We start from the raw sequence: 68,937 nt of genomic DNA, 5'->3' as shown, positions 1-68,937 counted from the left end.
TTGTGCTTTCTATGGAGTTCTTAATTTGGTTTATTATTTCCTTCATTTCAAGGATTTCTGTTTGGTTTTTTTTCAATATCTCTAACTCTTTATTGAAATGTTCTTTTGCTTCTTGTATTTGCTCTTTTAACTGTCGATTGGTGCCATCATTCAATGCCTGCATTTGCTCTTTCATCTCATCATTTGCTTCCCTTATCATGTTAATTATGTACATTCTGAACTCCCTTTCTGTCATTTCTTCTGCCATGCTGTCGTTGGATTTTATTGATATAACATCCAGATTTGTTTGAGGCATTTTCTTCCCTTGTTTTCTCATATTGTTCAGGTATCAGTGGACTGCTTGATGTTGCAGATTTCCTCTATTGACTTATAATGTCCCTGAAGATTGCTAGTGTATCCCCTCTTATCCTTCAGTAGCCTGAAGTCTTGGAGGAAGTTGATACTGCGGTGCTCCACAAGGAAGCTGCCTCTCTAGGGGTGGTGGCCTTCGGTGGAGTATATTCCCTGCTAGTGGGCAGAGGTGCCTCCACTTGTTGACCAATGGTCAACCAAAGGGGAACTAGGCTGCGGGCTGAGGCAAGGCCTGTTTGTGCCTGTGTCTCTGGTTTTACCGTCCTTGTGGGAAAACCTCACCAGGCTGGGAAGATTCACCCGGTGGGGAGGTCTCGCTGGTCAGTAGAAGAAAGCTTTCTAAGCGTGGATAGCAGCAAGGGTTTGGTGTGCTGCTTCTCTTTCATTCCCTGGAGGGTCCCATGTCTTCCTCAGGGTGACCAGCCAACAAGCCAAGCCTCCAACCTCTTTTCTTAGTCAGCGTAATAAGATGTGTTTCCCCGTACTGTGGCCACCATGTTCACTCCGTACGCTTAACCAGCAGTTGGAAATGATTCTCCTGGCTGCAGTTCCTACCCTCATGCCCACACTGACCAACAGCTTTCTCTGGATGCCTGGTAATTCACTTTTTATAGGTGAAGGGAGGTCTAAATCCATCACTTCCCACAGACTTGCCCACTCTCGGGCCTTACCCTGCGGCCAGCCCACTCTAGGAACCCCTTTCTCCAACAAAAGGTCTGGTCTGGTCATCGTCTGTCCCTGAACCTCAGCCTGGAGGATCAGCGTGACAGTGAGCCACAGAACACTAGGGACTTGTGAGCGTGGGGTGTGCTCCTTGGACACAGGTGTGGGGAGGACAGAGCAAGGCTGGTCCTGCTCACTCCAACTCCATGCCGAGGTGCACATGGCAGCCCAGAACGGCAGGCTTCAGGTTGCCTTCCTGTGATCGTGAATCTCGACTCATACTGTTGAACATGCCCCACCTGCGAACTGTGCAGTGACTGCACCCCTCCCCTCCCGTCCTGCCCACTCTCCTCCCTCCCCTGTCCCCTCCTCCTCCCCAACAGACCCTCTTCAACTTTCAGGTCATTTTTTTGGATTCTACACATGACAGCAGACATGCGATACCTGTCTTTCTGGCTTACTTTGCTCAGCAGGATGACCCCCAACTCAATGCATTTTCCTAAATGCAGATTTTAAACTGATGCTAGGAACCAAGTCTGTGAGCTGTGGGCCTCCACCCAGCTCAGGGCTGGCCAAGGTCAACAGCAAGCCTTGAGAGAGGGGTTCGGCCACCTGCTCGCGCTCAAGCCATGAGTGGCTTGGGTGGGAGCCCTGGAGGGGGCCATGGAGGGCCTGTGCTGCCCTGAGAGTCCCTAGGCAGCCTTGGGTGGAGTTCCCAGTGAAGCAAACCGACTGCCCTGAGTGACTCCGTTAGGAATTCTGGCTCCATCCTGTGCTTCTGGATGCTTTTCTAAAGATAGACCTGTGAGGAAGTAGGATGAAGGGACGTTCAAGCAACAAGTGCTGCACAGAGCTAAGTACAGCAGATTATCTATTCTCTCAGTTCTGCAGACAGAACCTTCCAAGGAAACTATGACATCATCAGGAAAGTGGAGTTCGACATTAACAGGAGAAAAATATCTCACGTTTGTATAAAGTTCCTGCTCACTGACATGTAAAGCTGATAACTATCATAACCAAAGGATGAGGAGCAGAACTCAGAGCAGCACAGCTCACTCATGGTTCAAACTACTCAGGGGTTAGTTTTCCTTGATTGCATTGCCCTGAATCCTCAGGGTGGGGGCAGGAGAGTGGTTCTACCAGCCCTGCGGCCCGAGCTCACCAGGACAGGGAGGCAGCAGATCCTCTGAGCCACTGCCGCCCACAGCCAGGCCCCTGCAGACAGCTGCTGTGAGAGGGGCACCCACAGCACAGAGGGCTGCACAGGGAGCCTGCAAAGACCAGCAAAGGGCCAGGGCTCTGCCCAGGCCCAGGGCAGGCAGCTGGTTCCAGGGCCCAGTTGTGCTGACACCCTCTGGCTGCTGAAGCAGAGGCCCACAGCCAGCAGCAGGGTAGTCCCGGGTCTGCAGGCAGAAGTGCGAGGTGTCCCTGGACTAAGGTCAAGGCGCAGGCAGGCCTGACTCCTTCCAGGCTCCGGGGAGAGTCCACCCTCTAATGAGGATCCCATATCCCGAGAGTCTAAAGGACTCCTAAACTCAACAACAAAAAGACAAACAGCCCAGTCCAAGCTCGGCAAAGCACTTAAACAGACACTCCTCAAGCACCACCAAGCCACAGAGAGGGCGGGGTGTGGCTCAGCGGCACCACGTGGGTGCCACCCCCAGTGCAGAGGAAAAGAGAAAAGTGAACAAAATACCCGCGAGCCCCACACTCATGAGGACATAGGTGAGTCCTAATGGGAAGAGACCGCTCCTGGGAACCGCAGCGGGGAACCCAGGGGCCGCTGTGTGGCTCATGCCTCAGCAGAGGGCCACACCTCCCAGAGAACCAGCTTGAAGTCCCTCAAGGTTGGACGAAGTCATCACACCAAACCCAGAATTGTAGGTGATGGGGTCAAATTGAGAAAAGGAGGCCATCTGAGTCTGGGAGGTTGGAGACTGCCCCTAGGGAGGATGGAATGTCAAGGTCCAGAGCCCTGTGATCACCAGCGAACCTGCCTATACTGCCCCTTCCAGAGGCTGCAGGCAGGGAATTGCTAATGAACGCCCCCTGGACCATTGACCTGCCTGGATCACGCCATTTGCCCTCCCCCTACCCATCTGCTTCTCACTTTTTTGCCAACTCACCAGCATCTCCTGGACCTAGATCCGCAGGCAGGAAGGAGAGAGAGAAGGGCGCAGAGAGCAGGAGAACAAGAACTTCTATCTATAAAAAGGGCAGGTGCTCTCACTTCTTGGGATACCAGAGCACCAGCCATGGCCCCTCTCCCTCCCAGAGAAGTCTGTGTTACTACCTTTACATAAAACCTGCTTCGTGCTGGCCTCTGTGTGCTTCCTTGGTGTTGTACTCCAACATCTGAGGAAGCAGAACTCGGCACCAACAACCGTCAGTATCATATTTGGAGGCCCACTGAGTTCTACACCAAGGTGAGCTTCTCTCCACGCACCCCACATCTGCTTGAGATGCATCTTTCTGCCTCTTTCTTTCTGGAGGCCAAATGTGCACCCGTGGGCTACTTCAATGCAGTTAGTGCAGTCGCCATCCTTCAAGACTCGGGTGAGAGGTTTCCCGGCCCAGGCAGTTCCCAATCACCTGCTCTATGCACAGCAGTTATGTTGGACTCTGCTGAAGCTGTTTCTTGCTTTTCTGTCCAGGCTCAGAAAGCAATTGGCATAAGTCCTCAGTTTCCCTAGTCCTGATCTACCTCGGACACATGGAAGCAGATGAAGGGTTGGAACAACTGCAGGGTTCTCTGACCTGGGCTACTCTGGGCGGATCCCAAAGTTTCCTTCTCTGGATCCCCCTCTCAATCACCCAAGGGGCATCTAGGGTGATTGGTCGATGAATGGCACTGAGCAAAAGCGCCAACTACCTTTGCCTCCATATGGGCCATGAGACCCCACACCCACTCCCTCCTGGATGCTCCCCTCCCCTCGCAGATCAGACATTAGCAATTCAGATTGTATGATTAAGAGAAAGACCTGGGATGATCAGTAAAAAAATGCCCACTTTCCGTGTGTTCACATAGCAAGCCTTCATTAGCCTATCTAGAATCTTCCCATTACTGTTCCTGAGCTTAAATGTGCTCACTGTGTTCTCTTTAAGAAGGAGGCATTTAAAATCAACCCCTCCCATGAGACCCTCCAAGAAAAGAGACAACCAGTAGACATCCCCTTACCTTCCAGAGATTCCTGTAGTCTATAGGGCAAAAAAAAAAAAAAAAAAATAGGCAAACGTGCAATTTTTAATTTGTCATGGTTTTTTCATAATTAGGAGTTTATAGTGGCAGGAGGAAAGCAGAAATGTCCTTAACTCTGTATCCTCCCAGGGTCTCTAGCACAGGACAAACTGGGACCCTAGCACCTTGCCAAAGAAGGCCAGAAATAACATTGACAAAGCCAGGTGGTTAGAAATGGGTTTTTCTGGAACCTATGGAAGTTCAAACTTAGGGAGACATCCCTAATACTTCTAACTCAGATGGGAGCTTCTGTCTCAACAGTACTGCCAAGTTCACCACTAGCCTGCATGCTGTGAAATTACAAATGATCAAGAAAAGTGCCTTTCATATGTTGCCAGACTTGGCCTCAATTATCTCTACCATGAGAGGAGAGAGCCTTGAGGAATCACCTACTAAGGGAGGAAGATCAAGGGGACCCCCAACTTAAGACAGATTAAAATAAATTTAGGGAGGTTTTTGGAGGATCCAAATAAATATATTGAGATGTTTCAGAACTTATGCCAGGTATTTGACTTCACCTGGAAAGATTATGCTATTACTTAACCATCTAGAGCACAGGCAGTTCCCAGAAACCATCCAAATGATGAGTAGGAGGCCTGGAAAACTATTATATAAGGCCTTCAGGAAACCTGCTATTTTCATAGAGAGACTCAGGAAGGTGATAAGAAAACACACCACCCTGGATCCTGAATCCATGGAAGGCCACCTATTTTTAAAGGATAAATTTATCATTCAGTCAGCCCCAAACATTTAGAGAAAATTACAAAAATATGGCCCTGATCAATCCCTAGGTGATCTCCTCCAGCTTGCATCTTCCATTTTTTAAAAATAGAGATCAAGAGGAAAAGAAAAAAAGGGAGCACAAAGACAAGAAAAAGGGTTTTTTTCAAGATCATTCAAGACCTCAAACAGCAGAAACTTTTAATACACTGCAAGAGCCCATGTTAGGAGTTCAAAAGCCAAATGGGGAATGGTGCCTAGTTCAGAATCTTAAAATAATTAAGGAAGCAGTCATTTTCTTCCACCCATGTACTTCACCCATGTACTCCGTTGTCTGAGACTCCAGCTGCTGCTTGGTTTACTGTGTGATTTAAAAGATGTCTTTTTCTGTATACCTAGACTCTCAATCACAATATCTGTTTGCCTTTAAGGAATCAGATAGTGGATCTCAATTAACTTGGACAGTGTTTCCTCAAGGATTTAGAGATGGCCCTCACCTGTTTGGATAAACCCTAGCTAAGGACTTAACAAAATTCAGAGATAAAACATCTGTAATTGTTCTCCAATATGTAGATGACATCCTTTCATGTGCCACCATATAGGAGGAATGTCATAATGCCATTACAGAACTCCTAAACTTCTTAACTGATAGGGGTTATAAGATCTCAAAGAAGAAAGCTCAATTATGCCATCAATAGTTCAATATTTAGTATTGTAACTGTTTCAAGGAATCTGCAAGCTGTAGCAGAAAAGAATAACCCCCATAGGACAATATCCTCTGCCTCAGAACATAAGGCAACTCAGAAGCTTCCTAGGATAACTAAATACTTCAGGCTTTGGATTCCTGGGTATGGGGAATTAGCTAAGCCTCTTTACAGCCTCCTTAAAGAAACTACACCAAGGAGCCACTGCCCTGATATATAAACCAGAACATACTAAAGGTTTTTAAGGTATCAACAAAGGGCCTTACTTCAAGCCCCTCTCCTCAACTTACCCGTGGAGCAAGATTTAACCTGTTTGTCACCGAGAGGAAAAATAACCCTAAAAATAGTCACCCACAAAATACTAGATAGGCAGTCATGGACAAACCAGCTCATTAGCCAATGGCATATCTCAGTAAGGAGCTTAGCATAATAGCTTCATTCTCAAAAGTAATGGAAAATAAGTCTTATAATTTTCTTCAACATCCAAACCTGTCCAATTACCAACTGGAAAACAATGGTTAAAATGCCCTTGGTATGAAGTTTCTGCTCAAACCAGCAATTTCCCTCAGCTCCTTCCAGATCTCAGTCAAGGCTTACATTGAAATGTAAATGGAAGAAGCCTGCAGGCTCAGTAGGGGACCAGTCTCAGACCCAAGGGGGAAAAAAAGAAAAAAGTGTCTTTTACCTGAACTCCCACTAATCTAAGCCAAAAAAGTAAATTGTAAGGTTAAAGTAATTAATGGTCATGTCATTTTTTTTCTAGGATTCTTATTTTTTCCTTATTCTGTATTGTCTGAGCTCATGATTTTATGTTTTTCTGATCAGTTCTATTTTTATTCAACTAGAGTTTTTGAACATCTGTAACATTACAATGGAGATTCACCTATAAAAAACTACAAGGCCTTTGCTTGTGTATATCGTGTTGTCTGTCTGTATAGGTGCATCCATATATCATGTACATGATATCAAAATTGGCATATAGATACTGAGCACTCATGAATTAAAATTTTTAAAATGAATCCAGATATCTTTAATTCACTTGATTTTAAAATGTTCAATTTGAAATTGGGAAAACAAAGGTAAAATGTCTTTAAAATTATTTATGTCACAAGTCTCACTAGGTGGTCAAATTAATAAAATGTTGATGTCTATGATATGTCTAATATCCATTGTTTCTAGGGCTTTTCTTCAACAAGAAAAGGATGGCAAATACTCTTCAAACTTGTCTGATATCTTGGTTTTTACAGTAAAAAATAAATTAGATTTGACATGTATGGGATTACTCATAAATGTGTTTGTTAGAGACATCTGATTAATTTACAAAGTTAAAATGCTGTTAAATATAACATCAAGTACTCTTAACTCCTTAAATTCCATGGGGTGATATACTTGAGCATTGATTGTGTTTTCATAAGTTGGTAAACAAACATATGCAATTCCATGTACAAGGGAGTCAAAAGTTTCAACTGTGTTTTAATTAGAGTACTGTAAATAACAAAGTATTGCATCTTATTAAAATGGATTAATTTATCTAAATTCAGAAATTTATAAGGGTTGTTTCAAAATATGAACAAAAAGAGGGGTCAATAGATATTAAAGAGAAAATAGAAGGTTCTAGGTATGGAAATATATTTAGTAGAAGGGAAAAGAAAATGTTTCCAGGTAAGAAAGTCTTTGTGTGATGAAATACATGAGGGTCTAAATAAGTGCTAAGAAAGTTTGTGTGTAAGTAAAGGGCAAATTTCAACAAGTTTGTGTGTAACTAATTTGGTTATATGTATGTGAGACAATCAGTTGAAGCTATTTAACATTTTTCCCTAAGATCAAATACTAATGTACTGACATAAATCAAAGTTTAATCCATATGTTAAATTGATAAGGATTTCATAAAAACACTAATATACTTTAACATTGTGTCTGTTAAGTTTTATTCTTTAGAGCAATTAGTCTTAAAGAAATTGGGATTTGTACAATTATGGTTAAACAACAACTGTTAAAAGTATTGTACTCTATCACAGAGCCTAAATTTTTCTTTAAAAGTTAAACTTGGTTAATATAAAAAATCAAGGTAATTGTGGTACTATTCCTCTTCTTTGTATATTAAATGTGCTTAAATCTTCCAGGCATACAAGTCGTTAAAATAAAAGGGTTTAAAAGAGCATTTTATCAAGCTGGTGTTCTCCAACCTAAAGTTGTAAAGGTAATCTAAGACTTATAAAGATAACAAATTTTATTGGAATTTTTATATCTTTTAATGGTCTATAATAGGACCTTTTATCAATATGGTATATGTAAAATTTTATGTTACTTTTTACACTGAGGAAAAAATTTCAAATGTATTTTATAAAAGCTATGGGAGCCTGATCTATTTAAGGGTTAATGTTGTAAAACATGAAAACATTTTGCCACTTTTTCCACAAAAATATTGCAAGTTGTCTTAGCCCTTCCTTGGTTCATGTTTTAGATGTAATGTCATATTGTGTTAACTAACATTCATATAGACTCAGGAAACAACATATGTAAACTTTTGTAAAATGATATTTTAAAAAGAGGCAAAGATCAGATTAGGACTAGAACACTTAAGATTTGTGAAAAGCCCCACCTTACCTGAGATAAGGCTCTCTGCCTCTCACCTTTCTACACGTTAGAGCAGCTCCAAAAGAAGCCAGACCTCAGCTCATATAAAATTATATCCAAAAGATTGGTTTTTGTTTTAAAATTACCGTGATCTCAAACAGAGGATATAATGTATAACTCAGTCAAAATTCAAGATACCTGTTATACAAACTAACTGTTTTTACTGTTGTTAATTCCAGTTTGTATTTTCCTTATAAACTCTATAACTGTTGCCTGTTAATGTTTTGCAGAGGTGCTAAATAACCACCTGAATTAATCTGAGATAATAAGCCATTCCCTATAGGACAGAAAAGATAATATAGACCCAGATTAAATAAAAGGGGGTAAATGACTATAAAGTTGAGGACATTGAAGTTAAAGCCCAGTGCTTTTACTTTATGACTGGTGAGCCTGGCTTGCTGGATGTTTAAGATCAAAACTTAGAGATTGAGATTAAAATAAAGGGGCCAAGAAAACCAATGTTTGGCTCTTGCCCTCAAGACTCAGTCTGAACTCAGGGAACTAGAGAACTTCTCTAATGAGCTTTGCCACTCTGGGCCACATGATCTCCTTATCAGGGAGACCTCTGGAAAATGAAAAGCCAATCAGTGCACCTGCTGCAGAGGAGAGAACTTCCCTGTGATGTTCCCAGGGAAGCCACCTCATCAAGGAGACCCTACCTAGCAGATGGCACTAAAGGAGCTAAGAAGCTGCTCTCAAGTTCCCCATAAGTGACCCCTGTGGGAACTCAGCTGACTCTTAACAGACAGGAACAGGTCAATTTGACCAGTTTGATCTTAAAAACCTAGCAAAACAGTTAAGACCAAAAAATAGCATTCCTGGGCATTTAAAAAAGAAACAATAGTTAAATGTCACTTAAGTACACTTGTGTTAGCCCCAAGAATAAGTAAGACTGGGGGCCACAAAAGAAAGACTCTTAGCAGGAGTGCCTGATAATGATACCGCCATTTACCGGTGACGAGTTCTGCTCCTTCTAATGTTGAAGATTGAACACTAGAGAAGCAGCCAAGGCAAGCATATTAAGCAGGTTTTATTAAAAGGTAATAATACAGACTTCTCCCAGCAGGAAGAAGGGGGCCATGGCTGATGTTCTAAAGTCCCAAGAAGTGAGGGCACCCTACATCTTTTATAGGTTAAAGTCTCTTTTGTTCTCCAGTTCTCTCCCCACTTATCTCTCCTTCCTGCCTACGTGACTAGGCCTGGTTTTGCATTAAGTGAGAAACCATGGGCAGGGGGAGGGCCAGGGTGATTCAGGCAGATAAGGACCCAGGGGGCATTAATTAGCAGCCCCTTGTCTGCAGTCCTTGATAAAGGCAGGTAATTTTGGTAATCAATGGGCTCTGGAGATCCTTGACATTCCATTCTTCCAGGGGCAGTCTCCAACTTCCAGAGGCAGATGACTTTATGGCCTCCATTTCCTTGATTTGACCCGATCCCCTATTTCTACACTAACTACCTGTTCTTAATTCTGGCTTCAATAACTTCAAGAGAAACTACCAGAGTCAGAAACTTTTAGTCAGTTTAAGGTCTACAGTTCTTCCTAGCCTACACAGGTAGGCTTAATCTATGTTTGCTAGTATGATTATCTAGTCCTAAGTCACAGAAATATAGAGATCTCTACTAAACACAGGTCATTCCAACAAAAGGATATTTTACAAAAATCAGATAACATTAAATTGCTTAACTGTTTTAAGAGGACATCTATGACATTGTTGAGAGCAGGGTGGTATCTGTGCTGCTAACTGTCTCAAGGACAAACAGGACTGCTGGGCCCCTGTGCTTACCAAGGTTGTTAAGAGACATTTGTCCGAGGAATGTGCAGTTGCCTGGAGACCTTATCCGTCAAGGACGAGAGCAGGGCCTAGCCCCGACTCAGCTCCTGAATAGTTCACCCCTTCCCTCCTCCCTTCTTCCTCTAGGACCGTCCAGTTCTGGCCCAAATAAAGGCCTTGTCCTCTCCAGCCTTTGTTAGGCCTTTTTATGAGAACAGCTTCTCAGACTTCCACCTCCTGGTGAGAGATCACTGATTTCCATCCTCGTCATGCTATTCATTGACACGTTCCAGATGCTAAAATATTGGTTTTGTATGAATCTCATTTCAGTACACGTGTCTTTTTGGTTCTCTCTCCTAGAAGCACCCACCCCAGACGACTTCACACCTGCTCTTGCCCAATCAGACTTCTACCTGGACCAGCTGACCAACCCGATTTCTGGAAGGGAACTCAAACTGGTCGCCCCACACCGCCCCCTTCCTACTCCAAGCAGCCTGAGCAGTTGTCGCCCCGCTTTCCTTACATTCCCAATTAGAGGGGGGAATGAAACCAAAATTATAGGTGATGGGGTCAAATTGAGAAATGGAGGCCATCTGAGTCTGGGAGGTTGGAGACTGCCCCTGGGAGGATGGAATGTCAAGGTCCAGAGCCCTGTGATCACCAGTGAACCTGCCTATACTGCCCCTTCCAGAGGCTGCAGGCAGGGAATTGCTAATGAACGCCCCCTGGACCATTGACCTGCCTGGATCACGCCATTTGCCCTCCCCCTACCCATCTGCTTCTCACTTTTTTGCCAACTCACCAGCATCTCCTGGACCTAGATCCGCAGGCAGGAAGGAGAGAGAGAAGGGCGCAGAGAGCAGGAGAACAAGAAACGTCTATCTATAAAAAGGGCAGGTGCTCTCACTTCTTGGGATACCAGAGCACCAGCCATGGCCCCTCTCCCTCCCAGAGAAGTCTGTGTTACTACCTTTACATAAAACCTGCTTCGTGCTGGCCTCTGTGTGCTTCCCTGGTGTTGTACTCCAACATCTGAGGAAGCAGAACTCAGCACCGACAACCATTGGTACCAACAGGACCCGGAAACTCCACTCCAGCACCTGCGTGTGGATGATCACAGCAGCAGAAAGGTGGGAGCCCCCTGCTGCCTGTCAACACAAGGGGACCCACCAGGGGAACGTGGAGGTGCACTGGGTCTCACCATGGAGGGGAAGAAGCATGGACAGGACCACTAGGTGGGGAACCCCGAAACAGGCTCCACGGAAGAAGCAGAATAGAAATCTTCAGATAGATAGCAAGCCACCTTCCGTGCAGGCAGGAGGCAGGGCAGCTGACTGAGAAGAGCAGCGTTCACGAGAAGGCCCAGAAGCTTCATGTGGATGGTGTTTGCATGACCTTGTGGACATACTCAACACCACCGAACTGCGCTCTTTGAATCATTAATTTTATGTTATGTCAGTATCCCTTCAATTTAAAAAAGAAGAAGAAGAAAGAGGAGAAAACCAAGAAAGAAGGACCCTAAGGCACTTCAGGAAGGAGTAAATGGATGCCATTCTGAACTCAGGGCAGCCAGGAGCTGCTCATAATAACAATGGTCCACTTGGCCTTTTGAATATAGCCCTCACTGCTTTTCATTCATCATACACAAATGGAGCACAACTTTCCATTTCTCTGGATGTACAAAGTAGACTCACACCATTTGTGTAATCATACATGTACATAGGTCAATAATGTTTGTCTCATTCCATTATCATTCCTTCCCCCTGCCCCTTCCCCACCCCCATTCCCTATATACAATCCAAAGTTCCTCCATTCTTCCCTTACCCTCCCGCCACCATTATGTGTCATCAACCACTTATAAGAGAAAACATTTGGCCTTTGGTTTTTTGGGATTGGTTTATTTCACTTAGCATGATATTCTCCAACTCCATCCATTTACCTGCAAATGCCATAATTTTATTCTTTCTTATGGCTGAATAATATTCCATTTTGCATCTTTATCCATTCATCTATTTAAATAGGTGTTGATGAGGATGTGGGGAAAAAGGTGCACTCATACGTTGCTGGTGGGACTGCAAATTGGTGTAGCCACTCTGGAAAGCAGTGTGGAGATTCCTCAGAAAACATGGAATGGAACCACCATTTGACCCAGCTATCCCGCTCCTTGGCTTATACCCAAAGGACTTAAAATCAGCATACTGCAGAGATAACAGCCACATCAGTGTTCATAGCAGCTCAATTCACAACAGCTAGATTGTGACTTATTTTTAAAAGGACATGTTTCTCTTTTCCTCTTCTCCCTGTCCCTAACCTGGGGGCAGGGAACAAGATCGTCTTGAGTTAACTGTGCTCCACAAGAAGGAGATGTCTGCCAGAGGATCTAGAAAGTGAATATCTCCTGAATTAACAAGTGAATCCTAACACACTGTCAGGGCGCCTGGGGACCCCACCAGAGCACACCTGGAATGCGACCCTTGAAGAGCTTCTTTAAAAGCCCGGTGTTGTCCCTAATGGGCAGAATCACAGCCTCAGGGACAGGAGTCCCCTGTACCTCTCCTTTGCTAGCAAAGCAATAAAACTTCTTTTTCCTTTTCCTCAAACCCGTTATTAAATTGGCATGAATTGGCACTGGGGACAAGGACTGAGTTTGGATAACATCATGAACCACAAAAGATGGAAATTTGACTGTGTCAAGTTAGGGCCTTTGACCCTCCCCACAGACACCCTGGTGGGAACATGAGAAGGTGCTTGGCCTGCCTTGCTCTCCTGAGCCCACACTCTCCTGACTTAACTAGCTCCAGGCCAGCCTGTGCTTCCTGCCCCACCCTGGAAGCCGCTCCTGCAAGGTGTGCTGGCAGCTCTCTTTAGACACAGGAGCCGTGGGAAGCTGGGGGCACAGGCCCACAGACACGCGTGTGCGAGCGGGGCACGTGTGCTCAAGCTCTGGGAGCCTCTCTGCGCAGCTTGTGCTTTACTGATATATGTGTTGTCTTTTCCTCTTTCTATTCCACTCTTTCTGCTCCGATCTCTACTACTCCCTTGTTTTTCTCATTTTGTGCTTCACAGGTCACTATATGCCTACTCCTTCGGGTGGAGGCTGTCATTGACTTAAGGCCTTTTTCCTGTTCTAATACAGGACTGAGTTGGTATAGATTTCTAAGTACTGCTTCAACAGCGTCCTGTTATTTTTGATCTGTTGTGTTTTCATGTTCATTTTGAATCTTTTTTCCTCTTTCTTTCTTCCTCCCTTCCTTCCTTCATTCCTTCCTTCCTTCTGTAAGATTTACATTTTCTTTTCTATCAAAGCATAATGCAACACAGGCATGTTTACTGCAACTTAAGGTTCACGTGTATAGTGGAGCCATCTTAAGTCAGGGAACCATGTGGTCAGCACAGAGCCATCTTAAGTCAGGGAACCATGTGGTCAGCACAGAGCCATTTTTAAATTCCTATGTCCAATCACAACAATAGCCCTTTTCCATGCCCACCCCAATTTTAAATTAGCTGATCATGTAGATCATACCTCCAGGCTCCTCCTTAAGGAAGCCCTGCCCAGGTGCACTTCCCCACAGAGTCCCTCTGGGCACCCTTCTGCAGAAGTACAACCGTGCCTGCCGACCCACTTCCAAGCCTGCGTTTGATTTCTTGCGGCACCTAGCATTTCTAACACTTCCGTTCTTTTTTTCAATGCCAAGGATCAAACCCAATGATATAAGCATGCCAGGCCAGTGCTCTACCACTGAGCCACATTTCCAGTCCAAAAACATTTTCTAGTTTCCCTTATTTCTCCTTTGACTAATAGATTATGTAGACGTATATTGTCTGAGTATTTGGACATTTTCCAGAAACCTCTCTTTTACTGATTTTTATTTTAATTCTATTGTGGTCAGAAAGCATACCATGTGTCACATTGAGTTATTTAAGTTTGCAATTTCTTCCATGGCCTAGAAGATAAGACTATCTTAATCAATTTCCCACATGCACCAGAAAAGAATGTGTGTGCTAGCCAGGTGTGGTGGCACAAGGCTGTAATCCTAGCAGCTCAGGAGGCTGAGGCAGGAGGATGGCAAGTTCAAAGCCAGCCTCAGCAACTTAGTGGGGTCCTAAGCAACTTAGTGAGACCCTGTCTCTAAATAAAATATACAAAGGGCTGGGGATGTGGCTCAGAGGTTAAGTGACCCTGGGTTCAATCCCTGGTACCAAAAAAAAAAAAAAAAAAAAAAAAAAGAATGTGCAAGCCCTGCAAACGTCACCTGGATTACCTTGATAGAGTTCCAGCCTTCCGTGCCCTCTGGCTTTCTGCTGGCCCCTCTCTGTGGGTCTTGTGGGAGAAACTGCTTTGGAGGCTGCTTCCTGATAAGTCAATACCTGCTCTTGCACCAGCTCTTATTTCTTCCCTGACATCACTGTGTGCTGAACACGGCTAGAAGAATTACTTGAGGGAATGATTCCGCTCACTCTGACCCTGTCTTCCTCTAGAAGGGACCGTTGGTGTGTTTCTTCTTCCAGACACCTGGTGGAAGTCTAGCATCATGGGACTTCAAGTTCTAGGTCTGCACTTTGACAGGACTGGTGATCCCAAGTTGTCCTGGGCCCACAGTGGTTGGGTCCTGCCTGCTCATCCTCGATCCTAGGGTGCAGCCCTGGGAACACACCCAGGCAGAGTGGGGTCACAGGGTCCCTGGCTGGCAGGGTTTGGAGGCTGAAGGGGCTGGCACAGGCCTGGGTATGGGCCCTGTGGCCCCAGCCTCTCCTGCCCCTCAGCTTGGTGGCTCCTCTCTGACTTTTACCCCTGTGGCTTTGAGAGAGTTGACATTTCTCTTGTTGACAATTCCAGGGTACATGCAGGGTGGCATCAGAATTACTAACCTGTACTCTGTTAGGAAAGACTTCAAGCAGGGTAGGGGAAGTAAGAGCCATGCAAAGGAGTTGTGGAAGCTGCATAAGCCCTCCAGGAAGCCACACATGCACAGTACGGACTCCATGGGAAGACAGGAAGTAGTGACCAGCAACAGAACATGTGCAAGGAGAGCACCTGCCCAGAACCACAAGTGGCAGTTAAGGGCTGATGTGTCCCATCTCCAAATGGCCAGGGCAGAGAAGACTTGTGGAGAACCTGGTGATTTCATCAAGGACTGTGACCCCCAGGATGTGGAGCCCAGAGAGCAAGGACTGTGGCTCTACACTTGCTGCATGGAGCTTAGAAAGAAGACTAAAGGGGTCACGGTGTGTCCACTTGAGCTACCTGCTTAACACAACAGAAGACAGAAAACTCACACACTCAGTAACAAAGTCCACGACCTGAAGCCATGCACACTGCGTGGGCTAGAGTTAGAATTGTTTTAACCAGACACGGTAAGGCAGCAGAGGCAGAAAGGATGTCAGGAAGGGAGTTGGTGCTCATGGGTCACAGCAGGTCAGGCCAGGTCAGCCAGCCGCAGAAAGGATGGAAGGGGCAGGAGGCAGGAGGAGGGGAGGGGCCAGAGCCCCATGGGGTGTGAGGAGGGACAAGAGCTGCAGGGTGGTCCCCAGGGTCCCAGGGGGTTGGATCTGCAGAGGGCTGGGTCACCAGGGTCGTTTCAGTGGACTCTGGGCTGTGGGATGGCCTCTAGCCCTCTGGTGCCTAGTCCTGGGCGACTTAGGGCAGGGGAAGATCAGCTTGGTGTGTGAGTCTGGCAAAGGAGACGGCTGCAGTGAGGGCTCGGGACAGGCAGGTCAAAGATGCAGTCAGGCCCTTTGCCTGCGCAGGAAGGAGCCAGACTGGGAGGGGACAACTCTCCAGGATCACTCCCAAGGGCCTGAGGATCGAGGACACAGAAAGTAATAAAAAGTCACAGCCACAGCTAAACCGCACATTAGACCCTGAAAAGAATAGCTCCGAGAAACTAGCAATGAGACGAAGTCGTTTAAAAGACTCAGATGTGAGCCAAGCCTCGCTGCCCTGTGGCAGACAGCAAGCAACCTAAGGTCAATGCAGCTGGACTCGCAGAGGAGGAAAGGCGAAGGGGAAGAAAGACCTCAAGAAGTGATGACTGGATGAGAATCACAGACCCTCAGGCCCCAGGAATGCACCCGAGTCCAGAAGGAGGAGCAGAGGGGGCCACACCGAGGACACCCACCCACGGGAGTGCTATGCTCGGCAGTCTCAGAATCCACCTGCTCGCAGATGCATGTGGGGTATACAGTCCAACACAGGATAGGGCTGGCACAGTTGGAAGGTTGAAATAACAGTGTACATTCTGACTACAGCCAAATTAAATTAAAAATTAGCCACAAAAATCTGAAATGCCCCCATAGCGGATTTTTAAAACACTTTTAAATAATGACATGTCAAACAAAATAGTTTAAAACTATTTAAAGACATTCACTTTTAGCCAAGATGGAGTAGCAGAAAATGAAAAAGAGGCTTTCAAGACATACACATGAGGTAGTGAAGGTCAGCAATGCCAAGAGATGGAAATGATCAAGGCGACCTGCAAATGTCCTAAGCGAGTCCAGGACTCAGTACAGTCCAGGATCCAGGCACAGCCTGCCAGTATCCGGGAGCTGAGAGGGGACAAGAGTTGAAGAAAGCCAGGCAGCTCCAGTTGTCAGGAACAGATAAAGGAGAGAGCAGAGATTGCAGAGCGAACCCCAGAGCCATGCAGAGGGTCACCACATCTAGTGCCTCCAAAGCATACTGGGCAGAAACCTGTGCCAGAGCAAATGAAGCTAATCTGCAATGAAAAGAATCACAGCCAAGCAGGGATCAATAGGAAAGAACATGCAAGACACCCGAACCAAGGAAGCCGTATCTTGATGAGTACGGGTTCCATGCATGTGCACTTTGGTCAAATCATCAAATTCAACACACAGCCTGTGTGCAAGTCACTGCATAAATTACACCTCAAGAGATATTTGGAAAGGCAGCAGTGCACACCTGTAATCCTAGCAGCTAGGGAGGCAGAGACAGGAGGATCCTAGATTCAAAGCCAGTCTCAGCAACAGCGAGATGCTAAGGAACTCAGTGAGACCCTGTCTCTAAATAAAATATAAAATAGTGATACCATTGGTTATCAGTTGCCTTGATAAGTCCAGCTTCCTCATATGTTGAAGTAAAACACCAGAGAAGCACGCTGAGGCAAGTGTAGAGTAGAAAGTAAGAAACTTTATTAAAGGATAGTAAGGCAGACTTCTAGGTGGAAGAAGTGGGCCCAAAGGCAGAATCTTTGAGTGAGGAAGAGGAAGTCTTGTCCTTTCTATACATCTAAAGTTTCCTCTGTTCTCCTGCATTCTTCTCCCTTATCTTGTTCATTTCCTCCCATCCTGTATAGTGACTGGGAGATGTCGGCGGATTGGCAGGCCAGTGGGTGGGCAGGCAGGTTGGAAGGTCCAAAGCAGAACGCTAGGCAGGAAGGGAGTGGCAGCCCAGGGGGCTTTGACTTGGAGCTCTCTGTCTGCTCGGGAGCTGCTTCAGTAACAACATTTTGGGGAGGGGTGGTATCCAAGGGCTCTGGAGACAGGAACATTCCAATCTCCCAGGGGCGGTTTCCAACTTCCCAGACTCAGATTGGCCTCCATTTTCTCTATTTGACTTGATTCCCTATTCTACACTAACTGCCTATCTTTAATTCTGGCTTCAATAGGGCTGGGGATGTGGCTCTGTGGTTGAATGCCCCAAGTTTAATCCCTGGCACCCTGAGTTCAGTCCATGGTACCCACAAGAGAGAGAGAGATTTAGAAAACGATCTTTAAAAATAAGAACTCCTACAAATGCAAGCCTCCACAGAGAGAAACACCATGTGGCAAAGACTGAGCATGTGGCCACCCACCCTGGAGAGGGTGGGATGGCAGTGGGCGGGGATGGCGGTGGGCAGTAATCAGGCTGGGCCCTTCCCAGGACGGAGTCCTGTGGGCACTGAGAACAGACTCCTCCAAAGCCATCTCTGCCCTGCAGGAAGCCTCCCGGCAAGCAGCGCACCTCCCAGGGGCCTCCACAAATTGTCCTGAGAGCAATTAAGAGTCTGCCAGGTTGGGGAGCAGAAGACAGTGGGGAGGGCAAGGTCCCTGAGGAACCGAATAAAGACCACACAGAGCGAAAGGCTGTAGGACGAGCAAGAAGCTGGGCGCCTCTCCCAGACTGGGCTTGCCGGGACCTTGATCTTGAGGCCACGCCCTGGGAAGGCCGTGGGCACAGCATTTTCCTGGCAACCCCCAGGTCCCATCGGTGGGCTGGCTGACCCACACCACAGGACGGGGACCAGGAATCCTCCAGCCCTGAAGCAGCGGGGGCCAGACCGGGGCATTCAGTCCTGGGCTCAGTCTGGGTGTGCTTGCTGGGGCCTGAGACCTGCGCGCCTTTGTCCTGCAAGTCTGAGCAGCCCCCACAGACCCTTGCAGACCCTTCTGCAGCTCCGTGACCCATCTCACTACCAGGGTGCTGAGACTTAGGGGAGAGTCCTCCAGCTCCTCTGCCAGGGGCTGGCCAGCACCGCAGCACTCTGCACGGAGCAGGGCCGCCTGCAGCGGCTCTCAGTGAATTAACCTTGCTGGCGAATTGCAAGCAGCGAGGCAGCGGCTGGGCACACAGAGGGTCCAAGGACCTGGATCTCTCCCTGCTGGTCTCACACCATCAGCCCAGAAGGAACCCAAGTACGAGGAGGGGAGGGGAAGCCGGTGAGGAGCAGCCACAAGGCAGGTCCAGGCGTGCCTGGCAGGCCAGAGGGACCTTCCTCTACCCCAGCCTCTGTCCCAGGCCACCTCCTCCATGCATCAGCCCACCCGCCCTCAGGCACATGCCTGCAGGGTGTTCTAACAAAATTCCCGAACTGCACAGCCCATCTGAGGCTGGGAGAAGACAGCTTCTGTCCATTCCGGAACAGCCACTTTGTTGCTTAGAAAGCACAGAATAGACTTCAGACTGGCTCCAGGTCAGGCCAATCTGGACATTACAGGTTGGGACTCAATCCCTCCTCTCTACAACCCCCAGGTTCTATTCACCCTGCAGGCACCCTGCAGCTAATGAAAGTAGCAGCCTGTCTCCCTGTCATTCCTGAGGCATGAGGGTCCCCCAGGCACAGAAAGCAGCATGAACCAGTCAGGAGGCAGGGAGCCAGCAGGGAGGATAGGGAAGGGTCCCAGGGCACACCAGGCAACACAGGCCTTCCAGGTGCATGTGCCTGCTGTGAATGTGTTCTGGCGTGTGTGTGTGCACCCCCGAGGTCTGCATGAATGTCACCTGGGCGTGTGCATCTGGTGTGGACTGCACCCCTAGGCTAGCACCTGTATGTCGAGGCAGGAAAGGATTCATGCCTGAGGGCATATGTGTGAGGGGTGCATCTGCTCATACAGGTGTGTAGAGACCCAGTGGCCACTAGCAGACATTGGCTCTGGGTAGGTGTGCGAGTTGAGCTGAGAGGTAAGGATGACAGGTAAGTATTGCCACTGGTCCCAAAGGTGTGCGGTGCTCGTGGTGTCTTCTCCTGCCAGTCCCTCAGTCCTCAGGCAGCCACATGGGGGATGGCAGAGGGAAGCCCTGCCTCTGAGATCCCAGAAGGGGATACAGTGCTCACAGTTGCTCTCACCAGTGGAGAAGTGGGCCTGGCCCTATCACATGCCACACCTTAGTGACCTCTGCTGCCAGGAAGGGCCATGAGCAGCCCCAACAACACATGGGTGACAGAATTCATCTTGCTGGGTTTCCCTGAGCTGCGCCACCTGCGAGGACTGCTGTTTGGGTCATTCCTCATCATCTGTGTGGTGACAGTCCTACAGAACCTGGACGTCGTGGGCATCATCAGAGCTGGTCACCAACTGCACACACCCATGTACTTCTTCCTGGCCAGCCTGTCAGTGCTGGAGACCTTCTACACCACAGTCACTGTCCCTAAGCTGCTGGTCAGCCTCCTGGCGGAGTAGGGATCATCTCCCTCTCTGGGTGCCTCACTCAGCTGTTTCTCTTCCTCTCACTAGGCTCCTCTGAGTGCTTCCTTCTGGCTATCATGGCCTGTGATCGGTGGATGACATCTGCCGCCCACTACACTATCCAGCCCTCATGGGCTGGAGGCCCTGCCTGTACCTGGCCCTCAGTGCCTGACTTGGTGGCTTCCTGGCCTCCTTTTTGTCCACAGCTCTTATCTCCCACCTTAGATTTTGTGGCCCCAATGTCCTCAACCACTTCTTCTGTGACATCTCGCCCCTGCTGCAGCTGTCCTGCTCAGACACCACCGCCATCGAAACACTGGACCTTGTGGCAGGCCTGGCTGTGCTCGTCACCTCCCTGCTGGTGACTGAAATCTTTCTGCCCACATCCCAGCTACGTGCTAAGGAGAGAGGCAGCCGCCGGAAGGCCTTCTCCACCTGCGCCTCACACCTGGGGGTGGTTCTCATCTTCTACACCACCACCATCTTCATGTATGCCCAGCCTCACGCCATCAGCTCCTTCAACCTCAACAAGCTGGTGTCCGTGTTCTACTCAGTTGTCACTCCCTGTTCAACCCCATAATCTACTGCCTGAGAAACCATGATATGAGGGAGGCCCTGACCAAATTCCTCCATGTCCCTGTCCCCTCCTGAGCACCAGCAGCAGGATCCATTCTGGAACTGCCAACCCTTCTGCTCTGCTTGCAGACACTGCCCCACCACCAAGGTCAGGCCAGCTCTCTCAACTGGCTGTCAGAAGTTCCTTCCTCTCCTCCGCATCCCACCCTGGGTTAGAGCTACCCAGGACACAGTGGCCTTGAGCAGACATCTGAATGAGCACAGGAGGTGACCCAGACCTAAAGACCTATACCTGGGCCCTCAATAGTGTTCCCCAGAAGATCAGCACTGAACCGGGGACAGCTCCCTAGGTCCCATGGTCTCTCCCAGCAAGATCAGCACTGAACCACGGACAGCTCCCTAGGTCCCATGGTCTCTCCCAGCAAGATCAGCACTGAACTGGGGACAGCTCCCTAGTTCCCATGGCCTCTCCCAGCAAGATCAGCACTGAACCGGGGACAGCTCCCTAGTTCCCATGGCCTCTCCCAGCAAGATCAGCACTGAACTGGGGACAGCTCCCTAGGTCCCATGGTCTCTCCCAGCAAGATTGAAACCTTGGCAGTCACTCAGACTGAAAAGCTCAGTGCAGAGTCACAGGAAGCCCCTCTCCAGTGCCATTCCCCTGACCACTGGAGTCTAGACCGCTTTGGTGGTGGCCAGTCCCTCACCCTGTCCTAAGCCCTGTATCCCCCACCCCTATGCCTGCATGGATAGGCCTCTTCCCATGAGACCCTCAGATGGCTCCAGGATCACCAGGCCAGGTAGAAGTTTCCAGCATGTCTTGGCAGCACCCCAACACACAGGTGCCACTCTTCCTCAGAAACAAGGACGTCCCCCTGCTTGAAGTCGGTAGGTTTTGTGACCCTGTGACATGCCTGTGCCCGAGTATTCTGCCCCCTTTCTTCTCAGGATCCCTTCTCATGCACTCCCTTCCCAGTGCTGTCAGGGCGAAGCCTCTTGCACTTGGTTTCCACTCCCACCCCATTTCCTTAGTAACAGCACCAGGGGGTGTGTCCTTGTTGGTGTGCACATGGGACAGATGTATCATGTGGTCTGTGTGAGCATTAAATCCATGCAAAAGTTTTGTGCTATAAACATCATCTTTCTCACCATGTGGCTTTGTACATTTTAAGATATGTCAAAGTGCATACAAATTTAGGGTCATTTTACCGTCTTGGTCGATTTAACCTTTATCATTAGGAGATACTACTCTGTCTCTAGACTGCTCCTTACCTTAACATTTAAGGCTTAAATTCTACTTTGTATACACTTATACAGTGACATCGGTTTCCTGATACATGCTTCTTACCAGTGCTGATTACTAACACATTGCCTCTCAGCTCCTGGCCATCCTCCATGCTTCTCCATGTGGCTCTGTTGAGAGCTCAGTGTCAGTCTTATTTTTATTCCTTTTGTAGGTAACTTGAGTTTCTTCTGTTTCTGGAAGCTTTAAGATTTTCTCATTTTGGCCTCCAGCCATCTCACCTGGGTCTGCTTCTATTTCTGTTGCTCTTCGTTTGGATGCTTCCAGAGCTCATGACGTGTATGCGTGCTTGTCAGGTTTGGAAACACTGCCTCTATCGCACACCCTTTCCTCTTCCTCTGGCTCCAGACTCATGTGTCGGACCTTTTTGGCATCCCTCTGCTCCTGCCCTGATTCCTATGCTCCCCTCTGCATATTTTCTTCTGATCTTCCAGGTCACAAATATTCTCTCTAGCCATGCCCAGTCTTCTGTTTTTCACTTCCAGAATTTTCATTTTGTCCTTTTTCTGTTTTCTGAGTAGAAAATATAAACTCAGTTTCTCCAGCTCACACTCAACAGTCAACACAGAAGACTTCTGCAACCAAGCAGAAGACACCACACACTGAGCAAGCCGTCTTGCAGCAGACACTGGCTGTGTGTCCTCTGTTCAGCTCAGTCCTTCACTGTTCACTTGGAGGTAGCTCAGTTCCCCCAGGACCTGCGCTGGGGCCTGACCACTCCCAAGCGAGTTTCAAGCCCTGGGTTTTTATCTGCACTTCTGACAAACTGGCACTCCACAACCCCTCTTCAGGTTGAATTAGTTTGCTAGAGGAGCTTGCAGAACTCAGGAAACATTTGCTTACATATGCACTTATAAAAAGGACTTCAGAGGATGCAGATGAAGAAATGTGTAGTTGAGGTGTGGGAGAGCAACCCAAAGGAATTGTCACCCCTGCCCTGGTTCCCTGTGCTGGTCTGCCTGTCCCTTGCCCAGGCTGCTTCCTCACCATGACTTTCTGCAATGCCTTAACATCTGACATAGTGAGTCCTCTCTGATCTTCTTTCTGAAAAGTATCTTAGCTATGTTAGGCTTTATGTTCTATGCAGACTCTGTAATCTCTTGGGTCTATATTAGTTTGCTAGTACCACAACAAAGTGCCACAAACAGCTTAAACAGTAGACACTTAGCAGGAAAGGTTCATAATTCAGCAGGAACAGTTCCTTCTGAAGCCTATCTCCATGACTTGTGGACAGTATCTCTTCTGCTCCCTGTGGCCTCACATGGTTATCCCTTTGTGCATGTCTGTGTCCTGATCTCTTCTTCTTAAGGATACCAGTCCCATGGATCAGGGCAGCACCGTATGACTGCAAGTAAATTTAATTATTTCTTTAGAGGTCCTACCTCCAAATACAACCACCAGGCTTCAGGAGTCAGCATACAAATTCTACAGGGGCACACTTCAACCTATAGCAGGTTCCTTTAAAACATGCTGAAATAATGCTCCAGTAAAAAATCATGTAGGGATTTTTCCAGGTGTTTCTTTGAATTTGTGAACTGACTTGTGGGTGGAGAATCATCACTTCCATGGTCCTGAGCTGCCCTGTCCTTGTCATGCCTCCATGCAGGCAGGTCTCCCTCTATGTCTTTGAGTGCGTCCTGTGTTCTCCAGAGAGGTCATCTGCACTGTGAAATGCTATTTACACTGCTGGCTGCTTTCTCGTTCTGAGGAGAAGCTAGAACATGTACCTGAGCCTAAGATGCATTTGCTGACACAGAATATCTGTTGGTAACCACTTCGACAAGCAGTCAGGAGGCCAGGGTGGTGCAGACAGGGCAATGGAGCAACTGCACCGAGCGGGGCACAGACCTCCCCCTGCCACCCTCACGGCTGCCGACACACCCTGTGGCCATCGGGTGACGGCAGCACCCCAGGCACCAAGTCCAGGCAGGAGAGAAGGACACGGAAAGGGTGTTCCATCTCTACCAAGCCCCTCTTCCCAGGCAGAACAGACCCCTGGAATGCCCAGAGCACACTGTGGGGTCTGTGGGCCCTCCAGTGCCATGTGGCCCCAGGCGGGAAGCCAGCACCTGTGGGCAGCAGCAAGCGTCCTGCCACTGCTGACTCCACCCACTCCACACACTGCTCTCCTTGTCGGTGGCCCTGCCAGTCCCGTGTCACACAGAAGTGGTGAAAGCAGGACCATCCTCATTTGTGTTCTCAAAGGAGTGCATGTAAGTCCCGCCACCGAGCACGACATTTGCTGTGGGTCCTGAAACACAGCATGGTAAAGAAAATTCACTTCCTTGACTAGTTTTCTCGGCCTTCTCCCCGACTACCCCCAATGAGTGTTGTCTGAAATCAAGTGCTTTGTCTTCCTCTTTTGAGAAAATTAAGAGCATCGCTCCCTCTGCCCACTAATGAGTGAAGTCCACTGGCATGTCTCAAGGTGAAACCTGCATCCCACTCAATGCTGGCATGCTTTCTGACGCACCATCGTGCACTTTGCTAGTATTCCACTTTCCTGTTCACACTCAAACATAAAGTAGCCCAAGTGCTTTCCTTGCCTCCCTACATATCTTGAGACCATCCTACAATCTCCAGATAAGAGTTGGGAGGGCCCCTGCAGCCCATTTCCTGCTGAGACAGTGACCCTCCTGCCTCCGTGGTGACCGTTGCCAACACGGCCGGGGGTTGGAGCCCAGAGCTGAACCTGCGTCAATGCACTCTCCTCTCATGTTTGTCTTTCACCAAAGAGATTTCCTTACCTTTACAACTTAACCCCTCTTTTCTTTTTTTGCAACAAAGTGAGATTCAGAAGTCCCTTTATGGTCTCTTTTATTCTTTTCTCACAGCACCCTCTTACTTTATAAATATCATATCTGCCCCTGTCCTTGGGATTACATTTTTTTTTCTTTTTTTTTTTTTGCCGTGCTGGGGGTCGAACCCAGGGCCTTGTGCTTGCAAGGCAAGCACTCTACTGACTGAGCTATCTCCCCAGCCCAAGGGATTACATATTCTTTAGTGTCTGTTTGTGAAGTCTCCCTCTGCTTCCTCACACTTCCTGTTCCACTGTTCTAACCTTGGTCTAGCTTCTGTGTGCTGCTGAGCTCCTAAAGTCTGACAGATCTACTTGTCATTTGTGCTTTTACCATGAAGCTGCAGGAACTCTCTGTACCTGAGTGAGGCCCTTAGAGTGAAGGGCAGGGAGCCAGGCACCAGGCTGGTCTCCTCCTCACTGCAGGGGACAAAAGCCAAATCTAACTGGCTTCAGTGGAAAGACAATCTCCCCTCACTAACCCAGAACTGCTGGGGCAGACCAAACTGGGACACCTTGACGGGCCCCCTTCCTCTGCCCCATCTGCATAGGCTCCATCTCAGCTTACCCGGGTCTCCACACTCAGGAGGAGAGCGGCTCCTAGAACGCAGGCTGCAGACCCCGTGGCCAGGAAACCGCATGACTATTTGGAGCAGAGATCATACACCCCTCCCAGGGCCAGGGAGGGCACAGCAACCAGACTCCACGGTTGCTCCCCAGGAGAGCACTTCCGGAAGTGGTCTCGCAGAGAGGCCCAGCAAGCCTGCTGGTGCCTCAGGACACTCCTGATGGAGTGCAGGATACCTGGCAGAGTTCTCAGCCGGCACTGCAAGAACAGCAGGATGACCATGAGTCCCAAATCACGGTCAGGGGCACATCCCAGTGCCCATGAGGAAGTCTCACAGACCCGGGAAGGGGGCCTGTTGTTGGTGGAACTCAAGACCACAGGACCCTGGACAGGCATCCTCCTCTCCTCCTGGTACACTGTGTGGCCCCTATGGCTGGGATATCCACCCAGGTGGGGATGATAATGTGGAAGAGGGGAAGGAGGAAGAGCGGGTGTGCTGGGGTTGGATCCAGACCTGGGAGAGGCCGTGCGGAATGAGAATGGAGAGGCGGGCAGGTGGGGAGAGGCGCGGGGCTGGGGAGGGCTGGTGTGTGCCGCTGGGTAAGGCACCATCAGGGACGCTGTGGGAGCCTGGGGGATGGGGACAGGAAGGGCTTTTGTGGGGACGCGAGAGGCGGGCTGGGGCCGGTGAGGGAGGTGGGAGGGTTAGGAAGGAGGAGGGGGCGCGGCGACGACGGGGCCGCGCAACGAGGGGCTGCGCCCTCCTCCAAGCCGGCCTCATCTCCTCCCTTCCCTTGGCGTCTCCCGGGGCTGAGCCGCCGCCGCGCCCTCAATCCTAGGCGAGGCCTCGGAGCGTCCAGCCGCGCCTGGCCTCGGGCGGAGGGTCCTCGCCCCCGCCGCCTTCCCGCTCCCCGGCCCCTGGAGCAGCACCTGAGCCGCAGCCCAAACCCAGGCCCGCAGCGGGTAAGACCGGCGATGGGGTCCGGGAGCGGACCGGGGAGGCTGGAGTCCGACCGCGCGGCCCCAGGCAGGATGGAGATGCCGCCCAGACCCTCGGCGCCGGGCCCGCTGGACCCTCCGGGTCTGGTTCCCTTCCCCGCTGCTGGGCCGGGCGACCTGGGAAGGGTGGAGCGCGGGGCGGGGACGGGAAATTCCTGGGGTTCCGGCCTGCCCGGCGGAGCCCCGCGGAGCCCGTGCCGTGTTCCAGCGCCGCCGCACCTAGTTCGCCGGGGTCACTGGTCCTAAGGCTCGGGCGAGGGCTCCAGGGACAGGGATGCCAGGTCAGGCCACATGGCCAGCCACCCGTTCCTTCTCCAGACGCTATTCCGGGTATTGGGCGTCCTTTACTCTCGACCCTCCCCCACCCCCAACATGGCCCATCCTTCCACAGACCCGTGTGCAGAGCCCAGGATATGGAGCCCCTTCCACTAGGCCTGAGCGCCACCCCCACCCCAGGCACAGAAGAGCCCTCCCGAGTTGATTCCTCCCAGCTCACCCCAAGCTCTTCCCAGTTACTGAACAGGACCCCAAGCCCCTACCCCAGACCGGAACACGCACACCCAGCCCACTCCAGCCCTGAGTGGGCGCCCTGTTCCCACAAGTGTTGAGCTCCCAGATCCTCACAAAAGGAGCTCAATCTGCCCTCAGGTTCTGAGCCCCTGTCCCCAGACCCTGAACCCTACACCTCCACATCCTGGTCCCTTGTCCCCTCAGGCCCTGAGTCCCTGGTCAGCAAGCCCTGAACCCCGACCCCATCCTGGTCCCCAGGTCCTGAACCCCTGCCCCCTCAAACCCTGAGTCCTCTGTCCCCAGGGCCTGAACCTCCTAACCCCATATCCTGGTCCCCAGGTTCTGACCTCTGTACCCTCAGACCCTGAGCCCCCTGTCTCCAAGCTCTGATGTCCCTGTCCCCAGGTCCTGACACTCCTGTACCCAGACCCTGAGCCCCCTGGCCCCAGGCCATTAGGCAGTCCCCAGGCCCTGAGCCCCCTGGCCCTAGACCCTGATTCCAGGTCCTGTCCCCGGCCCTCAGTCCCCTGTCACCTGACCTCTGCCCCATGTCCAAGGGCCCTTCTAGCAGAAGCTGAAGTCCTTCTGCCTCCTCTCTGCAGGTTTTACCCACAAAGATGAACTGGACAGCTGCCACTTGCTGGGCTCTGCTACTGGCCACAGCCTTCCTCTGCGACAGCAGCACAGCCAAAGGTGGCCGTGGAGGAGCTCGGGGCAGCGCCCGTGGAGGGCTGCGTGGCAGTGCTCGCGGGGCCTCCAGGGTGCGTGTGAGGCCTGCACCCCGCTACGGCGGTTCGGGCTCAACTCTGCGCGTGGCAGCGGCAGGGGCTGCAGCGGGGGCTGCGGCGGGGGCTGCAGCAGGGGCAGCAGCCGGCCTGGCTGCAGGCTCTGGCTGGAGGAGGGCCACCGGGCCAGGGGACCGTGGCCAGGACGACGAGGACTGGGCACCTGGTGGCAATGGGACAGGTGGGGGTGTGTACAGCTACTGGACCTGGACTTCAGGTGCAGAGTCCACCCCCCGCCTGCACCTCTGCCTGCTGCTAGGTGGTACCCTCGGAGCCCTGGGCACCCTGGGGCTGCTACAGCCCTAGGCCCAGCTGGCTTGGGATCCACATCCTGGCCCCCAGTCTGACCTTCTCCACAGGCCCCTCAGGCTGCCCCAGGGGCCACCAGCTTTGAGCACCTCTTCCCTCCACTGCCCACAGTCCTCATGCCCTGGAGGACTCCACCCTCCGCCTAAGCCTGTCCCAACCTCCCATCTCCCACCCTACCCTGAAGCCAGCAGCACCCAGCTCCAGGATGTCAGGGTCCCCCAAGGGAGGCAGTTGGCCGTGGCTCCTGCTCAGGCCTGCAGGCTGGGAGGTGCCAAGACCAGGCATTCAGGCCACTCCTGTCTCCTGGCCTGCTCTGGACAGAAGAGTATAGACATGTGTTGACCAACCACACAAAGGCCACCTTCAGATCAAGGACTTCTCACAGAGAAGCTGCAACGGACTTCCCACGGGAGCAGAATGTCAGCAGGAGAGGAACGTTCAACCAGGCTGCAATGAGAAATGTCAGGTGCTAACCACCTGCCTAGAGCAGGTCCTGAGGACTTCACAGCCCCACAATGTTCCAAGCAGGAAAGCCATCCATGCCAGAAATGCCCACTGTGGTCCTCAGCTCCCAGGAGAACACGCCTTGGGAGGCCAAGGCAGCATCCCTCTCTTCCTAGTAGACTCCCCACAAGACACTCTGCCAGGGAATGGTCTCTACCTTGGAGCCAGTGGGCCCTAAGGACTCATTCTGGGGGAAAATCCACATTCAAGAGCATTCCATTTTCTTGGAACTTTAGGTCCACATCCAGGGACCACTCAGGGGCCGCAGCTGCCAATCCCACTGGGTCCCTACATTTCTGGTGAGCAGCAGCAGCTCCCAGCAGGTGGCCCCTCTCTTGGAAGCAGATGGACCAAGTTGAGGCAGAGGGGCCTTGGTGAGGTTGTGGCACAAGTGGCGGAGGACAGACAGGAGAAGATGGTGGTTCGTCAGACCTGGGGCCACCCACAGGTCCTTGGAGAAAGGCTGACCAAAGCAGTGGAGCCTGCCTCCAGCAGGTACAAAGACAAGAACAAGTCCGGGCTCAGGACAGAAGGCTGAGTGCCCCACCACCACCAAGGCCATCTGACCATGGACATCCTGAGGGAAGGGATACCCAAAACAGCCTCAAGATGCTGGGCAGTCCTTACAAAGATTTGCCTCCAGCTCCCAAACACGTCACGCATAGACTGGCCCCATGTGTCTCCGGGGCCCACCAGCACAGCACCCGTGAGCCCAGCTCAAGGGTTCCCAGCTCTGCCAGGTTATCTCTAACCACCTGAGGCCAGCTCCTAGGTGCTCTTGTGAGACTCTCGCCATAGCCAGTCTGCTTCTAGGACTTGCCCTCACCCTGGGACCAAGCAGCCTTTGGGCTTAGCCAGAACGCTGCTGAGACCAGCATCTCTCCAGTCAGCACATGGCTCCGGTTTGCGGGTGATTTCAAGGCTACTGGCAAGATCTGGGCCAAAGAGTGGACACAGCGCCCTCATCCTCTCATCCACACTGCCAGTGCTCAGGGCACAGCCAGCCCCAGTGCGCCTCCATCCCTTCCAGACCGAGCTGGACGCCACCTAAGACCAGCAAGCCAAGGCCAAGCCCACCCGTCCCTCAAAAGCAGTCGAGATTCCTCTACCATCCAGTCAGTACAGGGCGACCACCAGAGCCCTCTCAGCTTCTGAGATGCCTACCAGGATGGGCTGCACTGGACCAAACCCTCGGACACTACAGCGCATGGATGTCAGAATGTTCCAGAGGCACCAGCCTCACTCAGTGTGTTTAGCATCTGACACAGCCAGGAACCTCTGAGTACCTCCTCGGCAGGAGGCGGGCAATGCTAAGGGTTGCCTTCAGAATGGCCCAATCACTTGGCAGCTGCTATGGGAGGCACCACTGAAGACCAGCCCCTGGGAGCAGCCGCCCACAGTGTGGAGAGGGTCAGATGAGCACCAGAGACTGGCAGAAGCTCAGGCCAGGGCACTGTCGACAGATAAGATCAGAGCGATTCACCAGGTCCAGGTCCAGGTCCAGGAGCACCTCCTGTCCGTGCCAGCCCAACCACCCTGCCTTCAAGAATGCAGGTTACTGACAGCAACATTCCCTATACAACACTGGATGGGTCCTCAGCACCTCCTCTGGGTCCCCCTGAAGCAGAGGACCACTGTCCCATTGGCTAGGAAGTGGTCTGGGTCCCCTTGAAGCACAAGGCCATTGTTCCCTTGGCTAGGAGGTGGCTATCCATGCCCCTGGCCTGCTGTACAGCTGAGCTATGGGCAGTGGCCTCCCAAAGAACAGAGCACTGAGGGGGAGTCAGTCCTTGGGTTCCACAACTCTGAACCCTTTGTCCATGTTTATGTATGCACTTAAGAGCGAAGTTGAGTGAAATAAAACCCTGCGCTAGGAACAAGACTCTTGGTCACTGCAGGGCCACAGGACACTGACAGCCCCATCCCTGACCTGCCTGTCCAGCTTTCACTGGTGAGAGGGACTTCAACATGTGGGCCCAAGGTAGCATGGGTGTGCAATGAAAGACCAGAAGAGACGGACCTTTTCATCCAGAACTTTAAACATTACGATTGCAGTTTAGCTCCTCAAGACAGCATTAACTTCTCCCTAGAGACACTGAGCAGGAACTGCTCACCAGGCCAGGCACACAGGCCTGTTCCACAGGGCTGGCCAGGCCACAGTGAGCGGGAGAGCAGGGCCTAAGTCACAGTGACCAGCATGGTTGATTCTGGAGAAAAGTGGGTAGTCCTGACCCTCAAACATCCTGTCCACATGAGATCCAGGAAGCCTGCCGTCAGCAGGAGGGCAGCCCTGTAGAACGTAGAACGTCACGGTCCAGCATCACTGGGCCAAAACACCCACTGCGGAAGGCCCGGAGGAAGTCGCAGGCTGCCGCAGAGTAGTTGGGCTGGACGACGTTCACATCGCCTGGGGATAGTGGGTCTGGTGAGAAAGAGGCCTCCAAGAAAGAGGCCCAGCCCCAGGACACCCACAGTGGGCATCAGTGAGTGCAGCTGAGGCAGGGCCTGTGCAGAGAAGAGCATCACGTCCACTCGGCACCACCCCGGGAGCAGGGCCAGGGCCAGTCCCACCCTCTGGAGCCTGTACTGTAAGCTCCTTCCTCACTAGAAACTTCCTAGCTCTCCTGCCCAATCCCCAACCCCAGGACAGCACCCCCCAAAAGTTCCACTCCCACATCTCCCTCCTGTCTTCTAGGGACAGCCAGGGAGCACCCCAGGTGATGCGGGACCCCAGTGACCCTCCTCCAGTCTTCCTCTAGGGACAGCCAGGGAGCACCCCAGGTGATGTGGGACCCCAGTGACCCTCCTCCAGTCTTCCTCTAGGGACAGCCAGGGAGCACCCCAGGTGATGTGGGACCCCGGTGACCCTCCTCCGGTCTTCCTCTAGGGACAGCCAGGGAGCACCCCAGGTGATGCGGGACCCCGGTGACCCTCCTCCTGTCTTCTAGGGACAGCCAGGGAGCACCCCAGGTGATGCGGGACCCCGGTGACCCTCCTCCTGTCTTCTAGGGACAGCCAGGGAGCACCCCAGGTGATGCGGGACCCCGGTGACCCTCCTCCAGTCTTCCTCTAGGGACAGCCAGGGAGCACCCCGGGTGATGTGGGACCCCAGTGACCCTCCTCCAGTCTTCCTCTAGGGACAGCCAGGGAGCACCCCGGGTGATGCAGGAGGACCAGTGACACAGCACAGCCTCGCTCACCGGTGCCTGTGAGCACCTTCACCTTCCGTGTCTTCCCCAGCCGCACGGCCACTCTCTTCAGCACGTGCTCGATGTCATCACAGGCGCTGTCCAGGCCGTAGTGCTGCACATACCTGCACACAGGCCGCAGCCACATCAGACCTCTGGGAGCCCTGCTGACCACACCGCAGAGCAGCCAGTGGCCAGGCTCCTGCATAATGAGCGCCCCAGGAGGAGGCTCAAGAATTCCTCCAGGAAAGAAAGATCCATCGCCCAACAAGGTGAGCTCCAAAGGCTGTGCCCAGTAACACTGACCAGTCTATAAAGCAGGACAGACCCCAAAAGAAAGAAAAATTCACGTGGACCCAAAGTGGCAGTGTCAGAATCCACAGGCACAGGTTAGGGTTCTCAAACCACATGCCCCTGGTTACAGAACTGAGGAACAGATGATTAGAGAAGGCAGGACCTGAACTTCCAGAGCCCTGGGAAGCAATGGGATGGCACAAACAGCAGATCAGACACCACAGATGATGGTGACCAAAGCCCAGCAAGGATCCAGACCAGGACCCAGCATCTCAGAACAAGCAGCACACAGGCCAAGTGCCCAGCAGCTGGCACCCAACCCCTGGTGAGCTGGGAGAAGACAAGAAACACTGAAGAAATAAGACTAGAAATTAGCCAAGTGAGACAAACATTGGAAAGTCACAGACCCAGGAAACCAGCACACCAAAAGCACACACCAGACAGGTAGCACACCAGGGTCCACATAAGTCCCCGAAGCATGACCAGAAGTCACTTGGGGCAGTCGGAGGACCATGAAGGCAAAGGCACAGGAGGGCAGGCAACGGACCCCTCACCAGAGGAAAGCAGCAAGAGGCTGGGCTACCCTTCCTGGAACCCAAACCTGCCCCCAGGGAAAGCACCTTCTGTGAAGGTGAAAGGAGACAGACTAGGGGAGCTGAAAGGACCCATCACCAGCAGACACACCCCAAGAGAAGGGCCAGGCAGACCAGCATCACCCCAGAGGGAGGGGGCCAGGCAGACCTGCAGCACCCCAGAGGGAGGGGCCAGGCAGACCTGCAGCACCCCAGAGGGCGGAGCCAGGCAGATCAGCAGCACCCCAGAGGGCGGGGCCAGGCAGACCTGCAGCACCCCAGAGGGCGGGGCCAGGCAGACCTGCAGCACCCCCAGAGGGCGGGGCCAGGCAGACCTGCAGCACCCCAGAGGGCGGGGCCAGGCAGACCTGTAGCACCCCAGAGGGCGGGGCCAGGCAGACCTGCAGCACCCCAGAGGGCGGAGCCAGGCAGATCAGCAGCACCCCAGAGGGAGGGGCCAGGCAGACCTGCAGCACCCCAGAGGGCGGGGCCAGGCAGACCTGCAGCACCCCAGAGGGCGGGGCCAGGCAGACCTGCAGCACCCCAGAGGGAGGGGCCAGGCAGACCTGTAGCACCCCCAGAGGGCGGGGCCAGGCAGACCTGCAGCACCCCAGAGGGCGGGGCCAGGCAGACCTGCAGCACCCCAGAGGGCGGGGCCAGGCAGACCTGCAGCACCCCAGAGGGCGGGGCCAGGCAGACCTGCCCCACAGATGGAGGGCCCAGGCAGACCAGCAGCACCCCAGATGGAGGGCCCAGGCAGACCTGCAGCACCCCAGAGGGAGGGGCCAGGCAGACCTGCAGCACCCCAGAGGGCGGGGCCAGGCAGACCTGCAGCACCCCAGAGGGTGAGGCCAGGCAGACCAGCAGCACCCCAGAGGAGGGCCCAGGCAGACCTGCAGCACCCCAGAGGGAGGGGCCAGGCAGACCTGCAGTACCCCAGAGGGCGGGGCCAGGCAGACCTGCCCCACAGATGGAGGGCCCAGGCAGACCTGCAGCACAGTAAAGATTGAGGGGATCCTTCACACACAGTGAAACCCCAGGTTAACTCAGAGACAAACGGCACCTTGAGCAGCAAAGTGCAGGGTAAGCGTATAAGGTGCATCTCCTTTGAAATGACTGTCTACGCAGTCAAAAAAGAAGGAAAAGTGTGTGCAGGGCTTATCCAACATGCAAAGGCAGAATGTGCAATGACAGTGGACATGGGTCAGGTGAGAAGGGGGCCTGAGTGCTTCAGGCGACTACCTGAGACTCCTGTGAACCTGAAGCATGTGGCCACAGGCACCGGACCAACACAGGAAGTGGAATTGGATGTCAAGAGACAGAAAAGGGAAGAAGACACAGAACACATGGGACTACTCAAAAACCAACAGCAGGACACACTCAAACCATCGAGGACGAAACCCAACATGAACAAACAGTCTAAATAGCTCAGGAAAGACAGAGATGCCATATTGGGTAAAAACAAAGCCAGCTACACACAGCCTGTAAAAAAATGCACTTTGCTATCAAGACAAATGCATAGAGTCAGATGGTGGGAAAGGACATACCACGATGACACCAATCAAAAGAACCTGGGGTTCTGGGGTGTAGACGAGGGTGACCCCAGAGCAGAGAGCTCTCTGAAGATGAGGAAGCACTTGCACCTACAACAGAGCCTCAAAATACACAAGGCCAGTGCTGGAGAAGTCCCAGGGAAGCAGACGGGCCAGTGAGGGGTGGAGAACTCAATGCCCTTCTCAACAATCAGCAGTACAGACAGGAAGAAAATCAGCAAAGTATAAACGAGGAAACAAAGACTGAAATCAGTGAAGTGAAAAACAGAAAGACACAGAGAACATCAGTGAAACCAAAAGCTGACTCTGGAGATTAAACAAAACTAAATCTCTGGCCAAGATCTGCAAACAACATGGTGTCCACCCACAGGCGACTGGATAAACATACTGCATTGTACGAAGGTCACACAAGATGAATGTCAAATAAGCCAGTTGAAAGAAAGGTGTCTCTCATTTATGCAAAATTACAGAAAACCCATACTCACCTAGTGACAGACAACAGAGGGCTGCCTCGGCACAGAGGGCAGAGGGGGACTACAAAGCAGAGGCAGTGGGCAATGGAGTGCTGTTTTCTGGACTGTGTGATGGTCTCAGATGCATGCATGCAGACTTACCCAATTTCTAACAATGTGCAGATTACCACCTACCTACCATACCCTGTGCTGTGTTTAGAGCCACACCTGGCCAGGACAAGCAAGCAGGGGCTGCCCACCCTGCCCTGTCCTCACTGCCACTCACCCCAGCAGCTGGTGCCGGTTGAGAGTGTAGAGGAGGTAGTCGGCCATGGTCTCTTCCCCAACCAGGTGGTCCAGCACCGTTCCTAGAAGACAGGCAGTAGAGGTGGGCACGTCCAACAGTCAGCATCTGTGCCCCCAACAAGCCTGTGCCCTTCCCAGTCTCCACTGCTAAAGAGACTCCACACAACACACACAACTGCCATCCTGACCTTCCTCCCACCTGGCTAAGCCTCTGCTGTAAGGTCTGACCTCTGTCCACATCTGTCAGATGGGAAAGTGAAGGCTGCTCTCACAGGGCAGGGCCAGATGGTGACCAGCATGCTTTTCCCTGAGCTAAGCTTTGAGAAGCATCTAGTAGCAGCTGGGGCAAAGGTGGAACAACTCCACCTGCCGAAGGCCTATGCCAAAGTTGGCATGGCCATTCGAGGTGGGAGGGAGGGCACCAGGCCAGCTCACCACACAGGGCCAGCTTCAGGCCTGTCTCCACGCTTTCGATCCGAGGAGCCAGCACCCCAGGGGTGTCCATCAGGAATATCAGTGGCCGCTCACACACCTGTGCAGGCGTAAGTAACAGTCAGGCCCCAACAGCAGCCTTTGGTGGGCTGGCCACTCCTCCGCAGGCCTCAGAGGCTACACGGGAGGCCCCTGGAGCAGGCCCATCCCTGCAGGGCCAGCATTCTTGCCAAGCACAGGGATGGTCAGAGGATTTAATTCACCCTCAATTTGGAGAATAAATAAGAGTGCCAGCTCCCATGGAGAACAAAAGGGGATGAGTGGAGAGTGGGCTCAGTTCCTTGCTGACCATGGGGTGCCCTGGCAGCTGGGCAACAGGACAGGGCAGTGCCTGGCACAGGTGAGTACCCAGTAGGAATGCAGGGGAGCGTGGGAAGGGCGGTCAGAGGCAGGGCCACTAGGGCTGCTCAGCAACACCAGGCAAGCACCTGTACCTGGCTGCAGAGCACCCACCTGGACTCTGGACATCACAGCTCTGGTGATCCCAGGCTCACCACCCACCCTGGCAGCTTTTCCTGTAAGACAGAAGGGGGACTGTCACATGTTCATGACATACAACGACAGAACACGTGGTCAGACACTGGTCAAACACATGTGTAACCAGCACAACTAACAAGCAGGATGGACACCCCCAAGGCCAAACGAGCCTCCCAGGGCTACCGTCACCCTCGTTCAGTCCCAAACACCTTGGGGCAGGGGCACTTTTTAAAGGCAGCACAGGGGCCACAAAGCTTGATGAGTGCCCAGGACTCACTCCCCAGTGCTGGGAAGGCCCCCAGCCAGAGACAGCAAGACCTGCGCTGTCCCTCGCACAGCCCCACCCTCCTGGACCCACCCACCTCCCAACAGCCCACCACAGTCCTGACCAGCCTGCCTGGACTCTGAACACCTAGGCCACAGCTGAGGGTACACCCCAGGAGACTGCCCTGCCCGCTGCCAAACCAACTCAGGAGTACGGGGAGCAAGAATCCATCACGAGTGAGCAGACGAACAGCTGTGGCGGAGATACAGCAGAGGACGCGAGTCCCAGGAGATCCTGACAGGCTCTCCAACACAGTGCACATGGACATGGGAGCGCAGCAGCCAGTCAGAGGACTCCACTGACTGGGAGCTGTCCTGCTGCAAGTCTGGGAACAGTGAGGATGCCTGCAGAGCACTATGAACACAATGAATGCCACTGGGCAAAAAGGACATGGAGGAACACACAGATGACTGGTCAGGTGCAGTGGCACATGCCTGGCCTCCTGGCAACTTGAGAGGCTGAGGCAGGAGGATTGTGAGTTTGAGGCCAGCCTCTGCAACCTAGCAAGGCCCTAAGCAACTGAGGTAAAGTGCCCCAGGGCCAAAAAACCAGGCACCTGTAAGAACTCTCCAATTAATGCCAAATACTCTCTGACATAATGGTTCAGCATGGCTTAAAGTTCTGACTTTATATTGTGGACAGTTTGTTAATATACACCGTAATGCTAACATGAAAAACAAAGCCAATGCAGTCAGATCTGGCATTAAACTTTAAAAGCCTAAGAGCAAGCCAAGGGCGCTGTGAACAAGCGCAGCGTGCACGCTGCCGTCAAACACCAGCACGAGCAGGGCCCGTGCGGCGGGCTCAGGACTCAACCTCAGTCCAGGAAACCCGGGGCGAGAACGCACCCCAGCACCCTCCACCCCGCAGCACGTGGCATTCTCTGCACCAAAGGCACTGGGTTTAGAAAAGCCTTGCCACATCAAAGTCACTAGAAGACAAACCAGCGCAACCAACAGCGTCCACCACACAGCCCTCTCCCTCAGACCATTCGCGGTCCCGGCTGAAGAGCCTGCGGATGCAGAAGGGCCAACTCAGCAGCAGAGGGCGCAGGCTCACCTGTCCTGAGATGCTGTCTTCTCAAGGAGTTGATGAGGGAGGACTTGCCCACGTTGGGGATGCCGACCACCAGGACGCAGCAGTCCAGGTTCTACGGGGTAGGGAAGAGCCTCAGCCCCATCCCACCCCAGCCATGGACCCGCAGCCTAGGGTGGAGGTCGGGCGGAGGCCTGTCACCTGATGGGCCACCCAGCCCTGCTCGCTGAAGACACCCAGGAGAAGGACCAGGCCTCCTGGCTAGGGCACTCCCCATGTTCTGCCAGGCAGGAAGGGCTGGTGATGCCAATATGCCCACAAGCCCCCCACCAGCTCTGGGCCCCACCAACCAACCTCTGCTCGGTGGTAGCGGTAGCTACTCCCAACCAGTTCTGTGACCTTTGGGATGATCTGCAATAAAAAGCTATGCTTTGCGGCCTAACATCCCTTAAAGCACCCACCTGCAGAACCTCCCAACACCAGCATCAGGGACCATCTCCCTTCCACTCCTCAGGAGACGAGAACCTCACACGCAGACTCCGGCAGCTGACGGGGAGGCTCGGTCTCCCTTAATTTCTGGAGGCAGTACTCTCAAGTACCCAGATCACAGACCCAGAGGCAGATGGTCCCCATCCCCACACCAGGAAGGAGCAGGGTCAGGGTTAGGGTTAGGGTAACTGAGTGCCCACCCCCTTGGGAAGCGGAAGCCAACCCCAGGATCTTCTCCAAAACTGCATCTTATAAAATAATGTTGTGAAGCAGCAACGTGTGAGCAGAAAAAGGCCTACCTGCTTGACATTCTCATCCTTTATGCAGTTGGTAAAAATGACATGTTTTAGGCCTTCTCCTGCTAAGTGCTGCTCAATTTTCTGAAAGAGACATTGCCATTTTACATACTAGTGCAAATGTGAAGGCACAAATGCCATCTTACACACTAGTGCAAACTGACGGCACGACACAAGCAAACGCCAGGAGCTGAGCTCCAGGAGCACCATCTGCTCAGAGAACCTCAGCTCTGCAGGCCACAGGGTATACCAGTCGCCTAGGAAAATGAAAGCATGATGCTGCCGCAGCAAGGGGAACACTTCCATGCCCTTAACAACTTCTAGAAATTGCCTTGAATCGAAGACCCTGACACCTCTCGGCAAAGGTCTTGACAACAGAGCAACACAAGCAGACATGGCACCTCCATAGCATTTCCAGTCTCCACATTTCCTCGCCACCCAGAAAGTATCCTACCACTGCACCCAGTTCGGTTTGGCTCTGCAGAAACCTGACCACCTGACGTCTCCCCCAGCCCCTCCAGCTTCCAGATCACAGTGTATGCAGAAGGCAGCCAACAGCAGAAAACCTGGGGTCAAGCTGGTGAGTGTGGACACCTGGGGGTGCTGTAGCCATCACAGACTTCCAGACAAGACCAGCACTGTCCAGGGCTGCAGGCATTGGCCTTGTGTAGCTTCTCAAACTTAATTAGAGCTAGGTAAGACGTGAAAGTCGGTTCCAGCTGCAGTGATCACAGGTGGCCAGAGGCCACCATGTGGGGCAAAGTAGACAGAACATCCATCATCTCAGAAGGGTCCAAGGGACAGCACAGCTGTAGTGGCCTCCAGGGCTCCAGTGGCACACTGCCACCTCATGGGGAAAGGGTGTCCATTCTGAGCATTTGCAAGTTACCATCCAAGGTAAGCAAGCAAGCACACCATGCTGGGCACCGCTGGTCTCTGTGATGGCTGCACTGTCCCCAGACATCCATGCTTACCAGCCAGACCCCAGGTTTTCTGCTTCTGGATGCCTTCTGTACACCGTGATCTAGAAAGACGAGGGTGAGGAGGGCACCCCAAAGTAGCTAACATATTTCTCCAGAGCCAAGCAGAATGGGGAGAAGGCCCAGAGGAAAAGGAACCGTGGAGACTGGAAATATTAGTGGAGATATTGTCTCTGCTTTCCTTGTTCTGTTGTCAAGTCCTCCTGAAAGGCAGAGCTGTTTCTGGGCAGAACCTGCCCAGGGAGGTAAAACTGAGCCTGGCTGATTCCGAGCGTGGCCAGCAATGTCTGTGTCATGGTGCTGCAGGCATCTCCTGGGAAGACCCTCACCTGCTGCTCTGTGAGGTCTGCCAAGTCCATCTTGTTGAGAACAAGCAAGTGAGGCTTTAGCCCAAGGGTCTCCCGAAACAGAGGGTTGCGGCCTGAAAGTGGGATGTGGAAACATTAAGGTAAAATGTCCTCAAAGCATTACCAGCCCATCGACCTATTCTACCTTGTCTACCTCCCGTCAGCAGGAGTTGAAGGCAGAGGACAAAAGCCTATCTCAGAGCAGGAGCCAGCCCAGTCCACCCGCCCACCTAGCAGCTGCCAAACCAGCCCTGATCCTGCCATTCCAGTTGCAGACGTGCACCTCCTGCAGCAGCCAGGACGGTGGTCAGAAAGACAGCAGCATCGCTCAGTCTCCCAGTGGGAATGATGGTGGCAAGAGGAAAGCCAGGGTTCAGAGGAGGTCTCATGAGCACGTTGCTGTTCAGCTGTCAAGGCACCTGGGCTGAGAACGAATGATCCGATCGCTCAAGGAGAATCTCCCACAGGGTCCTAACTAGAATACGCCAAAGCACCACCCACCTGTGGCCACCAAGGACTTGGGGGTCGCTGCCACTGGGGGCCCAGCTGCTGCCCTGCAGGTGGGTAGGCCTTCCCCCCGAGGCCCACAAGGAAGATGCCACCTCCTCAGCACTGGCCTCAGCCAGGGACCCCTGGCACTGAACATAAGGTTAACCCTGTCAGGCAGGGACTTCTTTCCTTCAGGGCCTAGACCCCTGGCCCTCCTAGTACTTCATCTCTCTCAGCTTTGAGAGTCCGGAGGCCTCTGGCATGCCCTGGCCAGGCTTCCAGTCAAATCACTACCTGCCCTCAGTGCTGACCAATTCTGTGCTTATTCAGAAATCCACCGGCCTCCAGACCGCTCTCACAGGATGTTAGAGAGGCCACTATCCGAAACAGGCTCCTTGCCATATCCTAAATAAAGTAGAATGCTGTACAGACAAAGGTGGAAAGAAGTTTTCTCATCACACAGACTAAATAATGACTACAGGCTTTATTTGTTTTTTAAATAATCAGACATAGGGCCGGGAATGTAGCTCAGTGGTAGAGCGCTTGCCTAGCATGTGTGAAGCCCTGGGTTCAATCTCCAATATTGCAAAAAGAAAAAGGAAAAAAAGTCATTAAGTTTAAACAATAAATAATCAGATATACAACTGCCGGTAAACTCCTTTGACCAGCCTCTCAGTGAATTGATATATACTTATAGCTCAATGCAAAAATTCCTGCTATCTCGTTACTAAAGTTCCAACCAGCCTTTGAGCCCTGAAAATGGTCATCCTCCACTTCCACTTCCAGACACTGCAGACAGTGGACGTTAGTCACACATCTGCACCTAGCTGTGCCTGGGTCACAATGTCCACAGCCTCGGGTCTTTGGGGCTGGCATCCCCAGCTCTTCTGGGGTTGCCCAGACAGGTTGGTGACAGCTGGCAAACACCACCCCAGGAGAACCTCAACACTGTTCCAAAGTGACAAACCCAGTTCTGAGCAGCACAAACAAGAAGCAGGATCACCATGTCTGGTCAATGATTCTCTCAGGTAAAGAGGAAAGCCCTAGTGGCAGGGACGTTTAATCTCAGATTTCATACCCTACCTAGAGATTTCAACTCAGGGCTACCCTGGGTGAGCCATGCAGAGGCCTGGACCCCAACACTCTGACCTGAAAGGGGGCCTAGCAACCAGTGTGTTTAAAAGCCTCCGGGTAATTCTAACATGTAAGAGTGGAGAAACACCACTTTAAAAGCCAGTAAGGACAAGTCAGGCTACTGGCTGCTGTGGCAGCTGACCCGGCTAGGGCTAGGGCCAGGGCCAGGGCCAGGGCCAGGCAGAGGTAGACAGAGCCCAGTACTGTCCGCTGCCTCATGCACCACCTGGCTCAGGAACAAGGCCCCTCCTGCATGATGAAAGGATATCCTGGCGTCATGGACCTCAATGACACAGTCCACCAGCTTCAGACTGCTCTGCATCTTCTTCAGCCCTGGAAAACAGAAGGGCACTAAGGGAAGGGCCCGTGACCTTTCAGAGGGGCATAGTTTTAGCTGGCCTGTCAGGAAGGGCGCCACCCTTGGGGGAGTCGGGTCCCTACATGGTCCTGGGTGCAGGGCACTGAGGACACCAGGACCAGCGGCGGGCGGGGCTGCGGCTCTCCCTCGGCCGGCCACACAGGGCCACACCTGGTGCACAACCGGAGACGCCGAGGCGGGGCAGACGCCGCGGCAGAGCGACAGCGCTGCGAGACCGCAGCGGAGGCCCTGCGCCTGGAACGGCCCCGCCGCCCTCCCGCGGCAGAGCGGCGCCCGGACCGCGCGCCTCCTGCCCGACCTCACCCTTGGCCATGTGGCCGGGGAACCAGCGCGCCACGTCACGGCCCTGCAGGGGGAAGCCCTCGCGCCAGGCGGCCCGGGCGGCGCGCAGCGCGCGCGGGGACAGCCGCATGGCGCCGCGTCCCGGAAGCGCCCCAGCGCCCCGCCTCCGTGGGCCCGTGACCCCGCCCCGCCGCTTCCGGCTCTCCGGTCCCGCCGCACGGCTGCGCGTGCGCACGGCAGTCCGGGCCGCCCCGGGGCGGGGCGGGGCAGTTCTGGAGTCCCGGGCCCCGTGGGGTGTTTCTTAAGCAGTTCAGGGATGTACTAGTATTCGTTAGATTTAAAAAGCCCCAGGGCTTGCGGCGCAGCCCAGCGGTGGAGCCCTTGCCTGGCATGCTCAAGGCCGAGTTCGGTCACCAGCACCGCAGAAAATAAGATTGAACACTGAAAAATCCCAGTTGCCCCTTATGCACACCTAACAGTTTCCTGTCAATGCGGGGTCCCTTCTTACAGAATTGTTTAAAACCGGTGTCCTATTCAACTTCCCTTACACATTTAACAGCTCCACTTCTTTTTCAGGTACGCCAGGTTTAGCATAAAAACACTTCCAAACGCTGGCTGCAACCTTGCTAAATGAAACCCATTAATACCATGAGGCTGCCGTGCTCCTCATGGCTGCAGGACAACATGAACCTGACCAGGCTGCCCCTGAAGCAGGCCAAACCACTCACCGCAAGTGGGCTGCCAGAGCCCCCTCCAATGGAGTCTTTGAAATGATCTTAAACACTATACATGCTCAGATTACCATGGTTATGATGCTTGACCTCTAACACTGAGCTCACAACCCCCCTGGATTGGAGATGAGTTCCCACAGTAGACAGCAGAACCCTCTCCATGAGGCTGTGGGGTTGGTGACCTGTCCCCAACATGGACAGCAGAGCCTCCTCTCTTTCCTACAAAGAGAGGGCAGTCTGGGTCGGTCTCTGTGAAAACAGAAATGTTTCCCAAAGGCATGTGAACTGACGAAATTTCAATGTCAACAATGAAGATCTTTGCCCTTCAAGAAAGCTGCATTTTCATATCCTGGGACCATAAACTAAATACTTGAATTTTTCCCACAGAAATCTAATTGGCAGGTGCCCCATGCAGAGCCAGTCTGGCAACACAAGGTAGCAAGCACTCTACAAAGCTCTGGATGTTGTCATGCTATGGGGAAGAGCCTGAGTAGTCTCCAGGCCACCAGGGGTCACACAGACCCTGGGAGGGTGAAATGAACCCAGACATGAGGATGGGGCCAGGCAGAGCTGGGCTAGGCTGCAGGGATAAGGGCAGGAGCCTGGTAGCTCTGGAAGGGTGTGGCCTTAAGGCTTCTGAAAACAGACGAAGATAGACTGTCCTGAGGTACCTCTCCAGGGTCCCCACAGCTGCAGGACGGGGAGCAGATGTCTGAGGCTCTGTGCCTCCCTGCCAAGCGCCTCTCCAGCTGTACCCATCTGCCTTCTGGTCACAGTGCTCAGGGGAAATGTCAGAGCTCATGGCAGCTCTGGTGCAGCGTAGTTACTCAACCTGAATGTTCTGCTTCCCCTGCTGTGAAACAGGAGCAGCATGGCTTGTCCGTCAGGGCTGCTGGGAGGATGCAGTGAGACCAGAGACCTACCCCAGGACTGCCTGGCACCCCAGCACCCTCCCCAGGCCCACTGCTGCGCCTGACCAACCTGCTCCCCCACACTCCTCACCTCCTCCAGAAAACCCGGGACCCCTAGGTCAGGATGGGGTACCCCATGCGTCATCCATCTCCCCAGTTCCCCACCCTTGCCTAGTCCACATACAGAGAGTGCCCGATGCAACAGCTATTGATGGGCAAGGTGGGGTGGCTCGCCAGCCACACTGTGGTCCCAGACCAGAGCAATGGGAACTTGGGGAGTAACTTAAGATGCCAGGGATAAGGGACAACCACAGGGCTAGGGACACAAGAGGTCAGAGACTTGACCCCAACCTGGCCCCAGGACCGAGTAAGGTATAAGGACAGCTCTAGGCAAGAGAAGGTGGTGTTAACTGCTTTATGTACATAGCATCCCCATGAGCAATGGCATCCAGTGACTTCCAGATCAGCCCAAGCTCAGCCCCGGCGGGTTCCAGTGACAGGCATGAGAAACATGGTGACCCAGTTATCCAAAACGGACTGTCAATGAGGTCCTGGAATCTCAAGCCAAACGGAAAGAAGGCAGGTCCTAGCATCCCCCAAGGGAGCAAAGCAGGTGGGAACTGAGCTCAGAGCCTGGGCCGGGGTTGCTGGGACTGCAGGTCCCACAGACCCATGAGGCGGTCAGCCTCCCTCCAGCCAGACAGCAGGGCCCCGTGTGTTGTGGAGTAAAACGTCCGATGTGTGGCTTCCCCCGCAAACAGGATCTGGAGCTGCAGAAAGAGACAGGGTTGGATGCAAATGAGACAGCTGAAAGAAAAACAGGAAACAGAGCCCCATGCAAACCCACTCACTCCCAAGATGGGCAGGAGACCTCATGCCTGGATGACGCAGGTGTGAATAGCACCTGGAGAAACCAAGGCCGTGGGGCGGTGAACAGCAACCTCACCAGGAGGGTGAGGAGAGACTCCAGGGCCAAGGCAGGCAGAGGAGACAAAAGCTAGAGCCTATGAGGTGGGGCAGAAGCTGACCAATAAGTGACTTGGCCAGTAAACCCGCTGAAAAGTGATACAGGAGGACTGGAAAACTGAAAGGTGAATACTGGATGATGCTGAAGAGTTATTCTTTTTTAGTGTGCCAATTATACAGTTATATATTTTTACTGGGCTTTGTGTTGTGGTTGTGCTAGGATTAGAACCCAGGGCCTCGTGCATGCCAGGCAAGTGCTCTATACTGAACTGCACCCCGACCATACTTAGTGTTCTTGTGTTCAGAGTTACATACAGGAATATCTGTGTGTATGACCATGCTTGGAAACGACACGGGGGCAGGGGCAGGGGCGGGCAGGAGGAGCCTGTGGAGCACAGGGTGGGCACCTGCAGCTTCTGCCTAATCTGTATACATTTGATGTTTTCCACAGTTTTAAAAAAAGTGGTATTATAAACATGTGCTTTACAGAAAGTTAATTTGGAGATCAAATCAGCTGAGGGGCTGGGGTAGAGTCTTGCCTAGCACGCATGGGGCCCTGGGTTTATCCCACCACCACAAAAAAAGAAAATAAAATCTTTTGGAAAAACAGTCTAGGGAGGAGACAGGTTGCCCTATCAGCTACTTTGGTTTCACTTTGTTACCAGTATTGCAGAATTCTGACTCGTGAAGCTTTGTCTATCTGTAGTTTTGATATAACCCATGTACTTGTTAATTACTTTTAATTTTGAAAAGAAAATGGCTGAGTCAGGAGGTCTGGCCCGCCCACCACTCACTCCTGCTCCAGTACCTCTGGGCCTTCACGGGACCTCTGCAGTGGAACACTGGCAGCTCACCAGGGTCTGCCCTCATACCTGGGTGCTGGTGTCGTCCACGGGGAGGGGCTGGGCCAGTAGGTCTATGTCGTCCCCAGTGCTGCCCACAGCCACGTAGCTGTAGGAGCCCCGGGTGTACGGGGCACTGTGCCAGCAAGACCTCAGCACACTCTTGGGCGCAGGCAGCTGTGGGTTTCCTGAACCAGAGATGCAGCATGTCAGCCCTCAATCATGTGTCTGCAACCGGAGTTCATTGTAAAGACTGAGCAATTTAGAGTGAAAGACACTGGTTGGGAGAAAACTAAGCCACCGAGTGCATTCCGTCTTTCTTTTCTCTGGTGCTGGGATGGAACCCAGGGTGCTTAAACACTGAGCCACATCTCCAGTCCCTTTCATTTTTTACTTTGAGACAGTCTTGCTAAGTTGCTGAGCTGGCCTTGCTTGAACTTGCGATCCTCTAGAGCTGCTGGGACTACAGGGCATGCACCACTGTGTCCGGCTTCCAGACTGTTCCTAAGAGGCTCTTCCCCTCTCAGCTGCTCTGCCACACACTGAACACACAGTCAGTGCTAACAGGCACAACCACTGAGTCAGGGGCCCTGCCAACCACTGACAGTTGGCTGCCAGAGCAGCTTTTCTGAGCCTCAGCTTCGTCATCTGAAAGTGTCTATTTAAGGACAAATAGCATTTATTTTGATGGCAGATTTTAGAAAAAAAGAAGTAGCAAGTGTTTATAAAGGCATTTTAGTTCCTCAGTGATAAGATCATTACTGACTCCACCAGTAGGAGCAAGGGTTGTCCTGGAGATGCACAGAGCTGATTTAGTTCTCTGTTCTGAAATGTGAACTTCCTGCCTAGAGACCACCCACCAGCAAAAGGCAGTAAATCTGCGTTGGGAGTTAAGCACCTGTCACTTTCCGGAGCACTTGGGTTAGAGAGAGAAGCACTTCTTCATCTGACAGCGTCTCCATGAACTCAGACTCCAGGCCAGCAATGAAGCCGCAGAGCACATGCACAGACCTGCTGAAAAGAGACCATAGGAGAGCCACAACTGGCCCCAGCGGCCGTCTCTCTGCAGACCCACACTTCGTCCACCATCCCACACGGCGTCCTGGAGCATTCCAGAGCAGCGCTCTCAGGGTCGGAGAATCTGTGTGACACCAAGACAGTGTCTGCTGCTCCCCCACCTCATCATTTGAGGATGTGCACGAGCAGTGGCCAGCAAGCTGTCCCTTGCAGCAGGGCAGTGACACCAGGTGCAGGCACCGCATGCCTCACCACACACACGAGCAGCGAACAGGGCTGGCTTCACTTGAAATCCTCCAAGCAGCGACACGTTGCTGACTATTAAATCTTGACCCCCATGTCCACCCTTTCAATAGTCTGCATGAAGAAATGGGCAGCAGGCACCAAATGCTTTGCCACATGGTGGTGACGTTCAGGAGTACAGCCCTGTGCACTAGCACCTGAAGAACACCTAACCAACAAATCATGGTACCAGCAGATGCAGCCTAAGAAGTGAGCACAGTGTGTTTGTCATGGGAAAACAACTGGTAGACAGTGCTCACTGATAGTGAAATTCAAGCACTCAAGCAAAAACCAGAATCTCTGAAAACTTGTGTCTGCTACCAACAGTGTAATAGTTTCCCAATACCAAGAAGCTTTTCTGAGATTGGTGGTGACAGGGTACTAGGCATGGGTGCTAGGCAAACACTCTACCATTAAGCCACATCCCCAGTACCTTTTCTTATTATATAACAAAATGAGTCAACATTCACAAGATCGCAAGAACCAATATTTTCTGCATGAACAAAATCACAGATAGGTGAAGGATCCATTCAAAGTGCCAGACAGACAAATGGACTTCAGTGGAACAAAGTATAAAGTCCCTGGATAAGGCCTCAGTAAGTGCAATGAAATTAAATGTTCCTTCAGTCCACCAGCACATTCTGGTCCTTTGAGACACTGACAACCTGTGTGCAGTCAACCTCCATCAGTCCCTGCAGGGGTTAGACCCAGGGTGTCAGTAGGCAGCACCCTAGAGACTCTTGTGCCCTCCACCATTAAGCCCTCAGAAGTGACTGGCAGTGAGCCACATGTACTGTTTTCTCAAGCAAACAGACCTAGGGAATGGGCCAGGCTCCCTCAGAGCTCTCAGGACACAGACATACCCGAAGGGCGGCAGGACCAAGAAGCCGATGAGCTTCTTGAACCAAGCAGCCTGCAGCGAGGGAGCAGTGTCCTGCAGAGGCGATGTGTCCTCCCACACCACCTGGATGAGCTGGCAGCCGGGCTCCCAGAAGGGTTCCTCGAACTCCAGGAAGATTTTGTTGTTGGTCCCAAAGCCTATTTTCTTGATTGCTTGTGCTTTCTCGGCAGGCAGTAGAGGATCAAAGAAGGTGTTCTGCTGTTCTTTGAGAAAACCTGGAATTCAGAATTAGATGTGATTCATACCACACCATTCTTAAACTAGAATGCATGCCCACAAGAACCCAGCCTGAGTGAGAGAGGCATCTACACACGCCATGTGTTCATTCAGGACCCTGGGGGTCAGAGATGAGGTTGACCCTGCCCACTGGGACTCTAAAGGGACACTACAAGCCTGCTGGCCACCACTGGTCATGTGCAGTTTGCATGATGGACCCCACACACTGCTTTGCAGGCAAGCTCATTCCTGAGCCTTCCACCTCTCCACTCTGCAAGCCACGTGGCTCAAGATCAGTTAAACATACAGGTCCCTGCCACACCAAAAGCTAATAAAAATTAGTTTGCATGGCAAAAATGTAACTTCAGCCCAAAGGCAGACAAGAGGATAGACAACAAACAACCACAAAGTCAAACGAGGAGATGGAGCATGTGCAGCACGTGACAGCAAGTCAATTTCCCAAAGTCAGCGAGGAAAGAAAGAACCACCAGCAGCAAACAGCAAGGTCATCAACAGGCAGTGAACAGGGACAGGTTCCCTCACGTGGTCATGGGGACACAGGTGGGGTCACCCTGTCCAGAACTTCAGCCAGCAACTCCCAGCAGGAATCTGCCTTCAAACCCAGCAACACAGCCTCCAAAACACACAGACACTGGTGACACAGGCCGCGAGGACCACTACCTGTCCATCACTATTATTAACTACCATGCAGTTAGGAGCAGGTGTGAGCCTGGAGCACTGCCTTGTGAACAGTGTGGACACACGGTTCAGATCTATCTGCCGACCACATCCCCAGGGGTCAGCCCTAGCAGCTTGGTTAGTGTGAACTGCAGATGCGAATGAACAAAGTCACTGGTGTGCAACAAAAGGACTCATGACAGATATACATGTGCTGATTTGGAGATACAGAGCGAGCTCTTAAAACAAGACAAGTAGAGCAGATGCTAATATGCCCAGTAAGAGTCTCCCTGTGGGATAGCGCAGGGTGCTGCACAGCTCGTCCACTCCGGGCACACCACAGCCAGCTGCACCACCCCAGGGCTTTCATCTCACACCCTCAGCCAAACCTAGATGCCCAAGTCAACTCGGGCACTCGCCAGTTGTGTGACTTGGGCAGTCAAGAGACTTCTCTCTCCACCTACGTGTTCAAGGCTGCCCAGCAGTGAGTGGGGAGTGGCAGGCACCTTCTGAAGCTGTCCTAAAGAACAAAAGATGCAACAGGAACACAGATCCATGGACACACACGAAGTCCAGGTCCAGTCCACAGCAATTACCCTGGCCACTCCGTCTTCAGCCACACACCTCCCCCTCCCCTACCATCAAATGGCCACACAGCTTCTGCTCACACACTTGGATGGAAAGCACCAGATTTGGAATTGGGCAGAACTGTCCACAAGGCTCCTCCCAAGGATCGCCACTCTGCCTGACCTGCAGGCCAGGTTCTTCCTGCCCTTTCCCTCCCTGAGAAAGCGAAACATGGAGAGGCAATTCCAGCCTTTCCAATCTTCCCCTGGTCCCACAAAAAGCAAAGCACACTTTTACTTGTATTTTCTTACTCTGAAGACCTTAACCCAAGGCAGGCAATTGCTACAACCTGCGAGTAGTTCCTTCCATCCATCCAGACATTATCAGAGTGAGAATGTGAGCCCAGAGCCCAGCAAACATCCCAGAGCCAAGGCAGCCTGGGTAAAGCCGGGGGCAGTGCACTGGGGAGGGGTACTGGGACTGAAAGTGGACTCTACCTAAGGGAACAGTGACGATGACATGATGCGCTGGGAGGCGGCTGCCATCCTCACACTCCACCAACACGGGAAAGGCCTCCCCAGGAAATGCGTCCTCCTGGAAGGACCCGTTCCAGTGAATGGTCTTCACGGGTTTGTTGAAAATCATCACATCCTTCGGTAAGGAGGCCATGATACAGTTGGTGAGTTCTTGGTAGCCCCTAGGAGAGATGGAGGTTGGTGTTGCTTAGAGAACTGGTAAGATTGGTGGAAATAGGTCCTCCAAGTTCCCACAGACATCACAGGGAGCTCCACTCCAAACCAAGCATGAGGAGACAGGCAGAGTCTGCCCAGAAGTGGGGAGCAGCCCCTGTGGTTTTCCTGTTCAGTCACAGGAATGTTAACACCACCTTCCTGAGCTAATGGACACAAAGCAGTCCAGGTAAGCATAGAGACAAGGGCTCCCTCAAAACCACCCCAGACTTCTGGGTTTGCACATCTTGAGTCGCAAATGCCCATCTCCTGGCAGAAGCCTCAGAGCTGACTTCTGAGGGTCCAGTGGGTCAGCTCTGCAGAGCCACACCCCACAGGGGAGAGGCCTGCCAGGCACTCTGGCTGAAGCCCCTCTGGTAGCACTCTGCACAGAAGGGGCCTCAGGGACAGGAGGGAGAGGCCTTCCAACACGTCCTTCCTCTCCCAATAGCACTCTTGAAAATAACTCTATTCTGCTTAAGTGAACAAAGTTAGGAAAAATAGTGACTGATTTTTCTGAATGGGAAGGACAAATGCCTCCAGTCTTCCCCCACCTCCTCTGCCTCCCAAAGTCAGAGTGCAGAGTCCGGCCAGACCCTTGGCTCTGGGGTGTACAGAGGGCTTCCTGGGGAGGCAGGGCCACATCCGTACCCAGAAAAGGTGCAGTCCAGCCCTGGCAGCACGGTGTACTCCCCAAATGGCGCAAGGGCCACCAGGTCCATGCTGTGGGTGCCACTCAGGCAGCACTCCACGTGGAAGAAGGTGTTCAGTATAGCCAGCTTGAGCTTCCTGGTCTCCTCGTTTTCTGTCCAGCCGGCTACCTGTTGGCCGATCTCCTTCTTGAGGTATTCCCCAACGCTGGGCACTGGGGTCTCAGCTGCATGCAGGAACTCCCGGGTCTGGTCTATCAGTCCATAAAACAGACTGGCCATCTCTGCCACCAGCTCAAGGCTCACGCGTGCCCCTGAGCTGGTACAGCACACAGAGGGCAGGCCCACATGCCCACCTGTCTCCACCAGCTGGTTTTCCTTGGACAACTCCTTCTCCCCCAAGAGACCATACTCAGCAGCCAGCTGGAAGACAGGGTTGCCCTGGGAGGGCCCGTGGATCCAGTGTGCACCCACCTCCACCACGCCACCTGGGGGCAGAGAAGATGCCATCTGGAGGTCCCCTCCTCAGAAAGGTCACCCCAGCCCTGCCCTTCCCAAACATGCTCTGAAGACCACTCCCCTTTCCCCCACAGCCATAGATCTTGTCCCTGAGAGCCAGGCGGTTCCCATAGGCAGATCTGGCTTAAGGGGAACACCCCGGAGGGGTTCTGGCCTGCTGCACCTGCCTCAGCAGGGCACTTAAAGGAAAGACCTGGAGGGAAAGAAGGGGTGCCTGGAGCGGGGCTGAGGCGGGCACGATGCAGGGTCCCAGGCTGCCTGCCGGGTCAGGCGCCTCCTGACTCGCTTCAGGTGCTGTTTCGTGCCCAGAGAGCTTGGGCTGAGTGGGTGAGGCTTCCAGGCCGGCGCCGTGGTGCTCGGGCTGAGCCGACCGGGCTCTGGGGCGGGGTTCGGGAAGGGGCTCTGCGGAAAGGATCCAAGGCGGTTACCGAAGCAGCGTTCCGAGCGGATGCGACCCCCGGCGCGGGCCGTGGCTTCCAGGACCCGCAGGTGCTGGACCGCCGGGTGGCGGCAGAGCCTCTGAGCCGCCCCCAGCCCCGCGATGCCGCCGCCCACCACCAGCACCCGCCAGCCGCCCGGAGCCTCCGCGCCATCTCCGCCTGACGCCATGGCTTGTGCTAGCGTCCCGCCGCGGGACCTGAGGCCAGGGGCGGGGCCTGGCGGGGGTGGGCGGTCGGGGCGGGGCCAGAGGGCGGGGCGGGGCCTGCTGAGGGCGGGCGGCAGAGGGCGGGGCCTAGTGGGGTGGGCGAGGCCTGGTGGTGGTGGGCGGGTAGGGGCGGGGCCTAATGAGCGGAGCCTGCTGACTTGGGCCATGAGAGGGAGCAGAGCGGGGGCGGCGAGTGGTGCCCGGCCCGAGGCAGGCGGGTGGAGAGTGCGCAGTGCGATGCTCGCCTCTCCGCGCACCCGGGGGCGGTGCCTATGGCCCAGGAGAACTGGGCACTCGGGGCGCCCTTCCGCGGGCCGACTCTGGCGGCGCACGTGGGAAGGCCATCCGGCGCCTGGAGCTGAGCGCAGACGAGCAGGGGTTCGGATTGTGATCTCCGCTGCCAGCAGATGGGGGCGAGTGTCGCACCTCAGCCGGAGTCTGGCCGGATAAGCACCTTCCTGGCTCAGCCAAGCAGCGCAGTCACCCAGAGCCCCTTTCACAGAGTTTAGGAATCGAAAAAACGGACGTGGGTCCCTGGGGTGGGGCTGAGATCTCCCCTGCTCAAAGGGAAGCTGTGAGATAGTCCCCGCAAACACGTCGTGCGTGTGTGTGTGTATGCATGCACTCATGTGCACATACGTATGGTATGTAAAGATGCTTTCACGATTTACATAGGTTACTTCCTGATAATCACATTGTAAATCGAAAATATCTTAAGCCTAAAATGCATTTAATACCTTAAACTAGAGCATCATGGCTTACCTGCGCAGTATGCTACAGCCTTAGCTGTTTACCCTTTGCATCATGGCAGAGAGCTGCCGCTGGCAAGAGAGAAAGGTAGCCCTACATACCCAGGAAAACATCAGAATTCAAAATATGGCTTCTACTGTTGCTTTTACACCATTGTAAAGTCTAAAGATGATTAAGTTGAACCACGTTAAGTTAAAGGTTAAGGGCAAAGTTCAAGATTAACAAAGGACACGTGGAGAAAAGTCTCTCAGTCTCCCCTCCCCTCCTCCTGGGCTTTTCTGCAAGAAGTTGAGTGCAAATTCAGGCAGGCTCCCAATTCAAATGGGCAGCTCTCCACTGCATTGCAGTCCAAGGAGCTGGAGGTCTTTGAACTTCCCTGAACACCCAGGGGCACCTGGTTTCAGCCACACACGGGCCTAGGCAGCCTTCTGTAGCTGCCTATTTCTCTGGGCTGAGGGCAGCCAGGACCCAGGCCACTCCAGGCTGGAATTTGCCCTCCCCTCCTAGTGCTTCTCTGGCATTCTGGTGAACTAGATGCTCCACTTCCTGCAGGTGCCCGGACAGTAGTCGCCCTTGTTACAGTGCAGTTGACCCTCGAACAATGGGAGTTTGAGCTTGGCACTTCCTATATTTGGATTTTCTCTTTTCTTTATTTTTGGAGAGTTACCACAATTTGAAAAGACTCAGAAATAAACCTTATAGGCTAGAAATACCAAGAAGAAGAAGAAAAATGTAGGCATATCATAAATGTATAAAGTATATATATATATACAAGGGCCTACTAGGTCATTAACTACTATAAACATACACAAATCTATTTTTAAAAGTTAAAAATTATCAAAACTCACAAATACAGGTCAAGCGTGGAACCATTTGCAATTCAAAGAAATGTAAACACACAGAGATGCAGTTATATCTTAAAAGTGGACTGTCTTGCCTACTGCACTGCTGTTAATTTCACAGCAACCTTGTTGCTATTGGATGCAGATACTCAAGGACTCCGCTGATCAGTTTGTCTTTGGCAAATTTCCTATCCCAGTAAAAACCCATCTCAAGTGTGCTTCTTGTATGTTCTTTATCATATACAATATATGATATATGTGTTAATTGACTACAATATTATCAGTAAGTTTCCCATTAGTAGCAGATTGTTATTAGTTCAGTTTGGGGGAGTCAAAAGTTACGTGTGGATTTTTTTTTTTTAATTTTTTAGTTGTAGATGAACACAATATCTTTATTTTGTTTATTTTTATGTGGTGCTAGGCAACTGTTTTATCACTGAGCCACATCCCTAGCCCTACATGCGGATTTTTTACTATGGTCAGACCTTACCAATTCTCTTGTTCAAAGGTCAACTGTTTTCTACCTCCCCCTCACTCCTGGCCCACATCTCCTCCACTCCACCCTGTGACTTGGAGCAGGGCCAAAGTTTGCTCCCAACCCCTAAAGCTTCTGCAGTCCTACAGGGAACTGGAATAAACTGAAGGGTCTGAACATAGATAGCAGGGAGGAAGAGGAACTAGGCTGGGTATGGGGCTGATTTGGGGACAGTGATATCTGCAGTGGGCACAGTGTGTACTGTCCACCAGGTGCACCCAGTGCCAGCAAGTGCCAGAGACTCTCTCAAAAGTAGCTAAGATTCTATGGTAGCCCAGGGACAGGTCCCAGGTCCGCAGAGTGGACTCCCAGCTGCAGGTACAGACATACACTGCACACACCTTTTAAGACACAGCCTTGCTTGACCCAGAGAAGACTGACAGGGAGAAGGCCAATGACCCCCAGAGGCAGAAGACAAGCTGGGCTGGTGACATACTCTGTAACGGAAGCTGCTCCAAAGGCTAAGGCAGGAAGACTGCAAGTGTAAGGCCAGCCTGGGCAATTTAGCATAAAAAGGGCAAAAACATAAAAAGGGCTGGGGATGTTGCACCCAGAAACCACTTCAGACGCAAAAACTCACACAAGAGATTTTATTAAGAAAACAGGCAGAGTGTCTCCCTGCAGGGAGAGAGAGAGAAAATGAGAGGAAAAGAGAGAGAGCATGCACACGCAAGAGAAAGAGTGAAAGGCAGGAGGAGAGAGCTTGAAAGTGAGGAAGAGAGAGAAAATGGTGGGGGAGCTATTCTTAAGTAGTTCGCAGGCTAATAACAGACCAATGACTGCTGAGAATGTTCACAGGCTGACAATCTGGACCAACGACTGCCGAGAATGTTTGCAGGTTGACAAGTGGACAAATAGCTGGCTGGGATGTTCGCAGACTGACAATCTGGGTTGTAAAATGGTGTGGGGGAGGGAGAATAATAGCAGATCTGATGCCAACAGATGTAACTCATTGATAGAGCACTTACCTAGCATATGTGAGTCCCTGGGTTTAATCCCCAGTACTGAAAGAGGAAGGAGGAAAAAAAGATTGTTTGGGATGTGCCCACCCTAGCCCTAGTGTCACCTGTTTCTCCTAGGTGGGGTTTATCTCCCTTAGAGGGGACTTCGTGCTCCCTCTACTCCAATCAAAGCAAAGCACTAGCTCTAACTCCCTCGGCACAAAGGTTGCCTGCAGGCCTGGGTTGGATGTTGAAGATTTAGCTGAGCTGAAATCCAATGGTGCCACATGCTGCTATGGTTCAGAATGCCCAGTGTCCATCCTCTGTCCTCAGCAGATTAAAATCCAAATGCCACAAACTGGCTGCAGCCTCAGGTCTCATGCATGTGCCCAAGGTGAGGACTGGTTCCTTAACTTGACTTTCTGAAATCGAGCTGCTAGTAAGGTGGCATGGCCCAGCTCTGCCCTGTGCATGGACATGTAGGACTCCTGTGTGTCCTACACTAGTGTTGGTCTCATGGCTCCAGGCAGATGACCACATCAGACTTTGATCCACCCTGGCTCAATCCCTAGACTCTTTTGTCAATCATAAAGCTACAGCATGAAGACAGGGACCACTTGCCTGGGAATCCTGCTGGTTAACCCCAGAGCAGCCTAGGGGCAGAAACTCCCTAGTCCGTTTACATCCACCGCACACCTAGACGGGAGACTTGGTGCAGTTGGGGCGATAGGAGAAAAGGCACCTAGACTGGGACAGGTGGCCTTATGGCTATGGAGAGGACACAACTCCAGTGCAGGGATAAGAGCACCATGGACCCTAAGAGGTGCACGGTGGGGATAATCAGGGTTCTTCTTGTCCTCTAGACACTGTGACCTGCACCTTGGTAATTTGTCCAGCCCCACATGTTCTAAAATAAATCTCACTAGTCCACACCCTGCTAGTCTAAGGCCACCAACTCCCCACATAGGTCACCGTGTGTCCACCAGTGGGCACACAGTCATGTGCTTTTCTTGACACTGAGGGCCTTGGTGGTGCCCTCACAGTTGATGCTACCCACATGGCTTAACCATTTTTAAAAATAGTTTTAACAACATAGAATTCATGTGCTGCCAAGGTCCAGCCCCAGCAGCGGTCAGGGGTCCTAGGTGGTCGGGAGGTGTCGGCACGGTAGAGGAACGGCAGATAGAGACACCAAGTGTTCTGAGGCTGAATCTCTATTTTTCTGCCAGCCTCTTTATACATTTTTTCTTTAGTAATGATTATATCATTTTACAGTTAGTTTAAAATTTTAAAAAACCTTCAAAAGTACAATCTATACTTCTTCTCTAAGTACACATTCTTTCTGTATGATAGCTTAGATTAAAACAACCTTATTTCCAAAATTAAGATAAATAAAAATAATAAATTTTTTTTTTAAAAAAACCTTATTTCCCAGCTAGATTAAAACAACCTTGTCCCCCAGCTAAGTTGAGGGCACCATGACCTGTTAACTTTCAAGTTCCAGAACAAATTTGTCACTATATTTTCTGTTTACTCTTACCATGAACTCCAGTGCTTAACAGTGAAAAGCTTTTACTATTATTAACAAAGGGCAAAGAAATCAACTTATAGTTAATATTTAGTCTATTCTATTCCATTTAATGGCGGACTACAATCTTATTTTGATTCTCAAAGAATTAGACTAAACATAGGAAGAACACAAATTATATTTATGACTAACCTGAATATTTTTATTATGTAAAGTATCTCTAGAATCAATTATTAAAACTAGGAAAGCAACAAAGACCGCATCCAAGCTCAGAGGAATGCCTCTTTATCCATCTATATTTAGAAATTATTATACTAAAGTAATCACAGACTCCTTTTAACTGAAGCACAGCTACAATTGTTTATTTTTATATATTTTATCTATGTATTACTACTAAATATTGTGTACTATTGTGTCCCAATACAGTAAAACCTTCCCAGTGTTCTTCCAATAAGTTTCTAATGATATATTATTAATATTAAAAAGCAACTGTACATGGAGACATGCCACACCTATGGCCCCCAAGAGGGAGGACGATCAACAGAACCATGCCAAGTGTTGAGTCCTCTACTCCAACAGAGCCGTGCCAAGTGTTGGAGTGGTGGGAAATAGATGCAGCAACGTGCCATCTCTTTGCCCATTTAAGCATACAGTTCAGTACAGACTTGTGCAACTCTGACCGGGACCAAGCTCAGAACGTCTCCATCACAACAGGGAACACCTCTGCCTTTAGCGGTCACTCCCATTGCCCACTCCCGCCAGCCCCCTGCAACCTCTAATTCCTGTTATTCTGCATGTTTCGCAGAATCAGGATCATACAAGATCAGGTCTTTGTGTCTGGTTTCTTTTACTGACAAACCTTCAAGGTCCAACCACACTGTGGTGTATATTGGTACTTCATTCCTTTTCATCCCCTAACAGTGTTCCAGTGTATGTCTTCACACGTTCGTGTGTGTTTTATCAACATAGAATTCATGTGCTGTCGGGGTCCAGCCCCAGCAGCGGTCCTAGGTGGGTGGGAGGTGTCTGCACGGTGGAGAAACAGCATACAGAGACACCAAGTGTTCTGAGGTTGAATCTCTTTTATTTTTCTGCCAGCCTTTTTATGTGTGTGTGTGTTGGTGATCCAACACAGGGCCTTGTGCATGCTGGGCAAGTGCTCCACCATTTAGCTGCACCCTTGGCCCCCAGGGTATCTTCTGGTACATTCTAATGGGTCCGTTGTACAAATCATTCATGAGTTGGTAGGCATTTGCATTGTTCCACTGTTTGGCTACCATGAGCGGTGCAGCTGTCAAGGTTCATGTACACACTCTCATGAGGCCATATGTCTTCGTCCCTCTTAGGCATGTACCTAGGAGTGGGTTTGCTGTTTAACCTTTTGACAAAATGCCAGACTGCTTTCCAAAGTGGCTGCCATTGGCCCTGGGGGTGTGGCTCAGTGGTGGAGGTTTGCCCTGCTCCCAAGGCCTTGGGTTCCATTTGCAGCACTGCAAAAAGAGGGACAAAGTGCATCCTTCCACACGCCAGCAGCCAGTGGAGGGCTGGACTCCACATCCTCCCTAGGCCTGCACTGTGGTCTTTTATTATAGCCAGCCCAGTAGGTGTGGAAGGTTCTGGTTTGTACTAACCAGTGACTAACCATGTCGAACATCTTTTCGAGGGCTTTTCAGACCCTTTTGTGTCTTTATTGGAGAAATGCCTGTTTTGATCCTTTGCCCTTTTTAGTTGGGTCATCTTTCATTACCGGGTTTAAGAGTTCATTACATATTCTAGACACAAGACCTTTACCATGTATAGGACTTGTAAAATGTTGCTCTCATTCTGTAGGCATCTTTCACTATCTTAATGGCGTCCTTTGAAACAAAACAAGGTTTTAGTTTTGCTTAATCCAATTTATGTTTCCCTTTTGCTATTTGTGCTCTTGTCCCTAAACTCCCTTACAGAGGACAGTACCCTTGACCTCAACACCAGTCCTGGGTTGTTAGAAAAACTTCTTCAGTGTTTGAGTCATATCATTTGGGTCTGTCACATGGCTTTTTACTAACCCTTAGTAAAAGTATGTGGATGATGAGTTTCCATTAATTTGAAGATTTTAAATTTTACCTCAGTCTTGAAATAAAGTGTGCTGTGTTTTAGTTCTGGTTTAAACGGAATTATTTTCTTGAAAATATGAGTCTTGTTTTTCATCTGAAGGTGATGTCTTTTCTCCACCCTAGCATTTGCAGAATCCAAGCAAGAACACAAACGAAAGAGCTGGGCGAAGTGGCGCAGGCCTGTAATCCCGGAGGCTGAGACAGGAGGACTGGGAGTTCAAAGCCAGTCTCAGCAACTGAGCAAGACCCTAAGAAAATCTGTGAGACCCTGTCTCTAAATAAGACAAAAAAGGGCTGGGGATGTGCCTCGTGGTTAAGTGCCCCTGAGTTCAATCCTGAGTACAAAACAAAACAAAAACAAATGAAGGCCCAATAATACTTCTATAAATATTTAAAACGTAATTCAAAATTATTTAATAAAAATTACAGTAATTTTTAAATTCACTAAAATCTTATCTGTATTAAAAAACAACTCCTAATGTGGTCTTCAGAAGCTGTCTGGCGCCGGTTCCGCGCCTCGAACGCGTTCAGTCTGGACCTACAGCGGTGCTTTTCGCGGCGGCAGTCACTGTTATCCCGTGACCCGCGGTCGCCCAGCGCCCCGCGGTGGGCTGCGCGAGTCCGAGGACCTCCGGAATAGCTGGAGGGCCTCGGTGGCCCGGAACCGGGCGAGCGCACTGCCTCCCTCGGGAAGGCCGACCGCGGCAGTCGCCCACACCCTCCTCACGCAGCTGGGAGGTGGGGCAGTGGCCCGCACAGCGGCACCCGCGCAACCGCACCGCGACGGGCGGCCTCGGCTCGCCCCGCCCCCGGCCCGCCCCGCCCCCGGCCTCGGCTCGCCCCGCCCCCCGCCTCGGCTCGCCCCGCCCCCACCTCCACCCCGCCCCCGGCCCGCCCCGCCCCCGCCCCCGGCCTCGGCTCGCCCCGCCCCCCCGCCTCGGCTCGCCCCGCCCCCACCCCCACCCCGCCCCCGGCCCGCCCCGCCCCCGGCCTCGGCTCGCCCCGCCCCCACCCCCCACCCCGGCCTCGGCTCCTACCTTCGTAACCCCGGCCTCGGCTCTCACCCCGCGACCCGGGCCGCGGCCCGCCCACCCGGCCCCAGCCCGGCGCGCCCCCTTCCGCTTCCGGCTGGCTTAGCAGGACCCAGAAGCTCGCAGGCGGGGCGAGTAGTTCCGGCGCCATGGCCGCCCTCCGCGCTCTGCTGCTGGGTGTCCGCGGCCGGCTGCAGCTACCTGCCCGCTGCCCCACGCTGCGGCCCTTCGCCTCGGGTGAGTGCGGGCCGAACGGGGGTTCGATGGCCCGCCCCCCGGCCCGCACCCCCACTTGATCTTGGACTTCCCCGCCTGGCCCGCATCCCCGTCCTCACCCCCAGATCTCTGCCCGACTAGACCACCGCCTGACCTCGGGCCCGTTCTCCAGACTCTTGATTTTTAACTCCCTCTCGAGCCCCCCCATCCCGGCTGCCCCTTAGCCCGTCCTGACCCCTACCCACACCCCCCAGTTTGATCTCGGACGTCCTCATTTCCCCTGACCTTGGGCTTCTTTACCCCTCTCTTGGACCCATCCCCACCCATCCCCCAATTCTCGGCCTCCAGATTGACCCTAGCTACATCACTCTAACTTTCCTGACCCTGGTACCTCCAGGAGGTCATGTCCAGGCTCTGGGTGAGTCACTACTGCTTCTCAACTCCTGTGCCTAGGCTCAGCCAGGACGTGTGACCTACTAGGCACTTGGATGTTGGTTGTGAAGTCCCACGTGTGTTTCTATAGCTTCAGGAGCACATGTGGTTCCTGTTGAACAAGTCGGCCTGGGAATTGAAAGGCAGGCACCACTTGTCTCAGGGCCTCCTGTCCAGGCCTAGTGTCCATTCCTCTTCCCTGAGCCTGTCCTTAAGTCCATCCGCTCAGGAATGCCCTTGCTTATACCCAGTTTCCTCCCACAGCCGGTGGACAGTCCTCTCCTTTCCTCCCACTCCTTCACCTTGCCTGGGCTCTCCCGTAGATAGCACCTCTCCAGTATTGCATTCTTGGCCATGCCCCAGGCTGGGGTCCTCCTGCACCCTGTATGCCCAGTTAACTATACAGTGTTGGATATGGTTGGCTGCACCCCAGTTTTTGGCTGTCCACTTCTGCACTCCAGCCTGGAGCTGGCAGTCGTTCCTGGGTTTCTTAGTGGCAGACATGTTGCTGCTCAACATTCACATGTGAAGACTAGGTACAGCCCACTGGTGGAGCACTTGCCTAGATGTACAAGACCTGGCTTTCATCCCCAGCACCACACACATACAAAAGGGCCCTCACCCATGATATTTCTGTCACTCACCTGCGTGTCCATAGGACAGGTACTGTGTAAGGGGACTGACTGCCCATCGTCAGGCTTTCCATCTTCCTCTCAAGTCCACTGACTGCTCCCTACATGTCTGAGCTGTCTGCCCCTCTGTCCTTTGCCTCTATCTCCTGCCAGCCTGTCCACCCTGCATGGGCAGAGCCTTGTCCTGCTCTCCTCTGGTGGCCATTTGTTGTGAGAAGGCATTTTCCTTTCCCTGGTGCCAACTTCAGGGGAACTGATCAGGCATATTGGAAGGGGCAGCTGTGTTCTGTGCTGGGGATTTTCTTTAACTTAAGGAAACATTCAAATAGAGTGGTGGGAGCTGCAGGCTGAGTCTTTGACACCTGCGTGACAGAGATCGTTTACCCTCTTGCCCTAGGAGCTAACTTTGAGTACATCATCACAGAAAAAAAGGGGAAGAATAGCAACGTGGGGTTGATCCGACTGAACCGCCCCAAAGCACTCAACGCCCTTTGCAACGGCTTGATTGAGGAGCTCAATCAGGCACTAGAGACCTTTGAGGAAGACCCCACTGTGGGTGCCATCGTGCTCACTGGCGGGGATAAGGCATTTGCAGGTATGCTGGCAGCAGTGGTGGCAGATGCGGGGGATGCTCATTCCCTGTGGGAAGCAGCAAGGCAGACTGGCCCCTTGGTGTTGGCAGTTGTCTTAGGATCTACCCAGATGAGCTGCTTGGATGAACAGCAGTCTGTTGAACATTGAACTGTGCTTCACTAGCAGAAGGCAGCATGTTCAAAGTGACTCAGGTCTTTACCAGCCAGGTTAAGTGCTCACAGACAAGTCTGGCCTTCTCTTAAGTTTATCAGGCAGGCATCTTTGGCCTGCCCTGTGGCCCCTCTGCATTGACTGTTCCCTGTTTCCAGGGCCTGACATAGTCCATGGGATAACCATTTATGGGTTTAGGGTACAGGATTAGCAGAGTCTCTGCTGTCTGATGACTAGAGCCTCTTTTTCCACTTGTAGCTGGAGCTGACATCAAAGAAATGCAGAGCCGGACATTCCAGGACTGTTACTCTAGCAAGTTCTTAAGCCACTGGGACCAGCTGACTCGGGTCAAGAAACCAGTCATTGCCGCTGTCAATGGTTATGCTGTGAGTATGGGCATCAAGAATCTGCTCCTGCCGGTGGTTGAGGGGTCTTGCTTATGATCCTTAGCTTGAAAAGGCATTGCATGTCTGAGTGAGGAATAGTAATCATCTGCATCCACTTTGTTTTGTGGATGCTCAGCTGCTGGTTCTTTCCAAATTGGTTAATGGGTTTTTCTGTATTCATCTAATGCTGTCTGACCTAAGCTGCACCTGAGAAGGTGCCACCTCTTCTGCTGGACGCTTCAGGGCACCTGGCATGGACTGTGGGGAAGCCACATGGTCATGGTGTTAATTTAATGAAGCATCTTCCATGTACGCCACATCATCCACGTCCACATCCTCTGTGTCCTCAGAGCTGAGAATACTTGTTGTCCACACTTTGCAGAAGAGTCTGCGCTCCCAGTGAGCAGAGCTAACTTTGTAGATAAGTCATCCCAACACATAACTAACTTTATGCTGTAAGATTAATCTTTGCAATGGAAAAAATCAGTAGGAAGACTTCAGTTTTCTGCCTGGACTCCCCTGGCACAACTGCTGCTGAACACTATCTTGCAGCTTGGCGGGGGCTGTGAGCTTGCTATGATGTGTGACATCATCTACGCCGGTGAGCAAGCCCAGTTTGGACAGCCAGAAATCCTGCTGGGGACCATCCCAGGTGAGAGCACAGCGATCCAGCAGGCATTCTGCAGGTGGTGCTTCAAGGCTGGCCATGCCTTGGGGCCTACAGCTTGCATCCAACCAAAAGCCCCAAAGAGACAGCCCCATGTCAGATTATTGGTTCCTTTGTGGATCAGCACATGAAGAACAAAGTGGACATAACAGAGCTCAGAGTGCAGTACTGGGGCCCCGGTCCATGTTTGGCTCCTGTGGTTACAACCTTACCCACTTCTGATGACATCAGACCTTGTGACTCTGGCTCCCAGCCACAGTGGTTCTTTCCTGCTTGTGATCCGTACCTGAAGTGGATCCTGATAGGATAGGCTTGGAGAGAAAACAGTGACCGTAGACTGATGCCAGGAAGTCTGTCCCACATGACCCCAGCCGGTCCATTCCCATGTCACTGGTCACAGCAAGTCACATGGCTTTACCAAGTTCAGCACAGCCAGGAGTTTGGACCTCCTCATTCCCCTGCCTGGGAGGGAGCTGGGGTATTGGGCAAAGAGCAACTCTATCCATCTGCAGGGGTCCACTGGTAGACCTCTGGGTTCAGCTGGGCAGTTTTTGAGGCTTGTGCTGCAAGCTTCATGCATTTTCAGGGTCTGCCCTGGAGAGGCAGCAGTTGTTAGGGATCCAGCATGTGGAGTCAGGGAAAGCTGGAAGTTTCTAGAATATTGGTGAACACCTGAGGAGAACCCACAGATGTTGTGCAACACTGTCCTGAGATTGGGGGCCTGAGCTTGGAAAGGGGCCTGCCCTGAGGTTCTGAGCCCTGTTTGTCCCACTGGCCGACCACTCGTTCTGCCTGACCCCTAGTTGGGCCTCATCTTAGGCCTTGTCTTTAGCCCCATAAACGTGAGCAGCATATCTGTGATTATTTCTTCTCTCTCTTTTTTTTTTTTTTTTTTGTGGTACTGGGGATGAAACCTAGGGCTTTGTATATGCTGAGCACACGCTTTTGCTGGGTTCACCCCAGCCCTTTTATTATTCTTGACCTCATGTGCCATGGAGCCAGCTATGATTCACAGCCCCTATCCCTGCAGGTGCAGGGGGCACCCAGAGACTCACCCGTGCAGTCGGCAAGTCCCTGGCAATGGAGATGGTCCTCACTGGTGACCGCATCTCAGCTCAGGATGCCAAGCAAGCAGGTGGGGCAGGGCTACCCTCGGGAGCTGGGTGGAGACTCAGGCTACATCAGGTGTCCTGGGGGTAATTGGCACCAGAGCTGTTGGGTCCTCACAATCTAGGAGGCTGACCATTTGGGGTTTTATGTCTTGAAATATTCTATATACAAGAGAGTGACAACATACTCTCAGGTTCAGGAAGACTAGCACAGCGTCCCACTTCCTATAGAACCATGTAGGCTGTGGAAATCTAGACCCCTGCAGGCCAGCCCTTTCCCTGCCGTTGGTGGCCACAGTTCACCTTCCTCCTCTCTCTGCCCTTTGCTGCTGTGGGCAACCCGACTGGGTGTCCTTGGACTCAAGCAGTGAATCTCTGCTGTATCTACACATCACTCACTACTTTTTTTGTTGTAGGTCTTGTGAGCAAAATTTTTCCTGTTGAAACATTGGTTGAAGAAGCCATCCAGTGTGCAGAAAAAATTGCCAGCAATTCCAAAATTATAGCAGCCATGGCCAAGGAGTCTGTGAATGCAGGTAGGTTCTACAGGAAGAGAGTAGAGGATCCCAGGCCGTAGCAATGGAGGGGCAAGGCTCTGAATGGCTGCAGATTAGCCTGTCCTGGGCAGCAACAGCAGGGTTCTCAGGGCTGTGATTCTGCCATTAGAGTTCTGGCTCCTGGTCTCTCAGGCTGTGGAGACGTTCCGAATGTTCTTTAGTCTTAGGGCCTGAGAACTGGCCAGGCCTGGGAGGTGATGGTGATGCAGCACCAGGTACGGAAGGAAGAAGCCAAGAAAGGAGCCCAGTCCCAGGGTCCAGCTGGTCTGTGGCTCTTGGGAAGGCCTGGTCTCCCCTGCGGGGCCCAGGCTGTGGGGTCCTCTCAGAGGCCGACCCCGAGAGCAACTGTGAGCCCGGAGTAGACTTTGCACTACTGGGTCCGGATGCGTTCAGTTTTCTCTCTGCCGGCAAAGCGGTCTGGCCTCCCTCCACAGAACTGCTTGAGTCTGGATATGACAGTCCATCTCGGCATTCAGAATGAGACTGCCTTTGCTCACTGTAGTGACCTGTTAGAGTCAGCCCATGGCAGGGGGTGTGACCCAGGGAGACCCCCAGCCTCTGTGATCCTTGTACCACCTCCAGAGAGAACTTGGCTCCAGGTTGCTGTTGGCCTTAGACAGATGTGCTAGAGTTCAAGGAGCCAGCATGTGAGGGTGCTGGGGAGCTGATACCTTGGTCAGGGTTGTAGCTGAAGGCACTTCCCTCCAAGTGTTTGGACAGCAGCACACCTGTGTCCTCCTCTGAAAACAAGGACCTCAAATGAGTTCCAGAGCAGAGGGCACTCCTGGTGTCTGCTCACTTTCTCCTGATTTTCCTCCTTAATCATTTCTCTGTGCTTTGGGTTCCTTGGCCACTCAGATGCTCACAGTTGGATGACCTGACCTTTTGGCTTTCCTTCAGTTCCTCATGCCACCATCGAGGGACGTTCAGGAGGCCTGGGGGAGCAGTTTGTTCAGCTGGGGCCATACAGGGAGGCCTGCACAGAGCCGGGCCTCCTGGCACTCCCGAGTCAGGTTTCTCTTGGGTTCACAAGCGCTACAAGGACAGTCTGTGTTCCCACATGCAGCATCTGAGTTCATGACTCCAGGGTTTCTCTTCTAGCCTTTGAAATGACATTAACAGAAGGAAATAAACTGGAGAAGAAACTCTTCTATTCCACCTTCGCCACCGTGAGTAAACAGTGTTTTGCTGAGAGTTACGTGTGTTCCACTTACAGAAGCAGCTGGGAATTCTTCAGATTTTATTAGTAACTACCATTTCCTTTTGGTCGAACGGTTAGAACCTGCTGGCTGGACCAGACTTGTTCTATCACTGGGCCTTGCTTTTAGCAAGAAAGTACAGTGTGTGAGGTCAGAAGAATGGAGAACTCCCCAGGGTCACTTCCCACTGCACAGTCTCCTGTAAATTGCACCTTAAGCAGCACCTTCTAGCTAGGCAGGTGGGCAGCACCTGGCTCCCAGCTGCTCTGGAGGATCTCTGGAGTGCTGGGCAACATAGACCCTTCTCAAAAATAAATGGATGTTTAAAAAATTAAATATTTCACCCATATTTTCCCTAGATCATTTCACTTATTTGGAACGTGATTCAGATGTATTGTACTAACTCTAATTCTCCACTTTTGAGCAATATCTCTAGGATTTTTGCCAGTAACTTAAAGGAAATTATCTTCTAATTGCCATTGTAGTTCACCTTTTTTATTATCAGAAAGTCATATCGAGGTGTTTTATGAAAGATTTAAAATGGTTTTGGCTCCTAAGGAAATGGTGAAGGTGCTTACGTGTGTGCACACATCAAAGGAGGGGCAGGCGCAGGGCTCCGCGGGTCCTGCTCTGTGCCCCAGAGCATGCTGCTGATACAGACCCTGCCCTGCTGATCTGTGCCAAGGTGGCCAGAGGTCACCTCTGAGGCTTTCTGAGGTGTGACCACCCTGCACTCACATGGGTAGTTCCCGAGACACTGTTGCCTGGGGTACAAACCTCCTCCCTTGTCTGAGGCCTATTGGTCAGGAATTCTGTCCTTCCCAGGCTGCAGGCGGACCTGCTGTAGACACCCTCCCTGCCCCATGAGTGTGCATAGCAGACAGGGACAGCAGCAAGAGCAGCCCTGAGACCCCACAGGTGCCAGCAGGATTTGAGGGCAGATGCGTGCATCACCTCTGCTGACCTCCTTTCTTGCAGGATGACCGGAGAGAAGGCATGGCTGCGTTTGTGGAAAAGAGGAAGGCCAGCTTCAAAGACCAGTGAGACCCAGCTGCCTGGTCTCAACCTCCATGGAGAGAGAACTGCAGGCTGTCAGCTTAGAAGCAAATAGATCACCTCCTTGGAAAGGTAGCCCAAGCCACATGCCGTTCTCGCTGACGGCTGTGGGCCGTGGTCACCCCCTGACCCTTCGCAGCACAGCCGGCCACCTTCACCCAGCCATTAGCAGAATCACCTGTGTTCTGACCGGAGCACGTTTTTTAAGTCAAAGGTCCTGCTGAGGAAGCTTCAGCACATCCAGCCCCTCCGTCACCTCAGGAGCTGAGGTGCTTGCTTGGCTGTCACTGTGCTGTGCTGGGGTGGAGGTAGGCGTCTGTCCTGTGCTCGCAGCTGCTGGACGTGGCTGCTCAGAGGGAGATGTTGCTGTCGCTGCTTTTGAAAGAATCATGATTAAAGTGACTACTTCAGATTACTTCTGCCTTTTTATCATCTCTAGAGGGCGAATATTCTATAAATTAGTTTCTTTTTTTTTTTAACTTTCTTCATTGTAAATGAAAGCACTCAAACAAAACAGAATTCCATAAGGCAAGCCATCCCCATGCCGTGTCCCAGATGTCTGGCTGCTGTGAACAGTTGGTTTTGCAGCCTCCTTGGGATTTTTCTGTGCCCAAACATGCACACAGGCTTAGGTGTGGAGTCTGGCCTGTGGGCACCACACACGTGTGCACAGCCTCTGGGCGTCTCCCACGTGGGCGTCCCAGGGGCCTTGACACGAGTTGCATTGTTTCCCTGAGCGTGCACGCGTCCCCTCGGGGAGCAGCTGTCACCGCCATCCCTCTCCAGGACACACCTTCCTAACTGAAGTCGCCCCAGCCCAGGCTCCACCCCTCGGACTGGCCACTGCGGGTGCTTTGTGGGAGTGAGTAGCACCCTGTTCATTCACCCTGCTGTCATTTCATTAAGCACAATGCAGTGAACTCACCGTTTTGTGTCCCCCTAAAATTCTGACGGGTATCCTAACCTGCAGGGTGGTGGTGCTAGGATTAGGAGCCTTATGAATGGGGTTGGGGTACCTACAAGAGGCCCAGGGAGCTCTCTCACCCCCTGCCTCATTTGGGAGGGCGCTGCATCGACCAGGAAGTGCGCCCCCCAATCCCTTGCGCTTGAAATGCAGCCTCCTGAGCTCTGAGGATCTTTGTGGACCTGCCCAGTCATGGACTGTTCTGCAGCCTGAGCCGAGGCAGTAGGGTGTCCTGGGTGCGTCTCTGTAGCACCTGCCCACTGCACTCGGATGCTGCCTTCAGAGGCCCGGCGTGCTGTGCTGTGGATGCGTCGTACACACTCGCCTGGTGATGCATATGTATTTGTATTTGAGACGAAGTTCTGGGCTCAAGTCATCCTGCCTCAGCCTCCCGAGTAGCTGAGACTGCAGGTGCACACCACTGCCCAGCCAGGCAATGGGTTTTTATTCTCCAGTTCCTTCCCGTAAGGACCACCACAGATGATGGCATGGCGGTGACCTCCTTGTACCAACCCATCATTTCAGTGGGACACAGGCCCTCACTTGTACTCAGCACTTCTCTGAGAGACCCTAGAGGTCAGGTTGATGGGGGCATTTGCTTCAAATGCATGTTCTCAGAGCTGGACTAGAACCTGACCGAGGTCCTGGTTTCCTCAGTCCTTACAGTGCCTGCTGGTTCCTGAAGCACAGAGAGAAACTGGGCTAGGAAGGCCTGACATGCTTGGTGCTGCTTGCCAGGTGTGGAGACCTAGCCCACAGGGGTGGGAGAGCTACCCTGAGGGACGGGCTTCCATCAGAGTTCCTTTGATGGTTGCAGACTCTGGGAGCAGAGTCTTGGCTTGGATTGCTGTGCAGTCTCTGGCACCTAGAAGGGCTCAGTGTGCTGACCTGAAACCACTCCCCTCCACCAAGCATCCCATTCCCACACACTAGCTCTCCACTTCGAACTTCTCAAGCAAATGTCTTATGAGAGAGTTGACCATCCTGGAGCCTGGATGACCTCCCGTCCTATGGTCTGGAGGCCTAAGGTAACAGTGGCTGTCCCAGGTCACGGGCTCATAAGCCTTAGGGAATCCTCAGACCTGCCAAGGAGAGGCTGAGAAATCTGCCTCTCAGCAAATGAACACTGATTCTGGCTCCTCAGGGAAGATCAGTGTAGGCTGGTGCTGCCGTGAGGCCCCAGGGGTGCTCCTCAGGGACGTGGCTGTGCTGGCTGCACACCAGGGCAGGGCTTTGCCCACGAGAAGCAGGTCCAAACCTGCCTGGGGCACTCCCCTCAGGACGGAGCACTCAGGGATCATCACATGGCCAGCATGCACCCCAGGCCACAGGGACCAATGCAGTCATCACAGTGTGCAACTAGGCCAAAGCAAATGACACCTGTCCCTTTTCCATGGGAAAGCCCACTCCCCCCAGCACAGTGCCAGAGTGCCACATACAGGCCATAGCTGGGAGTAGGAAGGTGGTCTGGATGTGGTCATGACTTTGGGTTGGCACAAGCCAGGAGCCTGTGAGCCCCTGCCTGCAGGACCAAGCTGGACAAGGAGGATTGCCCACACTGAGAACTGAGAACCTTTGCACACCTCAATGACAGCTCTTGTTCAACATCATTTATACAGTACAGCAGGCTGGTATGCAGCATGGAGACCATGTCCCTTGCAGGTGTCAGGCAGTCCCACACCTGCCTGTCCTCTCCCTGCAACCAGAAGTCGATGCAGGAAGGAGGAGCACTCTGTGGGCTCTGCTGACTCACTGTGATGGGCTGACAGATCGGCTCCATGAGAGTGTCACAGGCCAGATTCAAGGGAAAGGACTACACAGACTCCATTCTGCTCTGAGACTCCGTGTTATGTAGGAAATAAGCTTCTCCCATGGGAACACCCGCCTCTGTGCCCATCATCAGTTACTTAGTGTGACATGTTTGGTTTCATTTGTTTGTTATCTCCACAATCCCAGAGTGCTGGGGACTCGAACCCATGTCTCCAGCATGAGAGGCAGGCACTCTACGAGATGGGCTATATGGCCTGCTTAGTGTGACATGTTTAACAATACAAAATGACAATTCCTATGTAAAGAAAAATTGCTCTCTTTTGATTTCTATTGCTCCTAAACAATGTACCATGTGAACAGTGATTGTGTGGATGTTAGTAACCATTCTTTAGTTTGTGC

At 52.3% G+C, this 68,937-nt stretch overlaps 4 protein-coding genes and 1 pseudogene across 9 annotated transcripts; 3 read left to right on the top strand and 2 right to left on the bottom strand.

Annotated features, from left to right (window-relative positions):
• Positions 1–19,715: 19,715 nt before the first annotated feature.
• Positions 19,716–20,639, top strand: LOC124974908 (olfactory receptor 226-like; annotated as a pseudogene).
• A 5,397-nt stretch (positions 20,640–26,036) lies between these two features.
• Sprn (shadow of prion protein) lies at positions 26,037–30,742 on the top strand. Its single transcript, XM_047537895.1, has 2 exons — positions 26,037–26,195; positions 27,344–30,742. Exon 2 carries the CDS (start codon positions 27,359–27,361, stop codon positions 27,830–27,832), a length of 474 nt encoding a protein of 157 aa, XP_047393851.1. The 5' UTR covers positions 26,037–26,195; positions 27,344–27,358; the 3' UTR covers positions 27,833–30,742.
• On the bottom strand, positions 30,348–41,586 carry Mtg1 (mitochondrial ribosome associated GTPase 1). 5 transcript variants are annotated; one of them, XM_047537889.1, is made up of 12 exons: positions 41,451–41,586; positions 41,037–41,101; positions 39,429–39,546; positions 39,128–39,219; positions 37,822–37,902; positions 37,388–37,444; positions 37,058–37,148; positions 35,650–35,711; positions 35,140–35,236; positions 34,685–34,766; positions 31,540–31,652; positions 30,348–30,746 (listed from the first exon to the last, which is right to left on the bottom strand). In XM_047537889.1, exons 1-12 carry the CDS (start codon positions 41,557–41,559, stop codon positions 30,613–30,615), a joined length of 1,101 nt encoding a protein of 366 aa, XP_047393845.1. In that variant the 5' UTR covers positions 41,560–41,586; the 3' UTR covers positions 30,348–30,612. The 5 variants fall into 5 exon arrangements, with proteins under 5 accessions (XP_047393845.1, XP_047393846.1, XP_047393848.1 ...); XM_047537890.1 differs by having other exon boundaries at positions 39,429–39,540; XM_047537892.1 differs by lacking the exon at positions 37,388–37,444.
• A 1,892-nt stretch (positions 41,587–43,478) lies between these two features.
• Paox (polyamine oxidase) lies at positions 43,479–51,083 on the bottom strand. Of its 2 annotated transcripts, none has more exons than XM_047537870.1 (7): positions 50,866–51,083; positions 49,920–50,406; positions 49,038–49,237; positions 47,042–47,294; positions 45,778–45,893; positions 44,910–45,067; positions 43,479–43,841 (listed from the first exon to the last, which is right to left on the bottom strand). In XM_047537870.1, exons 1-7 carry the CDS (start codon positions 51,044–51,046, stop codon positions 43,698–43,700), a joined length of 1,539 nt encoding a protein of 512 aa, XP_047393826.1. In that variant the 5' UTR covers positions 51,047–51,083; the 3' UTR covers positions 43,479–43,697. The 2 variants fall into 2 exon arrangements, with proteins under 2 accessions (XP_047393826.1, XP_047393827.1); XM_047537871.1 differs by having other exon boundaries at positions 45,778–45,890.
• A 7,802-nt stretch (positions 51,084–58,885) lies between these two features.
• On the top strand, positions 58,886–66,233 carry Echs1 (enoyl-CoA hydratase, short chain 1). The gene is made up of 8 exons (XM_047537898.1): positions 58,886–59,043; positions 60,484–60,681; positions 61,089–61,216; positions 61,769–61,868; positions 62,914–63,018; positions 63,409–63,528; positions 64,651–64,718; positions 65,727–66,233. The coding sequence occupies exons 1-8, from the start codon at positions 58,956–58,958 to the stop codon at positions 65,790–65,792; spliced, it is 873 nt and encodes a 290-aa protein (XP_047393854.1). The 5' UTR covers positions 58,886–58,955; the 3' UTR covers positions 65,793–66,233.
• Positions 66,234–68,937: the final 2,704 nt, after the last annotated feature.

This window comes from Sciurus carolinensis, unplaced genomic scaffold (genome assembly GCF_902686445.1).
Source record: "Sciurus carolinensis unplaced genomic scaffold, mSciCar1.2, whole genome shotgun sequence".
Lineage (NCBI taxonomy): Eukaryota > Metazoa > Chordata > Mammalia > Rodentia > Sciuridae > Sciurus > Sciurus carolinensis.
This window is presented reverse-complemented; position numbering and strand designations above follow the sequence as displayed.

Excerpts from the sequence above, each read along its gene's own strand:
- Echs1 (XM_047537898.1), top strand. The coding sequence starts at position 58,956 with ATGGCCGCCCTCCGCGCTCTGCTGCTGGGTGTCCGCGGCCGGCTGCAG. Across the intron at positions 61,869-62,913 it reads CCTGCTGGGGACCATCCCAG|GTGCAGGGGGCACCCAGAGA; the intron begins GTGAGAGCACAG and ends CTATCCCTGCAG. Across the intron at positions 64,719-65,726 it reads TCTATTCCACCTTCGCCACC|GATGACCGGAGAGAAGGCAT; the intron begins GTGAGTAAACAG and ends CCTTTCTTGCAG.
- Sprn (XM_047537895.1), top strand. The coding sequence starts at position 27,359 with ATGAACTGGACAGCTGCCACTTGCTGGGCTCTGCTACTGGCCACAGCC.
- Paox (XM_047537870.1), bottom strand. The coding sequence starts at position 51,046 with ATGGCGTCAGGCGGAGATGGCGCGGAGGCTCCGGGCGGCTGGCGGGTG. Across the intron at positions 45,068-45,777 it reads AGTGCTCCGGAAAGTGACAG|GAAACCCACAGCTGCCTGCG; the intron begins GTGCTTAACTCC and ends TCTCTGGTTCAG. Across the intron at positions 43,842-44,909 it reads TGGACGACACCAGCACCCAG|CTCCAGATCCTGTTTGCGGG; the intron begins GTATGAGGGCAG and ends CTCTTTCTGCAG.
- Mtg1 (XM_047537889.1), bottom strand. The coding sequence starts at position 41,559 with ATGCGGCTGTCCCCGCGCGCGCTGCGCGCCGCCCGGGCCGCCTGGCGC. Across the intron at positions 41,102-41,450 it reads CCCCGGCCACATGGCCAAGG|GGCTGAAGAAGATGCAGAGC; the intron begins GTGAGGTCGGGC and ends TCTGTTTTCCAG. Across the intron at positions 30,747-31,539 it reads GAAGGTGCTCACAGGCACCG|GCGATGTGAACGTCGTCCAG; the intron begins GTGAGCGAGGCT and ends CACTATCCCCAG.